The sequence below is a fragment of the Coturnix japonica genome, chromosome 7, assembly GCF_001577835.2.
Source record: "Coturnix japonica isolate 7356 chromosome 7, Coturnix japonica 2.1, whole genome shotgun sequence".
Classification (NCBI taxonomy): Eukaryota; Metazoa; Chordata; class Aves; order Galliformes; family Phasianidae; genus Coturnix; species Coturnix japonica.
In genome coordinates, this window is record NC_029522.1 from 14761544 (window position 1) to 14831894 (window position 70351).

At 39.9% G+C, this 70351-nt stretch overlaps 1 long non-coding RNA gene across 1 annotated transcript; it reads left to right on the plus strand.

The window, feature by feature from the left end:
* The first annotated feature begins 31052 nt into the window (after window positions 1–31052).
* Window positions 31053–59841, plus strand: LOC107316645. The gene is made up of 6 exons (XR_004308045.1): window positions 31053–31193; window positions 31935–32052; window positions 38419–38449; window positions 40897–40939; window positions 43150–43266; window positions 59547–59841. It is a non-coding gene; the product is annotated as an uncharacterized LOC107316645 (long non-coding RNA).
* The last annotated feature ends 10510 nt before the right edge of the window (window positions 59842–70351 follow it).

Genomic DNA, 70351 nt, shown 5'->3' on the forward strand with positions numbered 1-70351 from the left:
TATCATACCTCAAATGGGCTGCAGTATGCTGCTCCAAATACTACATCAGCAAGAGCGGAATTGAAGATTAAGACAGCAAAAAGAAGGCTCTACAGCCCAGTTTAAAGAAATCAAACAGGAATTTGTTGGGGATAGAAGGAAGTGAATATAGTTGGGGCAAGAGCCTTTGAAATATCTAGAGGCTGATTACAAAAAATAACAAACTCCTTCCTTCAAAAGGTGTGGGGAGGTGAAAGGTTAATTAACTGTATTATCTGCCTGTTTATGCCCAGCTGTGTAAAGCTCAATAACACAAGCTCCCACCCTGGTTTTAACATTGCATCTGAGAATCCAGACCAGTTGCAAGAACAACCTCTCCTAATAATTGAATTAGCCTCAGAGCGATCTGGAGGTACACAGTGCACAGCCTGGCTCTCATGCTGCTTCCTGCCCCTGCTATGCACCTCCTATTTGGATGGGCTTCTGTAATGTGTGTTTTTTAGCAACAGCTCTCCCTAAATGACCAAAACAATAATAGAGGGTCCTACAGAGAGTCTGGCACAATAGCTGGTGGCAGCTGTACACGTGGGCTCCCCCAGCCTTGGAATGCAGATCTCAAAGAAGTAACGTTTAATGGCTAGTGTGGGCTTTTTCTTTTTGTCTGAAATTTACCAAAGTTTTATCCCAGCTCCCTGGAGCCTTCCCCAAGCCTATCTAAAATGCAGTTAGAGCAGAGGCTGTCTTTTGCTTCACAGAGCGTCTGCCTTATGCTTTCATCAGAGTAGTCTAACTCACACAGATGCACTATTTAACAATGCCATCCCCTGCTTTCATCAGAAGGGGGAAGGTTGCAGAGCTGAGCCCTGAAGAATAAGGGGGGCAGGTCCCCTGTGATCGGCGAAAGCTGAACATCGGTGCCAGTTTCCATCTGTCATGATAGCCTATCTCCGAACCTTCAATCTGTCAAAAGCTTGCTGCCTAGCTGAAGGCTCCAGGAGATTTGGTGCACTAAACACATTTGACAACAGCATTATCACTGCAAGGAGCCCAGCAAAATGCCATCAATGTGTTAATTGTAGCTGGCTATGTAAAATGTCACTTCCCATATCATTTTACAGCAGCTTTGCCTATTTCACAGCTCCTAATTTTCCACACTTTATGAATACGTGGATTGTTCGTGTAGAAACGTGGTTCTTTTTCATGTCAGCTATGGGTCGTGGGTTTTTTTGTTGTTTGTTTGGTTTTTTGTTTTTTTTTTTTTTGTCTTGTTTTGCTTTTTAAATAGAGGTTTAATTTAGGTTTAATGCTTTGCTCCAAGGATGCAGTAGCATCCACAGAAAAATAAATAAATAAATAAAAGTCACTAGCGAAAATGAATTGTCCTTACATTGCTGCTGTTCTAATTTAATATCTCATTGGAGATTTATTCCTGGGTTTGCACGTTCTTTAGTGTATAAATGATTCATTTTGCTGCTGCTGCTGCAGCAAACTGCCTTTATCGAGTGCACAGTATTTTTACATCCCTGAGAGTTTTCCTCTATCATGATGTAAGAACACTTTTGTAATGATAAACATGAGAGTACAGCATAAATAAATGAAAAATCCCCCTTGAAGATATGAATGTGCTTTTTAGCACCCAAGTAGCTAATATTCAATTTCTGGTACAACCAGTGCCAGGTGTTAAATTTCTGTAGTTACTGTCACTAATGCAAATTAGATTCTTTTTGTGCTCGTAAAAAATCAAATCCACATTAGAAATTAGCTATAAAATGTAATGACTTAAATGCTATAGTGTTTTACAAATCTCCTTGCATTTCTGTAGCAGATAATGCTATAAAGCTAGGAAAGGATAATAAAATATGGTAGAAAGTTGAGTTATTTAAAGGTCTTTTGTGACTGCTTACTCAGGGATTTGATGTATTATTTCTCTTTCTTTGCTTGTTGGAAGAAATAAGCACGCTTATGATTTCATTTCTTTACCAGATTAGATGTAATCAAAGTCTCCTTTGAATTTCATGTTACCCTTGCTGCTAGGGCTGTTTGCATTATTGGAAAATATCATGTGGTGAAGTTTATATTTGCAACTTTTAATCATCGGAATTGTAAATGTCTGACAGCTATTAAGAAAGTTGCAGCTACCTTGTTAGAGGCTGTAGTGCTGAGATATGTGGGGACCTGTGAACATTTTCCATATGGAATTTTAGTTTTGCCCTTCACAGAAGAGCTTTCAGAAGCAAATAGGGGAAAAAATGAATGTTCTGAGCAAACAAAACCTGTGCAGTGCTCATTGAAAAGGACCTTTCCTATTATATTAGGAAAAATAGTCTTCAAAATTGATGAGCAGCAGAGCCATGTTTACTAGGATTCAGTAATGACAAACATTATATACTCATCCAATGCAGATATCTTTGCTAAATACTTAAGATATTAAAACTGTAATGAAACTTTAAGTCAATGGTAAGCAGCGTATTTCCTGCATGCTAAGGGAAGATTTTATTAAAATTAACGTTTCTAATCTCCTGCTTTATTGCAGAGTGAATTCAGGCACTGCAGTTCACGTTCTGCATCTTTTTTGCAGGAAGCACTGGCAAAATTTCACACCGCTTGTCTCCAGCCGCTGCCGTGGGATGTGACCAGGGCACGGCGCTTCCTTGCAGAGCTCGGGTTCTTGCTCATTTTGAAAACATTTTCCTCTTTTCTATGTTCCTGAAACAGAAGTTACTGGAGATATGAATTATTTTGGTTACGCTTACAACCTGTCATGCATTTCAGTCTGCATTTCTTCTCAGCCTTCAGTGACTGTGGCACGACAATTAGCTTCATTATCTGCAGTGGGACACAAGGTAAGAGGGGGGAATATGTTGATGTTGCCCGTTTACAGGGCAATGAGGGCCATGAGGGTTTGTTAGAGAAAGATTCTTCTCAGAATTGGAACTACTAGGAAGATGTTGCCTTGATGTCATTACCTGAAATAGTGAAAACAAGAATGATTGTTGTCTCCAAATTCTGGATCACACTGCCCCTTTCTTGAGGACTAGGTTTTTTGAGAGGAGTTTGGGGGTTCTGGACACAATCTTCTTAGAAAGTGTTGTGGACCTTCTCTTGAAAACCCAGCTAAAATGCTTCAGATACAAAAATTAAAGCATGTTGTCTCTTGAAAACCTTCACTCAATAATTCAGCAGCAAAACAGTCAGAGCAGAGCCTGTGCTCTTCTTGGATACTTAGCTGGTGATTCTGTCAAGCACTTCTTCCCCAGTACGGGGGGCATGGGTTTTAACAACCAAGTCCATCTTGAATATAAGTAATAACCTAAAGCAAAAGGTAGTGAAACATGAGGGGCAGTACCTGCCATGGAGCTATCTCAGCTCCTCCATCCCACTGGCATGTGTGAGACTAAGAGTGAGCTCAAGGGCTAAGGATGTACTAGGTGCTGCTCTGTGCCAGCCTCTCCTCGTCCTTCTAACCCCAGCCGTGGCCATAGATGCTTCTCAGGCAAAGGGAATTTGTCATCCCCAGAAGGTACCAGCAGGCAGATTGAGACTCAAAGACTTCACTTATCTCTTGGGATGAAGGAATGCTGGACTCTCAACAGAAAACTGCATCCTGTGGCCCTAGCTTACCCCTTACAAAGCAGTGTCAAAAATCTGCAGCTCAACCATGTGAGGAAATCAGTATTTCAGACCATGAGTATTTCTCATTTAAGTTCTCAAACCTCTTCATGGATTGCATAAAGTACAAGTGCTTTTTGTTGTTGTTTTATTTTTAAATATGTCATAAAATTTCCAGAAAAAAAACTTTCTCATTTTCAGATGCAGCTTCTGCATTTCCACATCAAGACACCAACAGTCAGTGCCTTGATCCAACATGTTCTGTTCAACGACAGCTTGCAAGATGGGATCTTATCTCACACACAGTTATATGAGGTATGTGTAATCCGAAACTACATGGCCATTATACCAGGCAATTTGTTCTAAAAACATCAAGGGAGTCAGAGCTGAAATCTGAGGCACCATGAAGTCATCAAATATCATTATATTATACATTTTCTGTTATTTTCCCCCTATTCTCTGCATAATTCATTTGTTGTTTAGCTAGGTGGTATCAGAGCAAATATCAGAAATTAATCTGTTCCCAATCTCTCAACTTGAAAGGAGCACTTGGGAAAGTGTCTGTACTTCTAGCAGGCAGTAGTAGTATTTGAATTTTTGTGTGTTGTTTCCCTGATAGTTTTCATTTATATGCTTAGCCACTCTATTTAACTCTAATGTATTGATATGCTGCAAATTCAAAATTGAACTAATGAAAAGAGGAAAAAGATCTCTTCTCGGCAAGTCTTTGCATTTATTATGAGAACCTTTTTTGCACGTGGACTAGTTTGTAGACTAGAACTTAGACTAGAACCTAAGTTGAATCCAAACCAATGACTGAAAGAAATGAACATGCAATAGACAGCATGTGCGTGCCTGGGCTGCCAGTACCAAACTCAGACTGCAATTACCTGTGGGTTAATATAGCTTCACAGCTAGCACACCTCCAGCCTGCCTACCAACCCAGCTCCCCTAGGTACACACAGGCTGGGGCATCTTGTGAACCGCCTGAAGGCAGCTCTTGGTTTAACACAGATATGTGTCTGTTGATGCACCATATACAGCGGACAGCAGAGGGGAACCGAACAATCTTTTAGAAACCTCATTGTTTGAGTGCTAATTTTGCAAAAACAAATCAACACAAGTAATTCTTTGGATTGGACTCTAATTCTAGCCAAACCTTTCTAACCCTTACTTTCAAATATATGTTGTCAGGTTCTTCAATGGCATATAATTTACTGCACAACGTCAGTAGGTCTACATTACCAAATATTTGTCCTGCAAATATATGTAACAGACTTACTTTTGTAAGATTTTGCAGTAGTCGGGATTTAGTTCAAACTGCAAGAATTAGAAATTTAATTTACTCACCCTCAATTTCTCCTGAGTCTCCAAAACTTGAACACTGGGACTAGAAGAGCTGTCACAGTTTTATTCCATATTTAGCATGGGCTGTTTTCCTTTTATAGTGCTAGAACTATGTATGATATTCTTTCCCAGGACTGTTTATTTCCTCCAATACTGAAATTATTTTTTTTTCTTTATTTTTACAGTTATTTAAGCAGATTGACAAATAGACATGCTTCTGTATTAATGAGTGGTAAGTAAATTGAGTCATAAAAGAAAGTTTTTTGAAATTTAAGTGGGAGTAGCAGAACTCTATTTGTAAAAATTGTTCCATCGCAGTGGGTGATCTGCTGTCCAGGTAAGAAGAATGAATAGATCTTTTATTTTAAACAGCAGATGTTTTACGTGTCATTTTTGTTCATGCATAGATATTCTTTAGCGAATCACTTCATATAAGATGCAATAATCGTAACTCATAAACTCTTTGAAGAACTTTCTGAACAAAGAAAATATGACGTTCACTAAGTATTTCATTTGCTGAGGTTCCTTTTTTTGGTACTGATATCACTAAGGTAGCATCAAGCTGATGCATTAGGGTCACCAAGTTCTGGTTTGGTATCAGGACTGAATTAACTGTTCCCCATTGCAGAGGCACTGGGGTGGCTTTTTCTTGTTCAGTGTACTTGGCATGTAGGGCTGAACTAGAACTTATCATAATCCTCAGTCTGCTAAAGTCAATGAAAATTTCATCCCTGGCTTCATGGGAGCAACTGCCATTATGGTTTTCAGATAATTTCTGAAACTTATGGTTTTGGGATAATTTCTGAAATATTTGAGACCTAGGGGGAAAAGCAGGATGTGTTTATCCCATCTGTATCTAGGTTGAGTTACAAAGAGAAAAGGAGAGAGAGAGTTCTATATATGAGGGATTTGCTGTAATTTTCCACAGGTGTTGTCATTAAGAGCTTGTCTGTCTGTTGAACAAGTATAGCTTGCTGGCCTGGGCTTCCCTCAGGTTAGCACACCACATCCCCCTTTCGCATCTCTTCAGTGGATGGGGTGACGTGGCACTTCTCTTGTAAATGTCTGATGTTTTGTTGAACACTATGAAAAAACGCAGTGTCTGAGTTAGCCTGAAGAACCGTTAGTCAGCAATATGACTTTGAGTGCTAGATTGATTGGAAGGGTATAAGGGGAAATCAAAGTAGGGAAAGTCCTGAGCAGTCAGAAATGACTTAGTAAGTCTTGCAGTTAAGAGCAGAGTTGCACTCTGGTAGACTTGGACAAGATGTGGCTAAATACCATGCAGCTTGTTGAAAAAGGCTTTGCTTGTGCTCCCCTGGGAACACCTCATCTTCACTGAAATTAGATTTTTGTACCCTACCTTCCTTTACTCCTTTTCTTAAAACACTTCTACTTTGCAGAAACTGTATTTTTTCGAAATGCAATAAATGAGCATGTGAGGAAGGGAGATTTCTGCTTTCAGAGCTCCTTATGGGCAGTTTCAGGAGATAGCCATATACATATTTAGCATCATTGCCCATGCTACCCTTTGTTATCTGCTATGCAAATTTTTTATTTTCATTTTTTTATTTTTTTTTTTTTTTTCCCCCACAGCAATGTATAAAGCAGCCAAATGGCTGCTCATCTTCTTTTTATTTTTTCCCCCAAGAATGTTCTACGTACAATTCTCTCCTGGCTAATAGCTCCTTCTATTGTCCATGATTTATCATTGTCAGGATTCTTTACATTTTCCTCTTTATCCCTTTTGTTGTCCACTTTAAATAGAAAGCTTAGATTTAATTAGCCTATACAGCATATTCTCATGTAGACGAAGGTATATATTGTTTTGAAACATGGGAGGGTATAACTTTTATCAGTATGATTTTGCTCCAATTCTTTCTTTCTTTTTTTTTCTCTCTCCTTTTTTTTTTTTTTGTGTGTGTTTTATTTTCTTTATTTTTTTTATTTTTTATTTTTTTTAACTCTCCTAAACCGTTATAAAGTAAGTATCAAAGGTATCCTGGGTAATTAGCCATTACGGTACTGTCACAGAGGCTTCTGCAGTCAATACAGAGATAATTTGGGCAATGGTGAATGACAGCGTTGTCCAGACTTTTGGGATAATCAAGGACACATCCAGCTGTACCAGACATCTGTCAGACCCATGAATCATTTCAAGTAGCTCTGCGATAGCCAGGCAACTCGAGCAAAGATAAACATTCCAGCAGCACGCAGCCACAGGAAAAATACTGCTCTGAGTAGAAAGCGTTTAGCCGCTTGGCACTGCAGGCCCATAGTTCCAAGCAGAATGTATCTTTCTCACATATTTATTTCTTGCATATTTCCACGGACACAAACCTTTGTAAAAATCTTATTTAGTAGTATGATGAATATTACCCTAAATGTGCATTGGGTTTAACAAGGAGCACACAACTCTCTTGCACCTCCCTGCTGCTGTCCCTTCACTCGTGTATGTGTGCTGGAGTGCTGCAAGAAGGCAGGTCCAATGCTGCCCCTGGGGGTCCTAGGGAATACCCATGGGCTGCCTGGAGCGGTGGGATTGAGTTATGCCACCACCACCCTTGTGGCCATTCAGGCTCCTCTTGTCCCCGTGATGTGGATTCAGTCTCCAATTAGGCAGCCCTGACATCGGTCCGTTGGGTTAAGCTGTCCTGTGTGTAGGGGGGAGTGCTGCTCCACCTACCATATCGGCTTGCAGAGATGAGTGAAAATGAAGGGAAAACAGCAGGGAAAGTGAGGTGAGCCAAGTTCTCTTCCCTGTTTGTGGTGACCGCAGAGCATGGCAGTGAGCAAAGGGTAGGCCAGCTTATCTCCAGGCAGCTTGGGGTTTGCTGCGCTCTGCAGGCAACAAAACCATATGGAATTGCTTTCAATAATTACATGAAAATGCTATTATTGCATTGCACAGTGAGGGAGATTTCTGAGCTGTGAGGCATCTGTCATACAAATACTTGCTGTAGGCTTTGAAATGTCATCTTCACATGGGCTTTGAAGTTGTTCAGGTGTCCCATTGGATTGTTTGGATCACAGTGAATGGGAGAGAGCTTTATTAAGCTCCTCCAGAGAGCCTGAGGGCAGAGCAGCACTGACAGGGTTCCCTGAAGCCATCACAGCCAACGGAGGGGTGGCCTGGGAGGAGGAGCTGAGCTGGGGAAGGTGGAAGCAGCTGGTGAGTTGCACTGAGCTCAGATTGATTTGCTGCAAGTGGTGTGAAGGCAGCAATTGCTTTTGGATAGTGAGAGGAAGAATTACTGGTGAGACATCAGAGGTTGTGACTGACAGATTGGTAGCTTTCCAGTGACAAACGAAGGGTCGCTGAAGTATTTGGGGAGAAAGAGTGAGCCCACCACAGAGAAAATGCCATGCTTTGAGGTTGCTTCTCATTATGAAGATGAAGAATTGCATCTCGAGAAGTTGACAGAGATATTGACAAACTGTTGCTGCATCCTCTAAACTTGCATTTCCCTTTGTCCCCTGCTTTGGCTTTTCCATCTCCCACCATTCCTAGCTGCTGCCATAGTTCAGTGCCATTGTCACTCAGCTCTGAAGACTGGGTGATTTAGGAACCAGTGCTAATTCTTAGCAACAAAGGTCTTTCTCTCATTTTCATACACAACATGTTGTAGCTGTGATACTGAGGTAGTTTACTAGCTTTTGGAGATTCTTGCTTATATGAAGTACTTGCACAGGGCAGTCAGGTGCCATAAAACAGTGTGCTCAAGTCCTCATGCTCCATTTGATTTCTGAGTTCTCCTGGCATCAATTTCCAATAGTTCTGTACTGAGATACAGTGAATGCAACTCTGATTCCTAATCTCTAATTCTGTGCTCACACTGGTTTGATATGATGTTGGTTCTTTTTTAAAGTTTTTGTCTCAAAGATTAAATGCTTCAACTGCACATAAGAAAACATCAGATCCAGTTTTCCTTTTGTAGCACAATGCTTTTTCAGGTTTGTTATTCTATGTACCAGTGGAAAATGATGTAGCTGTTAGTGAACTCAGCATCCATTCAGTGATGTTGTTCCCTAATGTCACTATTTGCATTGCTAAATACTTTGATCGCTGATAAGAGGGAGTAGTTATTGACTGCAGCAGGCAGAAGTAACAGCCCCTTCTTACATCTATGTGATTTGTAGGTTATTTCTGCTATTTCAGTTTCTAGAGTTATGTTTGGGAAGACATTGTTGAGTCCAAATATCTGGCTGAGGATCTGATTTATTTTGAAGTTCTTAATCTCTCACAGCGGTCTCTTCAAATGTTGCCTCCTCTGTCACTCTCAAGATTTTTTTCAGTATCTTTATGGAACACCTCGGACCTTTTTTGCTTTAAAATAATCTCTAGCTGGTTAATTACCATTCTTTTCCCTATGATATTTTTCAAGCATTTGCAGCATGTGCAGACCTCCAGAACCAAAATTCTCCCTGCAGCCAAGAGCCCTCAGCACGTTCATTATTTCTGTGCTGAAAGCACTTCACTAATTTTGCCATGCTGCAGCAGGGAACCTTTAAATCTATTTGCTTTTATATGTGGCTTTGCACAGTTGCATTCATTCATAAATGTGAAAACTCACTTCTCCTATTTCCTAAAATGTGCTTATAAATCTTCTGCTAGAAATCATCTGCAAACAGTCTGGTTATTTTTAGCTCCTTATGCATGTTACCTTCTTTAAATTCACTGCTAATATATGATGGGTTCCCTAAGATTGTCATTGTTCTTGTGGTTTGATTTCAAGCCAGTGGGTCAGAATTTTTGTGCTGGCTGAGCCTCATGATCCCAAGGAACTCACTGACATAGGATATGCTGGAAGCCAAAATTATAAATGAGTTTTAAAAATGATTAGACAAATTCATAGATACTTGAGCAATTTGGTAGAGATTAAATGCAGTGATCCAGAGAAACACTCCATACAGCGAGTCCATAACGAGCTGATTACAGGAATGTAGGTTAATATATCTGAGGAAAAATGGTTCTGCATATATCTTACACTCCCTTCTTAAAGAACGAAAGCCTTTGGAGAAAAAGTAATTGTAGGTGGATGTTTGTCTTAACCTACTTTGTGCCCTCGGGCAATGCTTGTGGCATTCAGATTCTTGTAAAATCATTCCCAGAAAAGGCTAACCAAGGGCACATTCAATCTGACTCAACCTATCCTAAAAAGTCAGAAGAGTTGCCACAGTGATATGTCCTATCTATATGGGAAGTTGAGTTGGTGTAATCACAGTAACAAAGGAGTTCGATAGCCTAAACCCCCTACCAGTTATTAGAGTGATCTTCTGTCAGGAACAGACCTGAGGGTTCCCTGGAAATAAGAGAATATGCCTCATTTAGTGCTATCATCTCCAACCAATGTGAATGCTGGAAGATTCTGGCCCTGCATCTTTAGCTCCCTTAAATCCAATAAAGACTTAACTATCTGCTATTGCTTTTTCATAATCCACTTTAATTGTCATTGATTTGGATGCTCAGAAAGCAATCTGAGCTGGCTGAAGTGTTTTGTGCATGACCGTGGCTGACTGCCTGCTCTGCAGTCCCTAACTACTCTATCCAGAGACTTGCTGAGAGCCTATCTCGAGCAAGACCTCGGTGTTTTCCAGACAAGATTTTGTTTGCAATTGAAGGATTATACCAGGCAGATCCCTTCTGTGTGCACTATCAGCTGCCGCCTTGATACCTTCCTTCTGACTTCCATTCTCCAAGGGTATCTACTCTAACAAAAAATACTCGAGCATATTTTACCTAGATGAACTAGCAAAGGGTTATTTAATCAATTACGCAGGAGCAGATTTATTGCTGAGAACAATCTGTATAACTACATCATACAGAAATCACATTTAACCGAAAAGACATATTACTTACTGTTATGCAGAGAGAAATAGTGTTTAATTGCTTGAACTCTGTGAGGAGACTACTCTAATGGAGTCTCCAACGAGATCAAGAAACAATTTAACACATGAAAATATATTTCATGTTCTGTACCTTTCAAAATCTTGAAACACTCTGCTATAATTTCCAGATAAGGTACTGAGCATTTGAATAATACACAATTTTACACTTAAAAAGAAAATTCTTAAGTTTGTACTTCAAAATAGAATTGTCAGTGAAAGTAAGGTAGCAGACAAGATTTCATTAGTATAAAGGATGGGTCAAAAGGACAACAAGGTTATTTTCTTCTAAATATCATGGTGATCATGCAGGTTGAGTATCAGGTGGAGTAGTGTCACATGCCAGTCTGGTGGAGCACACTTCCACCACACTAGTTTCAAAAGAAGGACCATTGCCCCCAGTAGATCTCGGTGAGGATAAGCTTTGCACAACATGAGGCAGGAAGATGGGAACCAGGTGAGCTGTAGAAAGCTAGGAGCAAAAGGATTGTGTAGTTGGGGGTGCTGGACATTTGGGGCTCTTGTTCTAATAAACACTTCAAGTAGTGACATGAGTGCATTTTCATTTTATTTCTCCACAGATATGTAAATTTTCTCTCTGTGGTAAAATTCTTTTTAATCTTTGAAGATTTTTCACATGGTTGCCAGTGCTTCTTGTCAAAGGTCCTTTGTTCATAATGTTTCTTCTTCATCTGCTGTAGCGAATGAGAGTCACAGGTCTTATCCTGCTTCAGGGGTGTAAATCGCTCCAGAGAAAGCTGCATTTTCCTCGCTGTGATTACAAAGCCAGGAAGTCCTTCCTCTTGGCCATGTCTGGAGCGTGTGCCCTGCACTGAGGTCTGTCAGAATTTGCAGCTTGCTTTGGCTGTGTGAAATGGCTAGGACTCAGTTTACACCTTGTCTGAGTAAGTTGAGGGGCAACAGAGCATTTTGACGAGACCATCTCATAACAGCTATATATGGAATCCGCAGTGCCAGCCCTGTGCTCACAGGTGGTGGTTTGGCTGAAGGCAGTAAAGAACAGAATGGCTGGCTTGAGCCTCCAGGTGCAGAGCTGGCCTGAAACATCCATTGGATGCTCAGAAACTGGTAGAGCAGTAAGTGGGACTACAGGTAACTCACTTCTCAAGAGGGAGTGAGGCAGGGGAATAGCCACAGGCAACTATCACTGAAAAACAGCCAGGACAGCTCAGGTATCTGGAATGGCATCTTCTGTGGTAGCAGAAAGTCTCTGGAGGTAGTTCAGATCATGTGAGTCCACGAGTATTAACTGACATGGCTTGATCATGGAAACTCAGCAGGTGGGAAGTTTATCCTAGCACCCTTTAGGATGAGGTTTGTAGATCTCGAGGAGGTGAAAAGAGGGTGGAAGAGGTTGTTTAAGCATGTGAAATGCCAAAGGGCTTGCCATGTATGACTTCTTGCCACAGACGCCTAGGCTGTTGCCTTTGAAACCTAATGGCAACTTACAAGACAAGCTCACAGAAATGAATTTAGTAGATAGAGCAGCCTGAGAATGGGAAAAACTTTGCTTTAAGCTATTCCATTTTTGTCCAAAGATGCAATCAAGATTTTTAACCTCTAAACTCTGACTTGCTGGACCTCAAAAGTGCTACTCCAGTGAACCTGGGGGAAGTGAACAAACAAACACAAAAGAACATATCATTTTTCAGAGAGATTTCTGTTATTTTTTAATGAAGATAATACTGTGGCTGTGGTGTAAGCCCCCAGAAGTCTGACAATTGAGATCTACTGTCCAAGTCTATAATAATTACAGTGGACTGACATTACCACTTTTGCATCTTTTCCAGGGCCAGATCGTTTTTACTTCCTGAGGGATTCTGAACTCAGCCTTTCACTCACTTCATATGAGTATCATAAGTACACATTCTTAATATACACTTTCTTAATATGTGCTGTCTAATCATTGACCTTTGTATGAATTAATGTCACAGCTAATCCTCAGTTTATAAGGCATTTGAAGAAAAAAAAGGTATCTATATGTATCTTTTGTGTTTTCCTATTTTTTGTATTTTATTAACTTTTATGCTATAGTGTCATCTGCGTCAGCTGAATTGAACATGTGGTCTGAATTTACCTCACTGGCTTTAACTAAAATAAATGGTGTTTATTTAATTAAGGCACAACAGGAGCTGCTGCATGTGCACATCCAAGGGCAGGATTTGGATCACAACCTGTATTTGTCCATCAGCGGGGCACGGACAATACAGAACATTCATTTAGTGTGAAGGACTTGCTGAATACATATGCTGCTTGGCATGCATTTTCATAAGCCTTTGTTCCCAATGTACCCCATCCTGTGAAGGTTGCTGATAACATCCAACAAGAAGCTGCATTTCTCTAAAATGCAATCGAGTTTTTTAATTCCCATTCATTGAAAAAGAGTTGAACCGTAGTTTTGTTAAGAAACATTAGCAGTAATATGGCTTTTCCATGGAATAATAGTGCTTTGAGCACAATTTAGTTATGTGAAAAAAAAAATAATGTAGAGGTCATATACTAGTTCTAAATTCTTTAGACAAATTATGTTACTACAGAAAGCGTAATAATGTTTTGTGTATTTTTTTTCTTGCATCATACAGCTGGAAATGGAGCTGGGCTCTCCCTGCACTTTTTACAGTAAAGCTCTTAGCTTGGTCTTTAGCAGACCAGCTAAGAAAAGATGCTGGAAGACCTCATGGGCATGGTCTCACATCTTCAGGTTACAGGTATCTGAGCAGGGCACTGGTCTTCTCCAGAGAGTCCTTTCTTCTCTCTTGGTGAGATTGTTTCTAGGTTGGCCTACCAAGTCCCTCAGGCAAAGGAAGCTTGGATCTTTCTTTCTAGCGAATCATAGATCAGACTGCTTTTTACAGAGGTATCTTTCCCAAAATTCACACGTGTATGTTCCTGGTTTACAAGTAAATAATATGTCGATTTGTAAGCATGTAGCTGTATATTTGCATTTGTACAAATCTGTCTCTATAGGTTTCACTTAGAATGGTGACCACTTAAAGCAGTGTGTAATTGATCTGCCATGGAAATTAGTTGTTTATTTATTATGTAAGTATGTCTTTTATTAAAACTGCTTTGTGAAAATCTAATTGCTGCTACAGTACTATAGCATAACAGTCCCCCACATAAATACATGATTATTATGTGCAGTCACTTATCTGTGAACGAGCTCTGCTAGTACTTTCCTTAATTAAGGATACAAAGGGTTCCTTCATCTTTGCATATTCCCCTGCTAGGACATTGATACTCATTATTTTCTAAGTCCAAACACTGAAACTGTGTCAAGAATGCATCTATCACTAGACGGGTACTTATAGTCAGCGGAATTTTCAACTGCATCAGCAAATTCAGCAATTTGCAATTTCTGTATGTCTGACGTGTTTTTATTGGCGAAGATCACTTTCAAATACCAAGATCATGAGAATGATTCTGTGGTTAGTCTCCTCAGCAGTCGAATGTAATGACAGTAATTAACAGCCTGTGATTAGCAGCCACTCTAGAAAGTCTTTGAATGTTAATTTGCTTCAACTAATATGCAGCACTTCTGTGTAATGAGATCTATGCTATAGGTTCAGAGTGAAAGCAGATTATTTTCCAGCATTTAATCATACAAATGATTCTCAGTTAATCACTTGAACAGTAAACCTCAATGTTCTAATAAGTGACATTTGTTTTTCTGTTACTTGATTTATTGCAAATACAGGTGATGGTATGGAATATCAAGCACTATTTCTTCAAAAAAGGTCATGAATATACTTAAGACATTCCTTTGGATCACAGTATAATAAAGGCGACCAGATTTTTTCTTTTCAGGACAAGCAATCTTCAACCTGCTCTTTATCCTTTTCTTTTTGGTTCTTTAGCTGCTTGTTTTCTTGGGGTACCTTTCATTAGGTCATAGTTACCACCAAACTTTTGCTCTCTTTTCAGACTGCAGATTTCCAGGAAAACATCAACAAAAAACCAGTATCAATTTAGCTTGTTGCAATTGCCTATGAATTGAAGAGACCATGAGGAAAACACAGTGGTATTAGACAGCACCCATGCAAATTGCTGAATTTGTTATTATATATGCTAATGACTGTTATCCATTTTGAAGAATAATTAACCTATGCCCTACATGGAGAATTCCAACATGATAGGAAAATAAGTGAGTAATGCAAGAGTATAAACTGGAGAGCAAATCTTTTCTGTTTTCTTCCAGCTGCTGGGTCAAATATTTATCATGGGCCGTGCTTAGAAATACATGACAATTGTCTTCCAGCCTTCCTGATGCCATGAAAGGAACACTAAAATCTTTTGATGTCTGAGTGCCACAGGTGATAACTGCATACCTACCTCAGAGATTCGAGGGGAAAGGAATTGCAGTCATAGGGTGCAGCTAGTAGGTGGCAGTGGCCATCTGATCAGTGCTATCAGCTCAGGGATGCTAACAGTCTGCTTGTTTTCTCCTTCTAGAGCCCTCTGCATCAGCGTAGTCCCACTGTGAGCCCTGAGGCTCACAAAAGGTGTATGGTAGAAGCACAGTGTCTTTAACTTCAGACAGCCTTGGCACTGCACAGGAAACTTTGCCTTACGCTGTGCAGAGCCCAATTCCTGACTTAGAAAGGGATGAGCAGGTAGCACGGATCAGCTCTGCAGACTGGTGCCTGCCAATGGAGACAGGTTTGTGGCTTTTTTTAGCATCTGCCATCCAGCACAAGGAAGAGAGGAATCTGAAAGTCAGCATTCCTGCAGATAGGTAAATTGAAGGGGAATGGATTCTAATCTAATTGTAAATGCTCTGTTTTTTAAAGCACTTCTTGTCAATAAATCCTTCATTTAACAGACACGCTGACATCCCAAAGTATGGTCAAATCAGGAGATTGCCTCCAGTTGTGATACATTTTCACCTCTCAATGTGCAAAAAACTGCAGAAAGTAACACAAGGACTTATCTGATGTAAAAACGTGTTCAGTTTTCAAGAGCTCATGTTGGTAGAAATACATAGGATTTCATAGGCTGTGGCATGTTTTCACCATTCTGCCTTTTATGTCAAGCTCAACACCTAAAAGGGATCCTATCCAGAAGCTTAACTAGAGATTGCTATATAGTAGAGACACAGTTACGCTTCTTTTGTCACTGAGTTCTGGGTGGGTTTGGGCAGGACACTTTCCAGTTATGTACTGAAGGAAATTATGCTTCTCCATCCCAAGAAGTAGCATTCGTTCATAATTATTTCATATTTTTACGCATTTGGATCAAGCTATGAAGACGTAAACACTGTCTTTTTCCTCACTGTACTATTTTCTATCCATTGTAAAGTCAGCCATAGGAGTCAAGCTGAGTTTTCTAGGAAAACTTACCATGTATTTCTGCCCACTGTCCCATTTTCTTCAAACTGCTGCCAGCCACGTGAGGGTAAGGGATAGGCTTAGCTTTCTATTACTTTGCTGCTCTCCAGCCCTCAATCTCCTTCCATGGTTCTAATTGTGGCCCTGTACAGACTACTATGTCCTCTCTGGATAATGAAAATTGGGATCACATCCTCCTTAATCCCAATATTAAACTAAGGTCCAAATAAATCTCCTGGGCCATATTCATGTTGGTCAAGAGTAAATCTATTATGTCAATTATTATTTTTTTTAAGTTACAAATGAAAAAGAAAAACAGTTTCTGAAGTAGTTTAGCTCCTCAGACACTTTTTTTCTTGTTTCTTCTTTCCATTTATTTCCTCTGCTTGTAATCTTTTTTATTACAGGCGTGCAGCTCCATCCACTTGTAGCAGCATTCCTCCAGTGCTATCATGAGATTCAGTGGTGATGTTCTGTAAATGCCAGCCAAAATCTATCTGCAAGAACATCTGCTCAACAGTGCAAAACTGATGTAATTACCAACCATCATCTTTTATCCTCCTGCTGGGGCAACTGCTCCAAAGCATGACTTTTTGCCCTGAGCTAACAAGATCCAGAGGCTTGCTGCTATGTACAAATCCCACCGCTGGAAACAAACATGGCTGATACACAAATTCTCACAGGATCTTTCAGCTGCAAGGAGTAACATGTACCCAAACAAGGTGGGTCTTGTGAAAATATTTAGTTTTTTTTCTGTGTTCGTATTTGTTGCTTGGCAGCAGCATCTATACTGAAGAATTATTTTCAAAAAAGGAGGTATATGTTAACAGGAAGGTTGCCATAGATGCTCAAATGTGACTAATTAAAATGATAGCAGGTTGTCATCTACACGTGATTGTGCAAGCAGATGTCAGATACGAGGAGCAGGATACACTGTACTTATTAACGTGCACAATAATGACTGACTGTTTTTCCTCTCAGCAAAGCACAGATCATGGGTCTGCTAGTGGATGTGACATGTTGTGGAAAGATGCAATAGATACCTTTCACAATTCAGCAACTTTTTTCTTGCTCTCTTGGAATTGTTTCCAAAATTTCAAACCTCTGAGAGCTTTCAATTAATTATCATTTTCACTCTACATTAAGCTGGTAAAGAGATGCTTCTGCTTTCCCCATGATGTCAAACTGACTACAGAGGAGATCCCATTTTGATGATGGGTTTCACACTCAGTGCCTCTCATTAACTCCTCAGTCATCAGAAGTGTAACGTGCAGCCCAAGTGTGTTGCTCTGAGCACCTCAGGGCAGCAGAGCTGATGGCTGCAGAGCCATACATTTCTCGAGTAACATTGGTTTCACCTCACTCCCGGAGCAGGGAGCTCTCCTCCCTGAGCTGGTTGAGCTCCAGCTTACCATTGCATTGGGAAGAGGGTGCATAACCTTGTACTTCAGCACAGGAAAGATCACCTAGTCTACGGTCTACCTGTTGATATTTTTATTTCTTTGGACAGCCTTTCCATCTCCACACATCTGCACTTCATCATCTGAGGAAAGATGCAATTGCAGTGACAGTACGAGACCTTGTTATGCTATGAGTAATATTACACAGAGTCCAGCACTTCTGGAGGGAATCTTGAGCACTGGTGCTTTATATACATGATAAACAAGGGGAATTTGGTTTGCATTTGAGATAATTTATTGTACATGCTGCTTCATGTGTAGCTGCTGCTGTGCTGTTCTTTTATGCCAAGATTCATTACGTATAATGGCTTAGCTAACATCTCTGGGACTCCTTAGAAGATTTGTTAAAGAGCCCTAAAAGAAAAGTGTGTAGATTACAGCCTTCCACATTTTCCTTTTTTTTTTTTCTTTTTTTTCTTTTTTTCTTTCTTCTTCTTCTTTTTTTTTTTTTTTATGTTTTAAACATTTGGAATGTGTCATTAAAATTTTAACAGAAGGAATGTACAGTAGTATTTGCTTCTTTCTACTCATTTTTGAAGCAATTAATTTTCTGCTTATCGTAGCATATTTTGTCTGCTGTTCTTTCTTTGTTGATTAATACAGAGCTAGAACAGTTACCATATCAGTCTGTGTGTGGCACTCAGTATGTACTCCTGGGAATTGTGGCGTTTACATTTTTTGTTTGTGCTTGTTACAGAGGTGGAGGTTGTGCATGAAATGGAGATGGAAGTCCATTAGATAAGAGTGGTGTTCTTCTAGTGCTTCCTTTGCAAAGGGATAAGTGGTAGGGAAAGGGAAAGGGTAGGCTGGGAGAGTCACATTGTAAAACCAGTATGTACTCTGGACAACTCTGGCTCCATTTGCAGGGCAGGAAGGGGTCATTTTTAGGTACCTTTATGCAGCATCTCCTGTTTTGTGCTGTCCTTATTTCCCCAGGGTCTTGAAGGCCTCAATTGGCCCTGTGCACAGCCATATGTAACTTCCAAATCAGACTTGTATTGGTTGAATCCCTCATCCATTATCACTGGAGCTCATATGTGCAGTGCTACTATTGGCAATCCCTCTGGTATTCCCAGCTCCCAGTGTTTTATTTGAGTTTATGGCTACTGGTCCTTAATTTTTAGAGTGAGCCTTTGAGGTTCCGCTACACCATTCCTAATAGAGGATTCAGTACTTATATTTTATTTAAAACTCAGGGCTTGTTACTACAGTGCTTTTAACATTCTAATACACACATAAAAATTTTATAGCTCACACTCTTCCTGAGAAGTAGCAAGTATAAAATGAATTTTCAAGGAAGAAAAAAAAGCATGTAACCTGCCTTGCTTTGCTTTAATTTTGTGTCCACAAAAGCATCTTGCTGTGTGTGATTGATACCAGTGAAATAGAAAATACATCTCCAAGAACAAAGCAATGGAGCATTTTAAATAGCAGCTTATTTCTCTGCAACCTTCAGACTGCTGGTTGATGCTTTGCAGTTCACAAGGACCAAATGGTCCCCAGGTCTTCAGAAGGCTGGGACTGGTGACATCTCCTGGTGTCCCATGGGGACATTTCTGGATGAGAGCTCTGCTGTCTTAACAGTCTAACCCCTTAAAGAGAATTTGTTTTCACTGGTTATTTTTTTCTGCCAAATAGAAGTTCCTGCCACATTGATTTTACCTGGGAAATGGTGCTGTCAGCATGCACCTAACCAGGTAATCTCCATTGTGGCTCACCCTGCATTCTGCTGGGACCAGTTAGAAGCTAGGCTGAAAATTGGTTGAAAGTGAGTCAAACAGGACTCACTCTTCATGTTTTAAATTCTGATTAGTGTTTTGTTGTTGTATTACAATGTTTCATACAATTCTTCATTGCTTATTTAATCACGTTTATCATCCTCTAGCAATGTACTGTAGTAAAAATGTTAATTATTATGACTCTTACTAGTTGGATCTGGAAGAGTAAATAGCATGGGAAAGTTGCTTATAGCACATTTCCACATGGCTGAGATCAAGAGTTACTGGGAATCTCACATGAACTTCTCCTCCTATGGGATTTCCAGACTAAAGATATTTAGGCACATTAAGTTGCAACTTTCAGATTTTTTTTCATGTATCATTTCCAGAAATGCAGAGCCAAATTTCAGCTTGATGTAAACTGATGTAGAGTAATCCCATTTATGTTCACAGAGATTTTCATACCAGAGTATTGTCTTTTACTTACTGCTTAACACTGAATGGCAGTACAGTGCTTAAGAAAAACTTCTTTGTCAATGAGGGTGTTTCTTTCCTGTAAATGAGATGACATAAGATGCCCTAGAAGAAAGTACTATTGATTCTACTTCATATGTGAAGTGCAGATTAACACCAAAAATAATTATTCTCCTTTCCTAGAACTATTTTATCCTTTGAAAGAAATCTTTAAACTTCATTTCCATCTTCTCCAAGCTCAGAGGAGCGGCTCATAATTCAACAGTGGCCAGACATCTGTATGTGCTTATCTTTGGGCAGAGTATTTGGGTGAACATTGCTGTACGTAATTTTAGGTAGATTTTAAAATGCACCTGGGTGTTGGAGCTGACACAGGAGGGTGTCACATGTTGGCAGGACACTGCTGACCCACAGAAGAAGACCAATGTGTCCATGACAGTGGTGTCTTTGTAAATTAGGATTGGGTTCTTAGAAGGTATTTTTTATTATTGTTGTATTGATGCTGTATTTGGGAACATGGATTAAGTTAAACACTGTGCTGGCTTGCAGCTGGTGCCACTCTGCCCCACCAGAGCTAGAAGGACCAGTGGACAGGTCGTTTTCTGCTTTATTAAGAGATCTGAAGGTCAGAGCATCAAAATGGTAATTTCAATCAGAGCCAGCCTGGTTTCTCAGCAGACAAACAGAGTTACTGTAGGTTGGAGATCTTAATGCATGTGGAAATGGTTATCTAATTCTAAACACTGTTTGTTGGGTCAGATCTGGTTAAATCATGATGCTTCGTCCCATCAGTTCATTCCTGAGAGGCTACCTCCTGTGAGACACAAGGAAGGAAGGAAATGGAGACCTTGCTTTAGTGAAGAAGCACAAAATACTGTGTTAAGGATTATCACTTACAGAATAGTCCACTGTTGCCTTTAGTGTAATCTCAGCAGTCATGCTAAATTCAGTGCTGAAGCCTTTGCAGTATTGTCAAGTACCAGTCAGAGGCATTCCTTGCAAGTGGATGGGGAAAAAAAGCAGCAACAGGAAGGAAGAGAACAGGTTAATTTCTCATCATCACTCCAGTAAGTTTTGTCCAACACCAGGTCGAACGTTGTTGGTGATGACAGGAGATGCTGATATGAATTTGGAGTTTTATCCTGAAACGAGGAGTTTACCATGGCTTGATTTCAGGTGTAATTACCAGAATTTGCTCTGGCTGTATTATAACTAACAGGGATTTGTAGGCACTTTATGTAATAATGGTATATTTAAAACAAATATACAGGGGTGTTTAGAACCTTAATGTGACCCTCCCCTTATGGACACAATATAGCAATATCAAAATGTGGGTAATAGTTTTCAGTACAATATAGATATTGTATTAGGAGAAGAAAAACATAAACAAATGAGCACAATGAAAGTACAGCGCAGCACTTAATCGGGTAGATGTCTCATTTAAATTTGAGAGTCAACCCATTTTCCTTTAATTACGTGTTAAGACACGCTTCGTATGATTGTGCAATCTTACAGTTGCAGCTATCCATTTCCCTTATGGTTGTCCCACCTTTGGAGAAGTGATCGGTGGCCAGCATAGTGGAGTGCAGGACAACAGGATGCATAAGAACAGTCTTAGTTTATCAACAATCAGCTGATGCGGAAAGGATGGCAAAGCACAGATGTTGCCTGATCACGGGGACACTATAACAACCTTGTAGTAACAAATGGTTGGGTGGGGAGGTGAATGGCCTCTGCCATCACCAGCAAAACCAAGGGCACCAGCCCAGGTAGGTGTACTTACAGGCAGAGATGGGGGAGTGTAGGTGGTGTGGTGCAGTAGTAACATGATGTGTTTAATGTTACTGCTCTCCTGTCTTTTATTTACTCTCATCTGCTGGCAGGATGTTTCTCTGTAAACAATACACTTAAACGGGAATAAAAGTAACTTTTATTGAAGGAATTTAAAAGTAGTCTCTGGAAAACATGCGAGAAACACCATGTGGACTCCACATCTTCTTCAAAGTAGACTGAACACAGTGGGAATCCACTACTGTCACCAAAACCAAGTCCAAACTGCACCTTTTAATATTTATATAATTGAAAGTACAAATCAAGATTGCTGCCTGAAAGCCCTCACATTTCATGACAGTAAAAGGGTCCACGTTGCCTTTTCAAACTTGTAATAGAATATGTAACACCAAATTAAGCCCACAGTTCTGGCTTAAACCAGCGACATCAGGACAATAGTGCTTACCACATATTGCAAAATATAACTTTCCATTCTTTGGACTAATTAGAGAGGGAGCCAGTAGCACCACTCTGGTTCTGTCAGCATTTCCACAATAAAACCCCCTTTTCAGGGCTTTATAACTTGGCTGTAAAAAATTAGCTTCAGGCTGCAGCCTGGCATGCCACAGCTCACCCCAGCAGCACATCGAGCTGTGCATGTGGTTATGTGTGTGGTTTGTTGATTGTTTCCTAAATACAAATTTTCATTAAAATCAGTTTTGCTACTTCTTGGAAGACAGCAATAAAATAAATGAATTTTTACGTGACTGCAGTTACATTCTTTGCCAGTCTCTGCAGTGAATTAATTGTTAAAAGTATGATGATCTGAGGTGAGAAGCGTACAGCCTTGTGATGCTTTTATTTTGCTTTAAATTAAACCCTCCCAAAGAAAGCCTAAAAGCAAGTTGCTGCACTTGCACATTGATCTTATTTCACAGGGCATGGTCCTGGCTCTGAGGGACATCCAGCAGCCTTGATGGAAAGGCCCCACAAGAGAAGGGAGCACTGGAACTCAGGTGGGAAAGCCATCAGTGTCTTCCTCCGCTGTGCACATGCTGGTGGCAAAGTCACCTCCCTGAGTCTTGTTACCATGGGTTGAACCAAGGGGCCTCTCACAGCTGTGGGTCAACCAGTGTGAATTAAATTTCCATACTGTGAATTGCTGAGAAGTGGTGGTGTACCCCATCTGCACCCACAGACATTAAGGTGAACTGGGTAACATTAATAACCTTGTTGCAAATTGCTCTCTTTCAGCATCACTGTGGTCAGTAGAGGAGCCCCAAACTCAGGATACCTACAACACACATCTGCAGCACGGACAGAGAAGTGGAAGTATTTGAAAAGAGACCAGGAAGATGGGTAAGATGGGCATAGCTGGCTCTTTTTATTTCAAGGAAGTCTTTCTTATTTCAGCGTGGATTAAATTTTGTTGCAAGCTTTGAATTTCTTCATCACTTTTATAATAGTTGATCATTAGAAAAGATGCCCAGAAAGGTTAAAGAATAAGAGTAACAATACAAGCCATGGAGACTGGCTTCCCTTCTCCCAGGGCAGCAAATAGTTCTCTACAAGCATATAGGAGGTGGAAAATATTATCAATACGCACTAATATATTCTCCAAATCATTCTTCAATATACGTGTCATGAAGAAAACTAACAATCCACATCCAGTATTCTTCAATCAATGAACAGTTGAAGATGAAAATTAATATTATAGAGTAGAATAAGCAATTATAAGCCAATTCAAAAATCTATTCATCATAGACTCTTTTTCTTTTTTGCAAGGGTGAGATGAGATCTGGAAGGAGAGAAAGAGGAGAGAGCAGCCCTAAGCCAGCTCCCCAGCTTCCTGAGCACAGAGTTTTGCCGCCACCTGAAGAAGAGAGGTGAACAAGTAGGACAGCTGGGCTCAACCCACCTCCTTGAGTGCAAAGAGCCAGAGCTGGCTCTCACACAGAGATGCTCTCAGGCTCTCCATCACATCAGCAGAATTTTGTTCCAGCTTTAATTTTCTCCAAGAGCAGTAAGCCTCTTTCCCTGCCAGGATATCCTTGAACACATAAACCCAATTAAGCCAAGGTAAACTGATCATTAGGCTTTCAAATGTGTGTCTGCTGATGTTTTATAAGGCCAGAGTCTACTTAAAGTTTCACCTCCTGCAGCCACCCAAGGTTGGCCCTGGGAGCTCACTGAAACAACAGACTTCTGGATTTCTGGGAGAGCCTTGGTGTGTCTTGCAATTACTGAAGCTGCCCAGACCACTGTGGCTGTTGTGCGGATTATACCCACATTTCTTTTTACCCCTTCCAGCTGCTGAGGGAGCAGCGCTCTGAAGAGCTGCTGTGGGTATCCTAACAGCATGCCAGGGCAAAAAGTGTGATGGGGCACAGGAAACACAGCGTGCTGATTTAGGCACACACTCCATTTGTGACCTTGAGGAATCATTTGAATTTTCTGGATTTTCTCCATTTGCAGGAATTTGCTGTGACCACACGGTTACTCATCAAGAGCCAGCACCGGCTGGGAAGCAAACAAACCCCAGTTTGCTGTGCATTTCTTTATGCTTTAGCAAATCTTCAGTGGTAGCAAACACCTCATGTGCCGTTTGGTTTGAAGAGGTATTTGCTCGTGTTGATTTGCTTTCAGCAGTACTCAGCATCCTGTGGGCTCCTGCCCTGCTTTCTTAGATCTTAGAATGTGCTGACTAAATGAAACGACTGACTACGTGCAGTTAGGGACAGGTGGCCCAGCAATTTGTGGCAGATACTGAAAAAACATGAAAGAAATGCAAGGCTTTATCACCACATCCCACTTGAAAAAGATTTAGAATTACAGCAATTGGTGTGTTACAATTCAAGACTATAATATATGAGTCTTTTGTGCATTAATAGGATTTCCAGGATGCTAATATCCATTTGATTGCACTGTTTCTTCCCAGGACTGTGTGGTTTCTGGGGCTCCGCACACTGGATAAGCACCCCCAGGTATTTCAAGGTATCTTTTCTGTGTTTGGAGCCCATTCACTTGCTCTGTTCCATCTGAAAGATGCTGTCTGACCCTTTTCCTTTCACTTGCCCTGCTCATGTTTTTAATGAATCCGAGACTGCGGACAGCAGTTCTGATTTCTGTATTTCAGCAAGAATCTCCTCTGATTTCTGCAAGGTTGCACTCAACTGCCTGCACAGGAACCCAAACTCTGCTGTCAATGCCTTTGCTGAGCTCACAGGAGAGTAATTGGAGACCAGAATCAATCTGCACCCCAGCTGCACGTTGCTGGCTGCTGGGGGGAATAAGGGGTGTGTGCACTGGGCTGACATCAGGGGCACAACAGGTGAGCAGGGCACGTACCTGTGTCATATATTGGTCTGTCTTCAGTGACCAGAAAGTAGGATGGAGACTGAAAAGGTAAACGGAGCAAAGGATAGGACAAAGTATATTCCATATTGCAGCTTCAAATTATTGTTAAATGCCTACTGCAGGTTGGATGTGACCCAGCCTGACACAGGCTGGACAGGGTGACTCACACAGTTCCCTTCATGTCATTATCTGAATCTCTCTGTCTTCCAACGATGAACAAAAGGTAAATTACACAAAGCAAGAAGGGGATTCCAGTTATAATTAGGTTAAATTTAATGTTCTATGTATGTTAATGCTTTGTGCACAGCTATGTGTGAAGCTGAATGGGTAGATGGAAAGCAGGAAAAATGTGAAGACAGGAAGTTTGTAGCACAGCTGTGTTGCACCAAATGGAAAACATTTAAAGATGGGGAATTGCATCTTTCTTTCACCCATGTCTCCCTCCCAGCTCTACCAGCCAACTTTCTGCTAACTCGCCCTCCGCTTCTAGTTATTCACTCACCCTTTTATCCTTTCCATAGGAAAAGAAAGCAAGCAGGCAAGACTGAAAAACAGATAACTAACTGGCAGTGTTTGGGGAGAAGCCCATCCTATCCTATCCTGTTCTATCCTATCCCAGAAAGCAACAACAACCTCGGTAAGGTTCAACTTCTCTGTTTTTTTAGCAGCTTTTTCACTCTCACAAATGCATGAGATTTAAACCACCACCATTACTTTTTTCCTGACCAGTAAAGGCACAGATAGGTGCACAGGGACAGGAGGGACACACAGATGACAGATCTGCATGGAGCACTGTTAGTACGCCAGACCTTATTACGGAGCTGTGGGAGGCCTTGTACTCTGCGTCCCAGCTCTATGGGGACCTCCATATTTAAAACAAGATGAAAAAAATGTGATTTGAAAAACCCCTCATGAGCAGCCTTCAAAGGCACAGACAGGTTCTGACTGGATTAACATTTATTGACTGTTTAAGCCTGCCTTTTTGCTTCAGGACAGAGATACACGAGTTTAATTGCGGAGGCTGTTCTGCCAACTGATCACCAGAGTGGCAACCAAAGCTTTACTAATCGGTCCTTCATTAAAGAAAAGTCTCTATTACAAAACAAATTAAGCATGCTCTGATCCTAACCTACAGGTCCAATGGCATTACAGCAAAGTTTAAGCTGTTAGTGCACTGAAAAACTTATTAAGGTTTAGCGCTGAGATAGCACTTTTGTATTGATTTTACAATACACAGGTATTATGATTTATGGAGTGTTGGTGTCACTCTAACAAGCTGAAGGACACACAATATCATCTCCAACATCATTAAAATTCAGAAGCCTCTAGAACTAACTCATCAACCACCGTGCATTGTCACACACTATAGAGCCATTTGCCACTTGGAAAATGCCCGGAGCTTTCCAGACGGTCGTCTTCCTGAATCATTTAATTAAAAGGATACCAAAATAAAGACCGAAAAGGAAAGAAGGAAGAGAGAGAGAAGCCAAATTCCACGTACATTTATAGAAATTAGGGAAGTGCAAAGGTTTCATTTGCCTAACAGAGTGCTGCTATCAGTTACTATCACCTACAACAAAAATGAGTTCTCTGCCTTCTTCTCTTGCTGGAATACCGAAGGCCCAAAATGCAGGAGGTCTCCTAGAAATAGCTGGTCCATTCAAACTGCAACTAAAAGGCTGCTACTCGATAAGCAAAAGCCGTGCATTATGTTAGCTCGTTCTGTAGCACAAAACTTCTATTTTATTGAAGTTCGGCTGCACACTCTGCCTCAGCCCACAGCTGTCCCTTCCTCCCCCCCAGGCGCCCGTTCTCCCTCCTTTTCCCCAGCAGCAGAAGAGCAAACCCGAGCTCCCAGCACCGCGGTCCGACAAAGGCTAAAGCGGAACGGACGCGGATTCGGCCGCCTCCCTGAGCCCCGGCCCGGCCCCGGCTGCGCCCCGGAGCGAGCGGTTCCGCGTTACGCCGGCGCCCCCTGTCGGCAGCCGGCAGCATGGCAGGGAGCGGGAGGCTGTCCCGGAGCGGGGGGGGGGGGCGTCCAAGAGGCGAGGTGGGCTGCAGTGAAAGCCGCTTGGATGCGCCTTAACGAATGTTTATTTATGTACTCATTAATTCCTTTATTTCTAGGTGCGTGCCTGTAATTCCGGTAGGGCAGCTGCCATTTCTTACATTGGTTCGTGAGAGGTAATGTATGGTTGCTCTGTTTCTTATATGAATGCAATCAAAGATAGAAATGTGCACTGTACATGCAGCTCCCCTTCCACTCTGCGAGAGTGCCCCGTGTGTAAGGGCTGCCAGGCAGGTGTCGGGTCACTACAGTTATCAGTGAGCTCCAAATGGGCCCAGGGCACAGCTTTACACACACAGCACCCTGGTTTGGTGTAGGTGTATTCCTTTTCCCCCAGAATTTGGAAATACCGAAACATTTTTTAAAAAATCTTTAAACGCTCTTGAAAATGTCACTTGAAGATATGAAATGCCCTTAAATTATGTTTCTAAATAAAGTTAGAATGTAGTTTATGGGTTACTTTTATCCTAAATGAAACTGGGAGCTCCTCCTTCTTACACTGAAGTGTACTCTCGAGGAGAGCTGTCTCCTGGCCCCAGCTTGCAGAGCAGAAGCACACTCAGAGTAAACAGGGTCAGAGTAACACCTGGAAATCCCTGAATGAAAACTGCCACAGAAGTACAAGCTGGCCCTCTGTCTGCTGAGAGTTGCGTGCTCCTGTTGTCTGAATGGCTCACAGACCTACTAAACATCCTGCAAGACTCCGTCAGCCCTGCAAAGTGCTGCTTTGCTGTGCACGGCAGAGTAAAATCTAAAAGTATGAATTATCTCAAGCTGTATAAAATGATTATAGCGTATATATCAAAAAGATGAAGTATTTTCCAAATCGGTGCAAATAGACATCAGTCAATGGCTTGTTAAAGGAGCTGAAGTTGTTTATAATTTGTTCCTTGTATTTTTAATAGTGCCTTATTTATAAGAAAGGAGGAAAGGGCTTTGATTCCCAGAATTGCCAAAAATGCCTGAATGCAAAATCCAATCAGTCCTAGAATTAAAATTAGGAGACAAGACCAGCATGAAAGCAATTCCACTGTAAGTGGCGTTCAGATGTTATTGATAGAAAACCTAACGCAATGCATTCTGCTCTGTCACCAGCTCCCAGCCCAAAGCAATTTGCCGAGTATCAAACCACCTCAGCATCGGCACCAGGGAGCCCCGCCGGGCCTGGAAATCCCACTTGTCTGTAAGTGCACAACGTACACAGCAAATGTCCATAAAGTACAGTGCCACAGTTGAATACAAACACTCCTCAGGTCCTGCTGTGACTTGGCACACCCCACTGGACAGCTGGAAACTGAGAGGAAAGGAGCTGCTGCCAATAACACGGTGCAGGGGATTTCGGTGCAATGTTTCCTAGAAGCCGGCGGTGACTGGCGTTATTATTTTGCTGGAGGATATTGGCGTGATGTTTTGGATATATACAAGGATCTGTGTTTGCCCTTGTTGTAGATGAGACCCGGTATACGGTAAAGCAGAGTGCCTTTCTGGGATGATCTGCGAGCCTGGGCTGAGAATAAAACCCTGAGCAAAACAAATGGAACTCATCCCGACCTTATGCATGGCCTCCTGTAATTCGGGAAGTTAGATATTGCCCTAAGTGACGTTTTGTGACGTGTATCAAAAAGATCTATTTTGCTAAGGGCCGCAATTGTGTATCTCACACCTCTGCAGCTGTGGTTTACTGTAGATAGATTGCATACAGTAACTCTTTCATTTTCCTTGAAGCCATTCGCAATGAAGTGCTACTGGTGATCATTAAAACAAGATTGCGCTTTTTATGTAGCTTGAATACATAAATGGTACTTATCTGCATTCTGGGGTAAAGAATGCTTGAAAGACAATGCGTGGATATAAGTGGAATGGCTAAATTAGGGCTTGGCACGCTCTGTCATAATTAGCCTAATGTGATATAATTTTTAATGTAAAGAAGGTACGTTTTCCAACCCTGCCTAAAAGCCCAGCGCTCTCTATGTGCTGCAGTAAATTAATGCAATAAAAACAGGTACGCTTATCCCGTAAAGAAGCTTATTAAGCAGGCTGCTGGTGCTGCAAAACTCCCCATCCGGCAAACAATACTTTTTTTGTTAGAATAACGACACACGGTTTATTCTTTTATACCACGCAGCACTTGGGGACCTCATCCATTTACCAAAATAATACCAAATTAGTAGCACAAATATTGAAATCAGACCTTTCGGACTAACCAGTGGCCTAATTTTCTCTTCAATCTGCTCTTAATCTCAATTCATCAATAACGCTGCCTTATTATGGGACTTTGACAGCGAGCTAGGGCTTTTGATAAATTATACATCTCAAGCCAGATTTAAAATTTGAAGCTCAAGTGCTAATTATCTGTACAGGCCTAGTTAATAACGAGATTTCTTGTTAAGTATCTGATCACAGCATGGGCATCATTTGTCAAGAACCTCAAGTCTACCTTGGAGACTAGCTCTTCGAATTCTCCCTTGCCTACCATATGTAAAATTGGGATCTTTGTTTCTATAATAACCTTTTATTAGGAAGCTGACATAATGATTAAGTTCGCTGTAGACACATACAATGAGTTAGACAATTACCCTTGCTGCTTTAAACTACTCAGGCTCCTAGCAAGACAAAATAATTAATATTGAATTTTAATTTGATGTGTTCCACATTTAAACCCCAATTTGCAAAGTACACCTGGAAGGCTGCCGCTGGTTCCTTGCAGTTTGTGCTGATGAAATAAAGGCTCCTGCCGCTCGGATGTAAAAGCACAGAAGGCATGATGCACCACAATCACTTCTCAGTGGAGCAAAGAATTTTCTAGCATTAATGGGAAAGGTAATTACCTAGGTCTAACTTTATAGCCTTTTCTCTAATGAAACTATAATCTCCCAGGCCTACGCGGTTTAAGCATTTACATGATTTTAACGATTTCACTGCCATAACTGTTGTCACACATGGCAATTTAAGAACTCGGCACCTCAAAACAAAGATGCTAGTTATATTTCCATATTTTTATTATTGAAATGAAACTGGACTGTGCGAAGTGACAGAGCTATAATAAAACAGTCCTGTGCTGCATCGCTGAAGTAGGAGGGGACCGTATCTGTCTGTGGGAGGAAAGGTGATCAGGAGCTTTTCCCACTGTACCTGTGAGCCACACTGTGAGTTTTAATTTCTCCAAGTGTTGTCAGTGGGGCAAAACATGCAAAATATGCTCGGTCACTCAAAGGGCAGGAAAAGCCCTATTGTAGCAAGGGTGTTGTCAGCCCCTTATGGAAACACAAGTGGTTTTCCAGCATCACCCCTAGTGTGTCCCGGCCCCCATGCTCCTGCACAGCAGCACCACCATTCTGATGGTAAAACCCACACCACAGCTGGCACAGCCTTGTGTGTGCAGATGAGTCTGAGCATGGAATATCTGGGAATGGGCCTGCAGAGCTGGGCAGCCCCACAGTCAGCAGGGTGTAACCGGAGCATGGTTCCAGAGCACTGCCGGGGTGACTGCCAGGGCTGGGCTGGGATTCCCACCCAGCTCACATCATCTGCTATTCTCAGCAATATTTCCTCTGTATTTCACCACTAGGCTCTGTTTTTGTCAGATGATGGTTTGGGGGCATTTTGCACCATCAATAAATCTGCATTCTCATTGACATCAGGGGCTGGGATTCCATTGGGCGTGCTGCTTGGATCAGACCTGGTAGGGATGGATGCCTGACCTCAGCCTTGGCTGACGTCTGTACTTGAGCACCTCAATTCCCTAAATGAACTGAAGTCATCACTGCTGCAGTTTCCAGGATAATCTATCTTGATGTTCATCATTACAATACAGCTGTATTTGCCAATACACTAACCACAAGCAGAGATTGGATCCACATCAAAACACAAATTTCCCATGAAGGCAGGTGTGCTAATGCCTAATGCAGAAACCTTCTAATTGTTATCAGCTGTAAGAGACATGAAATAAGAATTTTAAACAGAAAAATCAGAAGCCACTTTCCTAATAGAGGGGTGAAGCTCAGTGCCTGTTTAAAGTGTGAAAAGGCAGCCAGAATTTCCGCTCAGTGGAAAACTCAGACATTTTATTCTTTACCAGACTTCTTCTGGAGAAGAGGAAGCTTGAAGGAAACCTTGTTGCTCTCTACAACTCCCTGAAAATTGTTCTGGCAAGGTGGTGATCAGCCTCTTCTCTCAGGTAACAGTGATTAGATGAGAAGGAATGGCCTGAAGCTGTGCCATGGAGATTCAGCTTGAACATTAGGAAAAAATTCTTCTCAGAATGAGTGGCGAGGTATTGGAGCAGGTGGCCCAGGCAGGTGATGAAGTCACCATCCCTGGAGGTGTCCAAGAAGAGGGTAGATGTGGCACTTGGGAATGTGGGTTAGTGGGCACAGTGGCCATGGGTTGATACTTGGACTAGATGATCTTAGCAGTCTTTTCTAACCTTCATGATTCAATGGCTCTATGAAATATCACCTAAGTGTGTGGTGACTAAACAGGTTTCTACCTTCACCCTTGTAACTGCTGTTTTCCTCTATTTATGTTTGTTGTATCAATATAGCAAACATCAGACAAGACCCTTGTGTAAAACTATCGATCCATTTAGCCTGAAGAGGAAAATATCACTGGCTAACTTTGCTCCAAACCAAGAAGCAAATGAGCTGTTAAGCTGGGGAGGGGTATAGATGCATTTGTGGGGTGTGATTTGTGTGGGTTTTTCAGCCCTTGGTAAAAAGGAAGAAGTTAAAACACCTTCCCCAAGTCATCTTGATAGGAACTCTGCAGAACAAAAGGAGATAATGAGCTGTATAACATATGAGGATGAGAGGTAAAAGCTTATTTAAAAATAACCTTAAACTTATCAGCATCCATAGATCAGCATTTACCATCATATTTAAACTCAGAAAGATAATTTCCTAAATTTTGAAATTCACAGGTTCTCTCTGAAGAAACAGTCCTTTTTGCAACACTTTCTTGATGACTTTGTCAGCAGTGTTCCAGCTGCTTTCACTTTGCATCAGCAACAGCATGGACAGATCAACAAGTGCTGTGGGGTGAGTAAGGCTGTCAGCTGCTTATGGTGTTGGTGGTGGTTGGTGGCACCAGCCCATTGAGGAACGTCATTTATCTTTTTCAACTAATGGACAGCAAAACTTGGAGGGTTCTGATCAGCAGCACAGTCTAGTTGGAGGCTAGTGGTTCTTGCCAGGGGTCAGTACTGGATTAGGGTCAGTATTGTTTAACATATTAGTTGGTGACCTGGATGAAAGTGCAGAGTGCACACTCAGCAAGTTTGCTGATGGCACAAAGCTGGGAGGAGTGACTGCCACACCAGAGGGCTCTTCTGTGATTGAGAGACCTGGACAGGTTTGGAGCTGGGTGGGAGTAACCTTGTGAAGTTCAAAAGACAAAAGCAGGGTCTGCACATCTTTATTTTGAAGTTTGCTTCACAGAGCACAGTACAACTCCATTCTTCTACTGCATGTTGAGCATTACTTTTCATGCAAGCGCATGGAGTATGTGTCTCTGGCAAGAGAGGCAGCTGAATGACTTTCATGTGGTGCAAGACTGAAAATTACCAACACCTGTAATTCAAACAAGCTATGGACTCCTTCATTTTTGCCCACTAATTTGCTCGCACCAGAAAGCTTGCACAAGCTGTACTGATCACCAGAAGGCAGGTCTTGTAAACAGGTATTTGTGCTTCCAGCTTCTGAACTGTGCTGCGTAATTTAAGGGGAAATGCCTGTGAGTCTCCTCTTTTAGCACTGTGAAGAAATACATCTCTTGTATCTAGTCATAGAGATATCTGCACTGGGAAAATCAAATACCTCATCAGTTTTATCATTAGGAGGTATTTTACATTGCAGGGCTGCTGGTATTTTTTCTTCATCTCAAAGCATAGAAGTACAGTAATGGAGAAATGTTAGGAAAGATGCAGTAAGAAGGTGCATTATTAAGATGGTAAGCAATGACTAGTATCTACCTTAGCTACTCTACTATAGCCCTGCACCGGAGACTGCCTAATTAGCCTCCACCACTCACCCCAGGGAGGGGAAGCTCTGAGATCTGCTGCTCTCCTGCTCCTCCTCTTCAGGATGGCAACTAAAATCAGCCAGAGCAGCTGGGTCCTTCAGAGCCGGGGCAGAGCAAGCTTTTTCTACTACTTATTCTTGGTTTATAAATAATATATTGCATAATTTCCTCCCTATTCTCTAAAACATCTCAATTACCTTTGAGAACAAATGTGTTAGGTAGTAGATTACCACCTTTTGAAGATGATTTGGAAACCCCTTGAGTCTGTCTGAGAAATATGAAAACTTAGTAGATTTGAGAGTGCATTTTCATAGGTTTTATAGAAAGAAAGAAAGAAAGAAAGATTATATATATATTCTATTAAAAGTAGAATTCAAATTGGGTTGTTCAGCACAGGAAATTTCTAAGAAAAAACATTTGCTAGTTTTAGAATGAGCTGCTTTTCAGGGTTTCCATCACAATTAAAAATTTCTTCTGAAATTCAGACTCAATCTGTTGGCATGAATAAATGATGCACAACTCAAATGTAAGATGTTAATGTACAGCAACACAGAGATAAAGCCTGTTTTAACCATATGAAAAAAAATATAGTAGATTTTCAAAAGCATGAATCAATATATAAAATTCACAAATGCTTACTAATGCACACAGGCAACACAAATCAAGGATCCCTATTTTTCCTCAGACATGCATTGGGTTTTTCAGACATAATATTACCATGCAATAAAAAAAGCCCAAATCACTTATCAAAAACACTGTCAATGAAAAAACAGGATTGCCACTTTGCTGGTGGTCTTAGCAGATAAAGCAAAATTGCTACAATATATCATCCTTAAAAGAAAGACAATACCAAAGGGGAAGCTGCCAGAAGGTGCCATTTTCAGATGTCAAGATAAGGGATGGACGTCTGAATTAATGCAAGACTTGTTGCATGTTGTCTGTAACAGGCAACCTGGTGCCCTGCTAAAGCAGACAGCAGTGCTTCTGCTTGGATGACTTTCTAGGGTGTATAACTGGAGGAACTTAAAAGGAACTTAAGAAAACAAATACACGTCTTCACAGTATTCCTGGAGGCAACTGCTTTGGTGTTTTGATGGTGCTGTAAGCAGTTCCTTAGGAGCTATGAGGTAAAATAGTGTAGAGGTTGGATTATAGAACAGATAGCGGAAAAAAACATTAGCCCTAAGAAGCCACCTCTGGCCTTCCTAGGATGAGGTAGTCTGGGAAGAAACTACTGATGTCTTTGTGGTGAAAAGGCTGTGCAAGGGTCATAATTCAGAAACCAAAAGTGGGAATGTTGATGCTATTACGCAGGAGAACACAGTCAGTGGGAACTACAAAATTTATGACAAAATTAACAGTGATGCTAAGAACTGCAGTGATCATAGTGAAGTGTTTCATGTGTAAAACAAGTGTTGCCATATTCCTGTCAGGGCACTAAGTTGCAGTTCTGTGTCACATGTGATCCAGTGTCGAGATTGCAGGGAGTGACTGCAGAGCTGCCTGAGTTCTTGAGAGCAAGGAAATGACCTCTGGGGAAGCTGTGGTGCAGATTTAGGTTCACCTGGGCTCCACATAGCAGAACTTGGACCTGTCTGTGGCTTGCACTTGGGTTTGCTGGACTTAACCAAGATTTTGTTAAACCTGAGCTGTGTTTAGGGGTAGACCTACACCAATTATGGACAAGAAAGTGGATGGGAATGAATAAGGCTGATTTCCATAGCTAAATAAGCTTGGTTCAGTGTCTAAGAAATTAAAATTGGTATTCTTCTAGTTGATAACATTTCAAAGAAGTCACTCTCCAATGCACAAAATAACCTCCTTGAACATGTCATTTCTAAATGGAAGAATGAGTCTATCCCTCTTGGTTTTCAAAGTCTCTAGCTCATTATGTTTTCTACTTGTGCTTCCTCTCTCTGCCAGAGCTGTATTTCTTGTGCACAGACCTGCTGCCAGCAGCTTGTCTTGCACCATCACACGGAATTTCTCTGTGCACTGGCGCTACTAAAAAAACTACAGCATTAGGATCAGAGTTGTTTGCCAACAGGATGCCTTGGTATTTTTGTGCAGGGTTCAGAGCTACTTGTGCACCCTTGGCCAAGTCACCAGGGCACTGCAGAGTCCCCAGACTCCTCAGATATTGGGAGTGGAGTTGGGAACACTGAAAGCAGAATTAAACGTCAGTCATAGTGCCTTACCCATGCCATGACCAGCTTCTGCAGGCTTGGGGTGGTTGTAAGTAAGGAGCACTGTAGTGCTAAATGTATTTAACTGCTAAATCTTCCACTGAATATTCAGTGGTCATGTACAAAGCCCAAGCAGTACCTGAGTTACATTTCCCCTGACTTACATTCTTCACAGCTGAAAGCAGGTGAGCTGACTTGCTAACTGGTGCAGTAATTAATCTTCAAGAGGGTAGAAGATACAGCACTAAATTGGAGCTCAGGTTACAGGGAAGAAATCAAACGAACAAGTTCAGTGTCTCTAATATCATACCATTTACTCCACAAGCTGTCTTGGTACATCAAGAGATTTAATTAATTCTGAGATCCCCCCAGTCGGTTGCAGAAAAAAAGACAAAACACAGTGTATGGCAAAAGAGCCCTAATCAGAGTGACCTGCTACGTGGTACCAGAATTATCGGTGCACCTTACGTGTGCAGTGTCAATGATAGACTGTCTGTGTACCAGGCTGTGAGGGAGCGCAGGGTTGAACCACGAGCTCCTGTGCTCAGAAGGCCACTGGGAAGAACATGAGGAGGGCTTAACTGATCAATTTGTCAAGGAAAAAATTTCACCGTAGCACTTAAATACAAAAAAAGAGTTTCTCACAAGAACAATGCTCCTCCAGCACACGCAGCTGGCTTTTTCAAAGAGGTCTCTGTGCTGCCCACCCCTTCCAACATCTCTCAGGGACAGACCCCACAGCTCAGGGCTGGAGGACGAGCAGGGGCTTCTGCATTTCCAAAGATGCTGTGTTCAGAGAGAAATCACCACATGCTGTAGAGTCTATGTGGGGCAGGCCTTGTTTAATTCTCTCTTACTGCGTAGCAGCTGGACTCCCTGTCCCAACTAATTTAGGTAGGAAGCTTGTTTTTATTCCATTAACTTGTGGTATGGATGTCACAACTCTAGCTGATAGCAGTGACCACTGCCAGGAAGTCATCAAGGCTTTTGTGCCTGCAAATTCACAGCACTCCTTATTATGCCTGCAGACTACATGGCAATGGACCTGCACAATTTATTCTAGAGCAGGAGGCACTTAAAGCTCCTCTATGTTAAAAAGGGAAAAGCAGAAAAAAGCAGATCCCACCTCATCTGTTCTGGCAATGGCCATTGCTGGAGAAGGACAAATTCAGAGCCTGGTGCAGGGCTTTCTGCTGAGCTGCTGGCCCACCAGGGTCCCCCATCTCCAGTGCATGAGTAAGCAGGACCCTATGTGGAAAAACATACTGGGACTGGTTTTTCATGAAGATGGCAAGATCATGATCTAAATTTTCACTGATCTTTTGATTTCAGAGCAGCTGTGGTAGCTCAGAGTATGTCCACGTTTCTACACGATGTTGGTTGCCTAAGGACCATACAGAACATCGTTTTTTCTTCAGAAGTTGTTAAGTTCAATCCTCTGAAGAAACTGTTGACTACCATTAGTAGTAGGTTCATTTGTTCTCTGCTGGACACTGTCAGCCAGCAGGGGTTTAGGCTGTTCTGCAGCTCCCAGCTCAATTATTTCTGAGGGCTCTTTGTTTAATATAATGGGGTCAAATTCAGACTGTAGGTGGCTGATGATTTTTGGTCCAATTTAGAATAACCTGTCTGTGAGCCCACCTTGAATGCAGTTAATCTCTTTTGTGAAAGAAAGTGAAAACTCTGCAAAATATTTGGTGTCTCAATCCAATATTTAGTTTTTATAATGTGAGCTGACTAGCAATTTTTCTGCTCAGAGTGGCTCTGATTATATCTTTATGCAGCTGTGATGATAAACTATTTTAATTCCTATATTGTAATGTACTGCCATGGAAAGTCTTTCCACTGAAAGACTGGATGCAGAAATGAAAATAGATTTAAAACTCCAATATCTACCATCACCTATTCTATGAAACTAAAGTTCACAACAAACTGAATGATTCTGGTCACAGTTAGGAGAGCGATTTGGTCTTTAGGAGGCATTCAGTGGCTTGGCAGCGTATAGGCATTGTAGATTACCAGTTGGCTTTTTATATCCTGCATTAAATTGCCACCTTGGCTGACTCTCAGCCATTGAGCTGGGCTGTGAGCTTTCGTGCTGCAGCTCAGCCTTGACATTTCTGTCTGAAGAACACAAGGACTTCTAGGTGGCCATGGCTGTGTAGCACTTACCCCGGGGACCATACAGAAACCTCTGCAGAATAAACTGCTTCATTCATTTCCATTTTTTTATGGGGTGGCTGAAACAAAAGTCCTCAATCTCACTCTGTCTAAACAGAGTTGTGGTGACAGGACTGCTTTTCTTCTGCTGGATTAATACCATAATCCCAACTGTAAGACTGTGCAGAGAGATCCAGGGAACACTTGAATATTTCGTGAATATTCACTCAGGAAAATAGATGAAATGTCTGGAGAAGGTCAGTGTTGGTGATACAGTATGTGGGATGCACCCCATATGCTGATACAAATCTTAGGTTTTCTACAGCAGTAAAATCTGAGTTCAGAGACAGTTTATGGCAGATCTCATGGACGGACCTTGTGGCAGGCTGCAGTTTCCAAAGGAGGAGAAGGAAGGATGCACAGTTTTCTGCAAAGTTTTCTGTAGCAACTTTTACTCTTTTTCAGTGTTTTTCTCTCTATTTCAGTCAGAGTAGTAGAGAAACATTGTACCCCAGAGATATCTCTGTTTAATCTGAAACTTATCATTCCATGCTTTGTATTGTACCTATTTTGACCCACTCACATTTGTTTCTTGGATGCAATGGATGCACGTGTAGATCTGTGAGCACTTGCATGATACCACAAGAGACTCACTGGCTATTTGTTGTGATGCCTGAGAAAGTGCTGGATATTCTGCTTAAATTAAACCTATCTGGATTTACGTCCCCATAAACAGAAAGGCTTAACTGTAATGATTATGTCAGAATCTGTGCAATTTAGGAATGCTCTTCAGATAAAAACAAACAAAAATTGTTACCAGAGTAAAGGAGGAAGTCATTTAACAGAATAAGTCAGTCAAAATGTAAAGTAAGATAATTGCAGAATTCTAAATATGATTAAATTTGTGATAAAATAAAGGCCCAACTAATGATTCTGTGATTGGTGAAAAAGAACAGGAGCTATCTCCACTTTATTTCTCTTTGTAGACATAGACATGAGTGTTGATTTTTGCTTACAAGATAAACTTTTGTTCTGCAGAAATGGATGCAGCTTGCAGCCAGGGAAGGAGGTAAGTGGGGAAAACACAAAGCTTGCGATTCAAAAGGAAATATAAAAGCAGTATTTTATCTTTGAAAGTTACCACATGGTGAGTAAACAAGATGCCAAAATAAACTATAGTTCTGGGTTGGTTTCTGTTCAGTTCTTTCTCAAGAAAACTGAATAAGAAGTTGAAATGGGGTGTGTTACCAGTTATCAGAAGGCAGCATGCTTGGAAAAACACTCAAGAAATCATTAGGTGACTCTATATTTGATATTTGTCTTTTATGTTAGACCTCACATAGATGTTAGTTAATATTGTATTGGAAAAGGATGATGAGCTGAGCAAGAACCTGGCTAGACAAGAGATAATTAGGTGAGGTGAATGGGGGGAGTTATTGGAAAGATGGCATTGGTAAAAGCCTGAGAATATCTGAGGAGCTGAAACAATGTTTTCATGAAGACCTTGCCAGAAAACAGGTGTGTTAATGAACACTGCACCTGAAGCAAATTTGGAAGGGATTGCTGATTTGGAACTGGGCTGGAATATTATAAAGGAAAATCTTGGAGGGGTGGGAAGATGCAAGCTTGAACTTTATTAAAAATAAGTGTTACATTAAAAAGAATTCTGGCTACTAACTGGAATTTGATCAGAAACCTCAGATGAAGTGAAAGTCATCCCTTAATCAGCTGCCTTATATAACTTTCAGCCACCTGTGCTACAGATATGGTAAGGAGGTAAACAGTTGGAGCTGTCTCTTAGTGTCAGCACCTTGTTGTATTTCAGAATATAGGCGTGCTCCAGGAGCACAAGACTTGGTTAACTTGGTAATAATAAAGCTGAAAAGGGTATATGATAACAACTTTGCATACAGCAGAGAAATAGAGAAAATGCCATTCCATTTAAAGATTGATGCTAAATGAAAAAGACCATTTCAGGCCCATCTAAAATTTAAGGGACTAATTAGAAGCCTTCTTTTATTTTTTTATTTTTATTTATTTATTTTTAATATTTCCAAGCACTTTTTGGGGGAAAAGTTGTTGGTCATCTGAAGTACTGAGTCACCCTTGAGGCACTCAGTGGAGATAAACTTCTCAACTGCTGGGAAAACTGCTGGACCTTTTGGTACAAAAGATCATCCTCTTAAGGATACTTAATGGCTGAGTAGCAGTCTCCTGTGTAAATGTATCCTAGTAATTATAGCTTGAAGTTGTACTAATCACTCCTAATAGAGATGGACTGTTCCTCCTGCTGTGTCCCTCACTGCTTCCAGATGAGAACTATCCCAACAACTTGGGATTAGCAAAAACACTTGTTATACTATTAGCTTCATAACTTTATTAATCTTTGATTATAGAACAGATGGATCAATCTTAATCATTCTACAATGGAAGATTAAATAGCTTAAATTATATCAATCATATTTAAGTCTTTGCCTAATAAAACAACAATTTAAGTTGGGTCATCAGTAGGGCTTGAACCCAGGGCCTTCAGATTAGCAACCAGGACTTCCTCCATTAAAAGAGTAAACCCATTAGCTGCTTGCTGTTGTACACTTGTATCTATGTACACTGGCCATTAAAAGATACAACTCATGCTGTGCCAGTGGATTACACATTGAATGTTGGGATTAAGAATTCCTAGGTTCCATTTGTGCCTCTCAGAAGGAGTTTTGTTCATGAAATTGAGTGGACAATGAGAAATGGGTCAGCTGGTGACAGCATTTAGCTGTAGATTTATGCAAAATAAGGATTCCTGTATCTCAAGATGCCTGATTCAGGTATTTTGGGCTTAAAGACATATAAGAGCTTAACAGTCAGATTTAGTGCATGCACTTTGAGATCTAAAAGAAAAAGAGAATTATAGACTCCTCATTCTATCATTATAAGATGGATGTAACTGTGGGAATACAGTAAATACTGAAGGGGTTGATAACAATATATATGTTTTTTGTCACCTAGTCCAGGTTAGTTGGCACGCCATAAGCAAGAGGTTTTGGAGGACTTTTTATCTCTGCATCATTTTTCCTGCATTGCCTAAACCTCAAGTAACCCCAGACACATCTTGTGACCTCCCTGGGGTTAACACTGATTTGTACTGACCCAGAATCCTAACTGTAGCCTGTCAATGCCCTCTACCTGCCATCTTATCAGAGACAACACAGAACTTTACTAAAGGTAGAAAATGATGCAGGTGACTGGAGGTAATATTTAATGAAAGGTTCAATGGACAATGGCTCAACATATTTAATGTGAAAAAAAGATCCCCAACCTTCACTCTAAATTTGAATGTACTATGTTTATAATGCGATTCTTCTGCAAGCTGCACTTCAGTGACTGCATGCAGAGAATAGCTTTGCTAGTATTAGCAAACAGTGTTGGACTTATAAATATGAATGACTATTGCTTGAAACTACTAATTCCTGATCTTTTTCTTTTCTCCTGTTGCATCATTTGGCTTCCTTGGTGAGTCTGAAGCCATATTGAGCTCTGGTTACGTCTGGAAAACTTCCAACAAAAGGTACCATTGCACATTAGCTCCACAGCTGTAAATTAAGCACTGTAATTCTGCAAACTTTGCAAATTTACATATCAGTCTTCTTCAAAGCTTTACCTGCATACTTAGGATTAAAATTTTATTTGTAGATGTCATTTTACTTTGCTGCGAATCAGTACATCAGCTCTTCTATAAGTGCACTCAGTTGCTCCCTGAAGAGAGAGAAACTTAGCAGTGGTGTTTATATTTCCTGCTCATTACACTGTAAAAACCCTTGGAGAACTGATACATTGATTAGCACAAGTCAGGAGTGCATCTTGGGCCTGATCAATACATTTGTGTGTTGCAGACTGGCTAATGGAGAGTGTCAGAGTGCCCACCTGTTTGAAATAATTGCAGCACACAAGCATTAACCTATTGAAAGAGTGCATTTATTGGGCACAAAATAAAATTTATGACCTTCAACTACAAAGTCTGTGCAATAACAGTGACTGCCAAGTAGAGAAGAGATAGTTTAGCTATATTAAAATAGGTAAATCTGGAGTCTGGGGTTTGCTCCAGGTATTTAAAGACCTGAGCAGAGCATAATGAAGGAACAGATGTACCACTTGAAGCCAGTATGGTACATGAGTAGCCTCAAAGGAGCACTGGAACATAGAATGAGAAAAGGTACAACAGTGATCAAAACTAGATATCCAAATGTTCAGAAAATACACAAGTCTTCTTACACACACCTCTCTATGGAGTCTCCAAAGCGTGATATAGATGTGTCATAACTTCATGTAACTCACTTAAAATAGGGTACATTTTATGCTGTTGTAAACAATTTTATTTTCAAAATAGCATTTTCAGTTGACCTGCAAAGCTTTGGTGTAGGGAGCCTGCTTTGGCAGGGGGGTTGGACTCGATGATCTCTAGAGGTCCCTTCCAACCCTACAATTCTGTGATTCTGTGATTCTGTGTGACAGTTTTTAAGTACTCTGGTACTTCTCACTGGCAATATTTTTCGTTTTAAGGTCACAAAATGGAAGAGGAAGTTCTTTCTCCACTTTTTTAATTCTATAAACTGGTAGATAAAATTATCTCTGGAGATTAAGTTAGGATTCCTTGTTGGCATGCAAGAATGAAGTGTTTTTTGGAAATGCATCATCTACCATTGTGAGTTTATACTCGGATGAACTGTTTTCTATAGCTGCGGATATACTCCAAATAGCATATTTACATCCTTTACAGGAGTGAAGTATTGTCTGATGTTTCCACATTTCATTTGGTAATGTCCAACTTCTTGTACTCCAGGGAACAAATATGAATGACAGTCAAAGCAGGACAAAGGATGCTCAGAACAACAAAGGTGCACAGAGCTCTAAGGAGCATAGTACAGCCAGACCAGACCTTCTCACTGGACATGCTTTGGGGGTAGAAGAGATGGCCAAATATGTCCAGCCATATGGAGATGGGGGCAATGACTTCCAAAGCCAGCTGGCCTATGTTGGACTGACCTACCTTAGATACCACCTGTGGCTTTAGGGCTGAGTCTTGAAATTCTAGAACTGCCTTGGCTGAATCACTAAGACCTGGGAAATGTGAATTAGAGGAAATGAGTCACTACAAGAAAGTGTGTGCTCCAGTGTTTGCACCCTGAGTGTCCCAACTTCATTCAGAAGGGTCTGACCCTAAATGTAAAGCTATTTTATCTGAAATCAGCTCTATTTTTATTGCTGCAAGAGGACCTTATTTCATTTTTTGGAGTAGCTAAGCTACCTTCTTTCTGGACCTGTTCAAGGCCTGGCTCAGAGGCCATAATTTTTAAGTTTTTTCTGTCCCAGTCAGTTGATCTGCACTGCCAGTGTAAAGCACAAATGCTAGGGCTTACTTAATGATCTCTGTTTTTACTCTGATTAGCATCAGAACTTAACACCTAAATTTGACACATACCTTTAACAGACAGAAGTATTTACTTCTATGGTCATTCTATGGAACTTATGCATTGGCACTTTGTATTTGTTTGATGGAGGTAAAACCTGGGTGTGGAAGGAGCCCTGTTAATTAGAAGTTAAGTGCTGCCACCTGACTTCACCTAGCACCTTTTGTCCTTGAAATAAGGCTAAATGAGGAACAGCAGTCCTAAAATCTTATATAAGAAAAGCTGGTCAGAGGGTTTGGTCCTCCTGTTAAAGTGAGATAGTAGTGCTGTGAAAGTGTGAAGTAGTCTTTTTCCTGCTCAATTTCTGCAGTGCTGAGTATGCAGAAAAGAGAATGTGTTCTTCTAAGGATCCTGGAAAGCGTTTAAGCGTCTTTCTAACATACCTGGAGAAGCCTGAAAACGTTTTATTTACCAAGGACTAAGACTGGTAAGGGTGTTTTTGGTTTTTTATTACTTCCACAAATAATCTAATATTCTTTTTAAAAAAACATTAGAATGTTATTCATTTTTTGCTATCATCTTACAGATGCTAGCTATATCATGAAACAAGAATGAGCTTGTATGAGAATGTATCATTAAAAACTATTCAACATCAAGGTGCTGATGCTGTAACAAGGAAAATCAAAGTAGTGCTGTTATTAACAGTAAGTGATCTTGCAGTGTGCAATTTTAAAAGTCTTTAAGCAACAATTAAAGGAGAGTACTGAACATATAAAAATGTAAAGTGATTTTTTCCCTCCTTAGTTTTGCTGTTTATGTGGAAAACCTCTTATGTACTACCGTTGCTCTCATTCTCTTTTCTGTAGCTGTAGGCTGACGTATTCATTATTAAGTAGAAGCTACCCCTCTTGGAGTGCTGTGATAAGTGCCCCTGTTAATTGAAAAGAGCCCTTTGGGGCTCATTCTCACTTGAGTACCAACTGGTTGCCCTTGATACAAAAGATTTTGAGGCATTAAGTGTAAAAGCATTTCAGGAAAGTGGTGATAAGTAGTCTGGAACAGCGTGTTCTGGTCTTCAGTGTTCATCCTCTGATCCATGCCAAAAGGTTTCCCCGTGGATCCAGGAAGAGCAGTGGTAGGTAAGACACTTGGTAGTGTGGGTTCCAGGAGAGCATTTTAGATTCTCTCTTAAGTCAGTGGATCCTGGTGAAGCATTCAGCTTTTGTCTTTCTAGTAGTGTTTCTAATACGTAAACTGTCATGACTTAATTATGCAGTTTATACATACTTTAATGTTTCTGTTTGGCTTTTCTGCCCTATGCTCATAACTTCAGATGGGAGCTTTGTTGTCCTGGTGGACATTGAGTGTATGATGCATCTTCTGGATCACAAACTTATTTAAAATCAATGATGGTTACAAGTATAAAAAGCTCTGAGACAAGAAGATGGAATTTGGGGTGTGGTGTTTAGTTGCATGTGCCCACTCTTTCCCTAAATAAGGGGTGCTGGCAGATCAGTTTCTCACATACACCGTTCCTTTGTTGCCTCTGCAGTTTGGTCTGTGTATACTGGCCTGATGAAGACTCTGACAGACCATATTGGAAAGCAATTAAATATCAAGGGAACTGTAGCTTGGAAGTTGAGTTTAGACCAGGAAGTAAAACACTGAAATGCCCATTACACCGTTGGCCATGGCTAATATCAGCCCAAGGAGAAGGCAGTCCATGGTTGCAACCCTTTATGGGTGCTTATGGGAAGAAGGCGGGAAGGGCACTTGCAACTTTTTATCAAAGAAACAGAAAGGCACTGACTGCTTGATGAGGGCTGGCTGTAAAAAGGCCTATTATATATTATGAAACTCTTATGGTGTTATCTACACTCTCTATAAAGTGTTTGCCTGCAGTACTCAGCTGTTCACGTGTACCTGATATTAGTGTATGCAACTGGGAGTTGATGAAACTGTAAACTTGACCTTTTGTTAGCCTGTACTGTGTCAGGGAATTTTGCATTGCATTATATTTCATAACACTTTCTTATGTACCTTTTATATGAAACTCCAGTTTCATTGGATGGACGCTTCCAGGGAACAAAGGAAATACTTAATGTCAGCTTTTAGCCTCACTGCTCACTGTGTGAGTCAATGCCAGTCTGCCTGGTGTTCATATCTTGAATTGAATAAAGCATCATTGCCTTAGGGACTTTGGGGTACACGCTATATTGTAGAAACTTTGACTACATTATCACATAATGTTCACACTGAACCCTAATCCCATTGGGTGGATTCTTCCCAGGAAGTGGGACAAGTGCTTAATGAAGGAATCACTGCCATTGGAGTTCAGCAGAGATTACTGCCATTAAAACATTCAGCTTTGAAATTACCTTTTACTGTACGTGCAGATAGACAGAAAAAGAGAGATTAAATGTGAATTAATTCTGGATGCTTCAGAAAGCTCATTCTTAGGCAATATGGAACAATTCTCTCTAGGCAAACCTTGGAAAGACAGCCTGTTTAAAGCACTGCTTGAGCATTAATTATTTAAGCAGCAAGATAGTCCAGAAGTACAGGCTCATAAGCATTACTTTTCCCAGTTTATACATGAGTACAAAAAAGCACCAACTTACTGAGAAGTACACAATAGATGTGCAGCAAAAAGCTCAAAGTTAAAGCTGAGGCCTCCTATTCCTGGCACGTCCTGCCCTTCTTGTAGATCTTTTGGCTCCAATTGTATGTGTAGCTGACACCTTTGGAATGTGCATTATTCACAACCTATAAAGAATGAAAAATGATTAACAGAAATTTGTTTACTTGTGGAGAGCATTTTCTTTAATGAGTTACTTGTATTGTTGCTGAGCTGCTTTGTTTCAGTTTGATGGCTTTGTCTTAATTGTGAGAGCATGTTCTTCAATATCTCTGCAGAAAACTTCTTTTTATTCTGTATGAGTAAGTCATTCTCTAAATGTTGCCCACCATCTAGTTCTGCAGAGATGTCTAGCAGAGGTTGTGTCTATAAGAACATATGCATTCACACTTCCATATTTTTTTTAGATAGACTCAGACACTGCTTCACAGGTTTTCTCTGTAATGATATTCCCCTGAAGACTCTAGGTGGGAGCTGAAGAAAATAAGAACTACCACATTAATTACAGGTACTGTAAAATTCAAAAGAAAATTTAGATGCCATCAACAACATTATGCAGAAGTAGATATATCATGTATAAACAGTTTCTCTCTCCCAGTTTCCATGTTTTTTAGCTTCTGAGCCTACAAGTGGCAGCTATTTGTTCTGAATGTGAGCCATGAGCTCTTGGTCAGGCTTATTGATCCAAGGGGCACTCCAGCAGTTACAAGTCCAGTATGCCAAACTGGGAGAGTTTCAGACAAAGATCCTTTTTACCCTCTTGGTTTTGTTTCCTTTTCAAGCAAGGCCATTTTCAGTCTAACCCTAGCAACTACAACATAAGCTGCTTGGAAAATAATGGCAAATGTTCTCCTGGATAACCTTGGTCGGAGATGCAAATTGGCAGTGCTGCTCATGTTGGCAGCATTTTCAGTTGGTTCTCACTATCACTGAGAGTTTTCCTCTCTGCCATACTCCAGTGCTACATTTAGTGCAGTGGTAGAGCTCTCAGCTGTGATACTATTTCCATTTCTCCCCAGCATGAGAGAAACAACCAGACTCCTAGCTTGCAATCTGTCTCACTAATGCTTAAGCTGGTGTTCGCAGCCCTAAGGGCCTGTATGCAATTTAATTACATTCGTTCCATAATTTCAAGTGATGGTATTTTGTAAACATTTTTAATGTATCGCCATTAATATGCTAAGGAAAGAAATCTATTTCTGCCAGGGAAGTGGAAATAAATCTTCACTATCTCTTTGGTCCACTAGTTTACATTTAGAATAGAACACCTTTTCTGAAAAGCTGTTGGAGACATATGCTCCCATTATTATCTCACAGTGATTTATCACTAACTCTAAAATAAACATTATATCCAAGTTACCTGCTTCCTACTGCCCTTACTGTGCCATTTCAGAGTATCTTAAAGGACCGGTATATGAATACTGCTGTGGAATTCTTGTGGTTTTGGGGTTGTTTTTTTTTTTGTCTGCACTGAGTTTTTGTACTGCTGTCATTCATTTCATTGAATTGTATTAAGAAGGGAGGGAAACAAAAATGAAACTGCAACCTGAGGTGGAGAGGGTGAACTGCTGCATGGAACGCAGTTCTGAAATGGCCTGGTCAGAAGGATGCTGATCAAAAATTCTAGGGAAAAGGGAGAACTCACTGAATGAAATAGCCTTAGCGTAGCACACCTAACAAGAGGACCTTTTCCTGTATATTTTAGGCTGGGTGAGTCAGTGCAGCTCTCAGCAGCTTGAAGCAGGTATGGACCTGAGGTCTAAGCTGTGATTCAACTGTAATCTGTCCAGAACCTCTGTGTGTGGTCTGCAGCATCCACTCTGTGCTTCCCATCGACTTCTGCACATAATGAATCATGCTGTTTCCAGCAGAGTTGAGAAGAAGCAATTTGCTCATAGCTGGAAATCTTATTGGGTAGGGGTTAAGGAAGAATGTAAGGAAGAACAATGTGAGTCTGGGGAAAGTTGCATGGATAAATCTTAAAAGAAAGAAGTAGAAGGCACTTGAGAGTTTTCTGAAGACTTGATATTTTTGTACTTTTTATTTTGCAAGCTCTTGGTGACAAACATTCTGGTTTGTTCAGCCTGTACTGAATTAAGGTGCAGCTAAGGGCTTTGGTCATGAGGTATGGCATTGTCCCAACCTGAAAGATGAGGGGAAGGAAGGAGAGAGAAAGGTCTTTCCCAGGTGTCCACCACTGTCCCCTTTCTCCTCTGTTTCTGGCAATCACTGCTGCAGTAAAAATTGTTAGTAGCTGCATGAGGGAAGCTAGCTGAGCTGAGGCACTCTGCTCTTTCATTAAGAATTTCATCCAGTGTTAGTAATTTTCCCTTTGAGCCCTCTTGTTAAATGTCCTAGGTGGTGGATGAATCCTGAGCATTTAAGGTAACTTTCTTCTTCTTGGAAAGTCTTTACAATTGCAATTATTTGTCACTGCCTGCCACTATTAAATCCTGCTCCCACTAAGTTCTGTGTTTTCTGTGGTTATTCTGAGATTGTTCAGTGGTCAAACTGTACAGAAATTCTGGTAATTAAAAGAAAAAAAGAAAGTTTTAATAAGTTATTAGGTGTCATTGACTGCAGTGGGGAATACTACTTTAGAATGATAGAGTAGCACTTCTTGATCTTAAACTATTAAGGATTGTTATTTTTTTTATATTTTAACTTGACCATAAACTGAAGTATGTAAATTCTCAATTTGAAGGATCATATGTAGTTGCAGGATACTGTGTAGTTAACGTTGCAGGATCCAGGAGAGATGTTGTGTTTACTCTGTGGAAGTAAGCCTTGCAAAAACAAATTTCCTTCTAGTTATATATTTTTCAACAAAATCTCTCTAGTTGATGTTTATCTGGTAACTTTTTAATATAAAACAATGACAGTCAGTGCAGAATACCAAAGTATTTTTCCTGACAAAAATATATGCACTCTACCAGAAGAAGAAAAGCTGAGGTAAAAAATAGTTACTATGTGGCAGTGTAGGATTGGGGTTTGGGGCTCTAAGATCCATTCTAATTATTCACTAGGCTGCTATGCTTCTGTCATCTTCACCAATTCAGAATAACACTTGGAAAAAACAAGTGACCCTCACTATCATACATAATGTGGCAGCTTAATTGGCAAGAAGGGGGTGAAAAGTTGGCTAGGGAAGCCCTTTGAGACTGATGGAGCATATTTCAGTGGCTTCATCAAGGTAATGTTCCCCAGGTGATTGGAGGCAGCAAATATTTCATCAGGAGAAATGTATAAAGGTCCTTTAACCACAGAACGCAAAACATATTATTACAAACGTCTTTTTTAAAAGAGTCTTTCATGTGCTGTTTGTGTAGAGAAAAGATAGGAAAATTGGAAAAGTGCTAAATTTAATACACATGGTTATGGTGTGGGCATACCTTAAATAACTTGTTTGCAGCAAGTGAACTAAAGTAGGTTTTTAGTTGTAAAATATATATAGATTGCCTCCTCTCTTTGACAAAAGTAGATATGTATTTTTTGTGCATGTTTGTATGTAGCAGCATGCTGTTTTGCATATGTGCCCAAACCAGAAACAATACTGATGTACCCTTAATTTCCTAGTCACAGGCTCACAAAGGCTCAGATTTATTCACCATTCAATTTAAGAACTGTTTATAGAATCTAACTGTAAGGTGGAAAGCAATGTAACTGCCGGAGGAAGAATTTCTGGTAAAAAGTTTCTCAAATTGAATGAGGTTTTCTGTTATCGCTGACTCTCTGGAAGGCATACTAAAACTACAGGGAAAGGAGCTTCCAGAACAAATGTTCTCACTCTCAAAGAATAAGAATCAAAAATGCTTTGATAGTCAAAGCTTTACTTCAATATCTATTTGGAACATAATCCATAGCTACCAACGTTATGAGAAGTATGTGTCCCCACAGCAATGTGATGTTAGTTTTTTTGTCTCGTTAGTCTTTTCTCTCAGAAATTATCAGATGACTTCACCCCTGAATGTTATTTGTTTTGATCTAACAAAACGCATAGACAACTGGAAAACATTCTCTTGCTGTAATCTGGACACAAAATATAGGCTGTTATCACCAAGGATCCCACAATTGCATGAGCAGGTTAGATGTTCTAGATCAACCTGTATAAAGTTTGAAATGACCTAAACGTATTTGAAGTGAAACTGTTCTATTAATGTACTCACAGTTAAAACAATTATTGAGCAGCAGTGACTAAAAATCTAAAAAATACATCTTTGAGGGTAATGGTGTTAGTCCCGGCCTTTTGAACCATGAGCTGAAAAAGAGTGTCATTACAATGGGCAACCTAAGATCCGAGATCTCTTCTCTAGCAGTTGATGACGTTCATTCTTAAATCCCATAAATAAAAAGTACTAGGGGATGTTTCAACTACACTAGTCTGTCATGCTCTACAAAGAGTGTAGCATTCCTTAAGCTGTCTGCTCTACTGTACGTTAATTATTTATCACCAGAGAGTGAAAGGCTCCATTAGCAGACAGGTGCATGTGAGATGATGTTAAAGGAGTGTATACGCACAGGTTCTTAAGACTAAACATCTTATTTGCAATCTGTTACTGATCTGGAATTTAGTTAAACACCTTGAAGATGTACAGAATAGCTTGTAGAAGAGGCACTGACTCTTAAGTAATTGGCTGCAGCTCTAGCTCATTAGAATAGACTCTTGTCTGACATGCCAAATGTGCCCTGTGTTGAGCTGTTCAATAATCAACAACCAATTGTTTCTCTTTTCACATCACTCAGCATGACAAATCAGTGATATTAACCACATGGGTTAAGGCCAATGCCGGTCATTGTTTACATCTCGGGTTAGCCAGTTCACTTTCAATCAATACAGTGTCTCTAGGAATACACTGCAAGTAGAGCAGCATTGTAGACTTAATAAAAAAATGACGTGACTTCCCCCCGCCCTCTATTTTAAAAAGAAAAAAATAAATTATATTTGTGAAATTCAAATGGTGATATGAAACTAACAGTGTTTTAGAATGGGAACCGAGCTGTTGAAAAGAGCAAGTTGTTTGATACCCCACCTGTTGGAGATACCAAACTTCTGTAAAAATATAGCAATGAAGAAATGAGTAGTATTGGCTGGAGATGCAGAAATTCCAGATTTTTCTTATCACTATTTTTGTAAGCATCACAGATGGAAATACAGAAATCACTGTGGTGATCACAAAATGAAAATACTGACAATATGTTTGTCTGTGCTAAGTGTGTTGAATCCTGCTGATTCTGCTGGTTTGTGAAGAGCTTCAGGCCACGTGAAGCAGTTTGACACACTCTGAAGTTACCTGAAGGGACATTAGTTATATTTTTAAAGAGGGGGGCTGGAGAAAAATGTAAGAAAATATAGCTGGTAGTGTTGGATGACTTCTGATTGCTCTGTTCCTAAGCAAAGTGCAAGATCTGACAAGGAGATGTTTCTCTTGCTCTTCAGAGGACACTTGCTGACCTGCCCAACTGTGGATCTCATTGCTGAAGCTCACCTGATTCAGTCTCTGACTTTCTCTTTTAATCTAAAGGTATATTCTGCAGTAACTGCAGCTGACTAACTGATTAATTAGTGGGAGTACATCATTGCTTGTTTTGTTGTCTCTCTCTTTTTCCTGTTCCCTTCTTTTCCATTGTGAATAGTCATAGGAATTTGGTTTCAGAAGATTTGTCTGAATCTTGAGACTATTCTTTGTTTCATTTGTGGTACTTGATGGTTTTGTTATAATGCTTTTGACAATTTAATTTATTTCACTCAGAAGGTCTTAAACATCTGAAGATTATAATTAAATTGTACATATTTCTATATAACAGATGCTAGATAAATTAGAAGGCAGAATAAGCAAGATTTGGTACTCAGAAGATATGCTTAGTGTTAGTCATTAAATCTATATTCAACCAAACTCCCACTGGTCTGTCCAAACATGGCTAAGCTCCCTTGTGCAATACGTGCTGTACCACTCTGGGCCAATTCGGTGGGGGTGAAATTCATCATTTATGATGGGAATAGCAAAATAATTATCCCTGGAGATGGCTGAATAGCTCTTCCCATGCCTTGGCAAGCTTGCTCATTTGAATGTTTAATTATTATTTTTCTTTTAATGGCTTACTTTACATACAGTACATCACTGTACCACTGACATTTTCTGTTCTGACTTGCTCTGATGACATCACAGAAACAGTAAGATTATCAGAAAAATGGAAATAGATGCTTATCAGTGTATAAAAAGCAAAGTACTGGCAGCTACTGGAACACTGACAGGCAACTGATTCTGCTTTAGTACATGTGAAGGGACTGCATCCCAGCCAGTGGAAACTGGCAATCAGAATTCAGCAGCATAAGGCTGCTTGCCCAAGAGCCGCTCTTGATGTGGAAGCATCTAGATGAAAATGCCCAATTATAATCTATTAAAACATTCAGTTAAAGCTACTGTACAGCCAGTATTTTACAACTTTGGTAGATAAGCAATGTATTTGCAACAGCTAGATCCTGTTTCAAATGTAGAGCTCATCAATATTTTCTAGTTTGAACTTAATGATTTCCAGATAACAACCTGTCCACTTGTTTTAATTCTTTTATTCACTTCTATGTTTATAGTAAGCCCTGACATGCTCTAATTGTACTTCACAATGCTTTTAAACTTCTAATAAGCATGTAGGACTTTTGTGCTATCATCTGAAATATACTGGTATTCCTGAGTCTTTGTGACTCACTCTAGTAATACTACTAGGCCTGTAGAAGGCTTACTTAGTCAGTACATACATGTTTAATGTTAAAGGTGTTCTTAATATCATGCTGCCATGGAATTTTGTCCAAAGAACTATGGAGATGTAGTAGGACAGAGCAATAGATTGATAAAAATAGTTGAATGGATGTCAGCTAGGTTAGAGGTATGAAAGGTCACATACAGATGAATGCTTCTATAATATCATTGTCCATGATAGAAATGAAAATGATATTGAATTGTTTCTTGTATAACTATTCACACAAAACAAATTTAAAAAACAATACCCAACTCACAACAAAATTGGAGACTTTTCTGTTTGCAGAGTTGTTTCCTATCTATTATCAGGTGTTTCTTGGGTAGTGATTAGACTACACTGTGTTAATTGAGGACAAGTCAGTTGCAGCAGATGTTTTCATGATGTTGTGATGACTGTAGGTGAAAAAGTAGATTTTGGTTTTCTTAATAATAGTACCAAAAGGTTTGTATGTTTGTTTTTCCAGAGGTCTTACACCTGCTGAAAATGATGAATTTTTACCATTCATGGACAGGTAAATAGCCCTGTAAATTAAATTAAACTATAATAAAACAAGGTTTTTCCTTTACACTTAAAAACATTATAGCTTCTTGTTGTTGTTAACCTCAAGATTCAGGCTGATGGATGGAGTGTGGGCACAATTGTGCACACAGTCAAAACTTTGCCTTGGGAAGTAATAATAAAGTGCATATCCTTCAGTGTGTATTGTGACTTTAGGGGAGCAATTATTTGGGACCATCCTAATTGTCTGTACATTAGAAACTTTTGTAGCATTATTTTGATCTGTGTTCCCATTTCACTTGTGGATTGTGTATGCGGCATTAGCAAGACTGAATGAGTTATTTTGGTTAGCCTAATGCTCTGTATCATCACAAAAAGATGGAAGAATAGAATCTGCTTCCCTGACTGCAAGCATCCTGGTGCTTTATTTTCATGTTACGTAGCTGAAGGATATAATGGGTCTCTTTGCTCTTGTGGCTAGCTAATTCCAGCACCAGGTACCTTTGGCAGTAATTTGTATCCATTATGGTACTTACGATTCCTCTGTGAAGTGGCCGTGTCCATTTCTGTCCACAATTCTTTAACTGAGTTGCTGGAATGCAGTAGCCTTAAACATGGCTTGGAATCTACAGAGTATGTGACCACTCCATACATGGAAATCCAGTGCAGAGTACTTTGGCTTCTTGTTCTATATCTAATGGGAGAAATTTCTGTTTGTATTCTTCAGTTGTCTTAGGAAAAGGGTGGATGTGCTTCTCATGCCATCACACTCCATCCAGGCAGGCTGGACTGTCTCACTTCTCAGGCTAATGTTAGGCTTGGAGGTCCCTTGTATTTATGTCTTGTAAAGATCCAATTGCACTGTCAGCACTTAACACCAGATAGTTATTCTAGAGCCAGATGCTCCCCATCATAGGCCAGAAGTTACCTCTACTGATTTCAGATAGTGTTTATTTTATCTCCATTCAGGCAAGAGTATGGTTGTGTCACCCTCACTGTATATTATATCATTTGAGTAGTACAAGAAAAATAACCCACTGAAAGAATATGTAATATGAAGTAACATACTTGTATGCAGGCAATGTTGCTTTATGTTCCTAGAAAGTTAAATCAAAGTCCCACTGAAATAATAGAGATACTGTTGCCGACCTAAATATAGGTGGGAGATGATGCATTTTCCCATTCAATTTGTCTGAGCAGCTGGTTAATTGTTCTTACCATTCGTTAATAGCATCTAGTCAGTTGTTACATCTTAGCAACAAATGAACTGTATAAAGAGTAAGCAAACAAGTTTAGTGGAAAACTGATTCTAATGCTACTAATTTGATCACTTAGTAACAAGATTCCACACCATGACATGAGTCAATGTGAGTACTGAGGAGAGCAGATGTTAGGACTTTGCACTTAGCCTGCTTTTGAACTGCATGCAGTATTTTACTAGCTGTATGAGGGGGATGTTATGAGAATAAATAAATAGAGGCAAAAGGGAAGATGTTATTAATTGCATCAATCAAACCTTAAGTTGCAGGCAGACGTTAGGCATGGCTGTTCATATCAGGACCCAGATGCCAAACCAGAAAACACTCAAAGTGCTTCCCCTAGCAGCACCTGGCTTTTTGGCAGTCTGTGCATTTGGGCACTGATGACTCTGGATTTGCTTCTTAGTTTTTCAAACTGTTGGACTGCGGAAGCCCTGGACAAAACAACAAAGCCCTTTCCCACATAGCACATTTCACGTAGCATTTCTCTTTTCCTGAACTGATTTCCTACTGTCACATAAGCAGTAATAGAACTGCCTACTTCAGTAATACAGACATACTTAAATGTTACAAAAAGCAGAACCTTAAATGCTTGTTCCCATCTTTCTTTTGCAGATCAGCCACTGATCATGACTGTGTAATGTCCAATGTGAGTATGCCCTGCCTGTAAATGAGGAAAGGGCTCAAAGTGCTTACATATTCCTGCATATCCTTAATGGATTTAAGCTAGTAGTATGTCAAAGTGAAATACGTTATACTGATATATAATGAGGCTCTCTCTTAAAGCAAGTTACAGTAAAGGAGGGAATTACTGTTTTCATTCTATACCTTTCACCAAAGGCTTTTACAATGATATTAAATATTAACTCTGTATAGGTTTAATCCCAAGCTGCAGCAGCAGCCTTAAGGTTAATAGTCCTTTTAATTAAAGGATAAGTCAGTTATTGAACACAGAAGCTAATCACAAAAGGATTACCACTGAAAATGAACATAGTCTGTGCAATTAGTCTGATAATTAAGACTTAAGTACTGGACAGAGATCAAAGTGCTTGTAATCTGCAATAAAGTTCCTAGAGTTGTAAGGATTTTCAAAATGTTAGCTTGTGCTTTATTGCACCTTCCATTTATTGTGTACCCATGATAGCAGCAAACACATTTTCCCAGTGGATATCAGCATGTATAACTGCAACAGCTGTTACTACATAAGCCTGGTGTTTCTCACAATATGATTACTCTGTCAACGACTACCATAAAAGGTGGCATCTGTATTCATCAAACAGAGTTATCAATAAATGTAAAGCCATACAACAATTAGAGATCTCCAAGGAAGAACAAATCCAACCAAAAAAAAATGTCAGCTACACTATTTAATTACTAAGATTGTTAATCAATAAAATGCCTTCATAACTTTTAATTAAATTTTTATTTGAAGTGGATGTTTAGAGAATCTGATTCTTTGTTTTCATATATATTTTTTTGTAACAGTTACACTACTAAAGTACTGGTGGCATCTGCGAGCAGCCGGCCTCGAGGGGACACTTCATGTCTGTAATTGCATTTTGTCACCTACAGAGGGTGTTAAGAATCTTGTTAAAAATAAGGGAAATAGTTAAGAGACATCTCACTGTAGCCATTACTATAGTACAAATTACCAGGTAGAGCAATCCAGAAGCTGTCAGGAAAGGTTAGTAAGAAAGAGTGTCAGGAAATCAGCCATTCAGCAATTCATCACAGCCTAACACTAGCTCTGAAATGAAAGCTTTAAAACAGCATTGTTTTATGAAGTAATGGACATTATCTTTTTTCTTTCCTTTTTTGTTTTTTATTCTGCAGCAGTGAATAAAGATAACAAGGAGAGTAGTTCTCTTCTGAAAGATATAAAGACATCAGGGATAAAAAATGTAAATTACTTTATTGCATAAATTTGCAAGCGAGGTAAAAATGAGAGGGAGGTTGTTTAGAACAGAAGGAGGCTGTTGCTGTGTATTACCTCTCCGTTTTTATTTTAATTTTGGAGTAGGACTGTAATTTTGCAACCTTTGCATATATGAAGACTAGCAGGTTTTCCAGTCTGATCTCTGAAAGCTCTGTAAGTTATCATAGAAATGGAGAGAATTTGCTTCTCAGACAGTTGTATAAGCATAGTCTTGATGCTGGTTGTAACGCAGGCTACCTTTGTTAGGGGTTATTGGAAGAGTTTGTTAACCTTTGTTTCACTAGCAGATAACTCAGAGGAAGAGGGAGATAACATTTCAGGACTTGGTCAGTAAGCACCTTTTGATGTTGACTATTGACGGTGTTGCTCCATGGGTTACTGGAGCTGAAATCAGTACAGGGCAAAAGCCCTTAACCATTTAATGAGCAGTCAATGGGCCCTATGTAAAAAGATTCCATGCTGTAGCTGCTGTTCTGCTAGGCTTGTGGAGATGCTGTTTGTTCACCGTGAAGTTTGAAATTGTCAGCCTAGGGCACTGCACTGCCTTCTCACCAAGCAGCATCAAGACATTGAACAAAAGCGTGGCAGAGCTATGTGAGGACTGCTGTGATGCTGCTGTGGCACTATCTGTTCTGTTTTACACAGATGTTGGCATGATGTACTCTCTGAGGAATACAACTGCTGTTGGTTGTGTTTCTTCACTGTTTTGTGTCTTGCTGTGATTATGGAAAATGAAAGAGTAAAAGAATTTATCATTATATATGTACTACAAATTCAAATTACTGATGCATTTATCAGCATCAGAGCAAAAGAGAGTGTGTTTTATTTCACTTCGTTGCTAAAGGGCCCAAAAAAGAAGGTAATTACAATTAACCAATGCCTCTACAGGGACTTACATGTATAGATGTCTTTTGGGGTCTGTCCTAGGAAAAGATAAATAGTTTTCAAACCATCCTTCCTGCTGTAGCACCCGAGCAGGAATTAAAGGCAAATGGGAGTGGCTGGAATGGTGTGATGATCCATAGGGTTACTTAGGAAAAATCCAATTTGCTTAATTCAGTGAGGATGAAGACAAAAACAAAAGTATGAAGGAAGCCACTGCAGTCAGTGAGTGTTATACTGAATTCTTGAAGGAAAGGAAGTAGCTGAACTGGATGGAGAAAGTAATCAAAAGTTTTGGGGGACTATTTTCTTATTTCATAGGTATCTTATACCACCTCTCCTCTAAAGCTGTTGGTGTTGTAGCCATGACATCTTGTTCCTGGTGTATAGTGTGTAAATCAATCAAATCCAAAAGCAAAATTGTGTGGTCAGTGACTTGAATTGCACAAATTAAATTAGTTTATCTCCTGATTTAAGATTAAATTATATCAAAGTACTCCTAAATTAATACATGTATATACGCATGGATGTATGAATATTTTGGGAACAAATAGACTCTGTGTGCTGCTGTATGGAGTTTACTGAAGTTGCTGTGATGCGGAAAAGAAATGTTACAGTTGCCTATGTTGTTTATAACCTAGGTTTATTGTTTCTGTGAAACAGAAAGGGCATCAGCTTGAAGATAATATATCTCAGTCTGTTTTCTATGGCCTTGAGTGGCACAGTCATTTCAGTGGTGGAGGATTAGGCTCATTGCCAGTAATTCTGTTTTGGTTTTGTGGCCTAATCCAGCTGCCAGTAAAGTTGATAAAGTTTTACTGACATCCAGGGGAGCAGAAGTATAGGTTAAATGCTGGCATTTGTGTAATTCCCATGCTTAGTGCTTCCTTTTGCTGAGAAAATAAGCAGGCAAATTCTGGATGCACTGTTTAGAGACTTGGTTATTTGCCAACATTCTTGTAGCTCTAAAATAACTTTTAATATACGACTTCAGAAGCAGAAACTCTGGCAGAAAAGGCGACCAAAAATGTGTCCTTATTTTCCATATGAAAATGTTGCAAGGACCACCAGCAGGAAGGTATTGTATAGGATTTCAAAGATAAGCAAGTGATGAAAGAAAGCTGTCTCTGACAGAGGGCATCCTGTAACTTTGTAAGCTGGAAGATCTGTGAAGGTAATAAACAGAAATACTAGCAAGCAAAAGGTGGAGTAAGACATCAGGTTGAGGCACTCCACACTTTGCTGAAGCCTCTGAAAGCTCTCAGTGTGATTTGTCCTGTGCAAAACGTTGTGTAAGAATAATGTAGTTACCTCTTGAGTTTTTTAAATGGGGATGATTGTCTGATGTTTAAATGGCAAGAGGTTTAATTACAATCGCAAATTTGAAGCAAGTTGGCACTGATGAAAAAGGGTTGTATTTATACTTTGCCTTTGTGCACTACCAAGAGTCGGTATTCATTCATAGTGTAAGTCATATTCACTAAAGACTTGTCAGAATCAAGTGTTTACTTCTCATAGGTATGAAAATATCCTTAAAATAGATAATAGCATCAATCACTTTTAGCATTTGGATGTCAGGCGTGCATGGAAACCCTGCTAACTACCCTAAAAAAATATTTTAAATGACTCCTCAGAATGTATATACATGTATTTTAATTCATGGGAGGACAGATTAAAAGAATGCTGTTTCCTTGACACACTGGATGAGAATCTGTCTTGTTGCAATGCTAAAAATTCTCTATCCATCAATTAAATGCAGATTCAGGGCACCATCTCATATTTCCTTGTCAAATAAATAATGTCTTACATCAAAGACCACACAGATTCCTACTCAACAAAACAGGAGTATGTCTGAGCATATAATAAATGTGAAATATGAAGGAGAACAAAATGAGACAGCCAATAAAATGCAAGATTTGTTAGATAGCATATACCTTAGAAAACAGTGTTACCATTGCTCTGAATTTGATTAAAGATATACTCTTAATGTCACTAATTTTCCCCACAGACTGAAAATTTTATTACACAAAACAGCAAAGATCTGTGAGGAATGAAAAGAAGATAAATAGAGGATGAATTTTATTTTAAATGTATGCATTTCTAATGTTAGAAAAATCCTTTTTTTTTTTTTTTTTTTTTTTTTTTTCCCCCTTCTCCATCTTTTCTCTGTGAAGCTTGAATTTGGAAAAGGATGCATCATGTCAAATGACAAAGTTTGAAGATGATATAAAATTTTGCAGGGTAGTCAAATCCGAAGCCATAAGTAGAAATTGCCAATGAGTCCCATAATAACTGCCTGGGTAATAAAATTGTAACAGATATTCACATTGCTGAGGTAAAATAACACCGTGAAAATAAATTTATGGAAAAATCAGCTCTAAGCAAGCTACTACCACTCTAGAAAGAGAGTTTGGATTGGTTATATTTATTAAAACATGAACCTGGTTGTCCTCCGATTCCATAAAGCAAACACTGTCAAGATTAATTCACAGATATTTCAAACAAAACAGTGAATGAATTGGACATCTGATGTGCTCACAATTTGGATGCAGCTGATCACTCTGGTTAGAGTACAACAGAAAATTAGTGCAGAATTAGAAGCTAAAGGAAGTACTGCAGGATGGTCAAACCCAGAGAAGTTCCATGTAAATAACAAACTGTGGGGCATTTCTAAAGCGTTTAATTCTTTCTAAAAGATTTTAAAATTGCCTTAAAAGATGACTGAAGGAGGTCTGGAAATTGACAGTGTGCACTTTGCTTCCAGAATGAATGTTGCTCATTTAGTTTTCATTTATTAGGAGCTCAGCATATGGAAGCAGCTGTCACAGGAGATGACTCTGGAGAAACTCTATCCAAACAAGAGAAGCAGCAAGGAGGTGACATTTTGAAGATAAATAAGTAATTATTTGTGTTGGTTTTGATGATGATGCTTCTTTTGGGGTGTTTGTTTGTTTTTGTTATTGTATTGATGGACATATGGTGCAATTTGTGGACGTTATCTTCTGCCAATAGACTTGCACACTGATGCTAAGAATAGATCAGAATTTCTCCCAGTTCCTGATTCAAAAAGAAGCGTTACTGTCTATAACTCATTCAGCCCCTCATTCAGAAAAGCCAATAGGCATTCTAAAAATCTTAGTATGGATGGACAGTCATCAATTAATTCCCTAGGAATTCACGCTTAACAATGACCACAATCTGCAGCAACCCTACACTGATCAGGTATCGTGGATCCTGAATGAAAGGGGGTGGTAGAAATTCACCTGGCAATCCATGAAACCAGCCTCTAAATGCTTGGTGAGCTACTTTGTTTCTTTAGACTGACATGGAGGGTGGTATGGAGTATTAAGGTGCAGATGAGTCTGTCATGTGGAAAATAGTTCTGGTGGTTAAGTAGCCTTTGTACGTTCTTCTCTCCCTAAGACCTTCAGTCTTTTTTCCATTCATTTTTTCCTACATCTGTGTCACTGGTTTAACTGGTTTATAAGTAGCAAACTTCTTTTGTTGGTAACTGCAGAACATGATCTCCAAATTCCTGTGGAAAGCCAGGCTACCACTTCTCAGGTGGTTTCTTTTGTTGTTGTTGTTGTTGATTTTTTGTTGTTGTTGAGAGGTTTTTTGATATATCAACACATTTTCAAACTGTGGGTACATCCCATGCTGAACACTCTGCCTCAGAAATGGGCCTGATGACATCTATTCCTATTACAGACATCTTCCTCATTTTTCTCTACTTTTTTACCTACACCTTGAAGAATGACATTAGAAGGTGGGTTTTTTTAACTATTTCCTTTGCTTCTATCCCTTATCACTACATACATCAAAATAAAATTAAAGTAAATTAGTATGTGGTATTTGCCTTTACTCATTGAAATACAATCAGAATTTCAGTCTACCTCTGCCACTACAGCAGTACTTTCCAGCTGAAAATGAATTATGATACAAAAAATGCATCACGAGTTGGAAAAAACATTTCATTTCTTAATTACACTGTGAAGTTTTTTGCAGTTGACAATTCTCCTCCCAAGAGAAATAGCTAGCATAAGACAAGCTGTGCCTAGCTAGATGAGCAAACAAAGCACACGTGTATTTACAAGCATAGGAGAAGCATATGAATTGTAATAATTATAGTGGCAGTGGGAATATAAAGGGGATGGCAGTTCATGACACAGATTCATTAATCAAAACTGGCTGAGCTCATGTCTTTGGGAACTTTCAAAATATAGGCTTCCTCTGGCCACCTGATTTTAGTATTAGATGCCTGAAAGAAAAGGGTGAACTGCTTTCCCCAGTCTGATCGCACTCACTGATGGTTGCATGAGATGATCTTAGCAGTCTTTTCCCACTTTAATGATTCTATGATAAATGGTTCATCAAAGTGTACTGTGTCATCTTGCTATTTTCAATCATATCAAAAATTCAAAGTCTTTTGCCTTGCAAGTCAGTAATGCACTCTCAGATGTGGCAGAGGTGAAAAACAGCGGGGTGAAGAGTTACGTAACTTCCAATTTAGTTTATGGTATAACACACATGTACAATCTTAGGAGTTGGATGCCTGCTGGTCACTCAGCCAGGAGACACCATGTTCTGTCATGTAGGCTTTATTTCTTCTCCATTGCTTTATCTCTAATCTGGAGTTACAGTCACCATGCTGACAGACAGGGACATTTTCATCTCTTTAGGGGAAAATATGGCTAAAAGAATAACAACCTTATCATGACTTGGTGAAAGCCCTATTTCATCAGCTGTAAGTGAAGTTAAGCTGATAAAGAGCTTTTATGTAAAAAGAACTTTTAAGTAAAAGGAAAATTTACATCCTCATCCAAACCAAAGTAGATCCTTAAATTGTTTTTGAGTACTCCTAACTTCAGTATAAATACAGTCTGTTTTCCATGTGGGATCTGTCCTGAAAAAAAAAAAAAAAAAGTTTTAGGTACTATGCTTCATGCTTTTGTTTGTCTACCAGAGCCATAACCCTTCTTTCTGCCTGTTCTTTAATTGCTATATGCCATTGTATAGGAACTGCTGAGTCACAGCCTGAACCACTGATTGGGCACCTGGGGAAAGGACCTGGCCAGCCCTGGGAGCACAGGTGAAGGCAATTCAGCAGTGTGACCTGAAAGGATGGGGTCTGGCTGCACCTCTCCTAGACCCAATTTAAGGGCTGACTGCCACTAGGGAAGTTTCTCTTTCTGGGAGTCCCTTCTTGATGGAGTTTTTCCCTTAAGAACCTGGAATCTTCTGATACAGGTGAGTATTCTTCATCTATGTTCTCTCTTTATCTCTCTAGGTATTTGGAAGCTTAAAACTGTGAAGAGGTGGAGGGTAAAAAAAAAACACAAAAAAACACCTAGTTTTGTGGATTAACTGATTATTTGTAGAAAGGTATTGGCACCATACCTTTTGCAAGAGATCTCAAAGGGATATATTAGACCCAAGATTTAGGGAATCAAGACCACGATTTTCAAAGGAGCCAAAATTTGTAAATATTTAATTTTCTGGGGATCTTTTGAGAATTCTGGCTCAAGGAAAGGTACAAATTCTGTTTCATAGTATCTCTGGAAAGACCATATGCAAGGTTACTTCCTTGATTAGATGACCAGAATGTGGGCGTGCCCACAATCCAACATACTAGAAAATTTATCAGTGTAATAAGTACTTTTCTGTTTAAGTTTAAAGCAAGTGTATTGGAAATTATTGCAGTGTGCTGAACTAACTGCTTTCTAATCAAGTTTTCCATAGCTTGGATTTAGAAAATTATCAACAAGCATCCTGCAGCATTTGCTAGAGGCAACTTTGGGTTTGGGGTTTTTTTGTTTTCTTTTTGTAAAGAGTGATAGAAGGATTCAGTGAGATTTCTAAACATTACTTTAGCAAGTGAAGATGACTAATAGTAGAAATTGCAAAGCAGTTTTTATGTTGCTCAACACTACTGTTGCTCTCACTGTGCATTAACTTTGAATTTTATGAACATCAACAATAACACTACTTCTGTCACCCAAATTCTCCACTGTGACTAATCTAAAACCTGTGACATTTTTGCTGTATTAAGCAGGAGTAATATTATGTTAATGAGACTCCACCACCTGTGGATTCACTGTGGACCACTGTCCACGCAGACTTAGAGGACAGTGAGCCACAGAACTAATAATAATTAGGACTCCTAGCTGAGGTGAAAAGCTATTGCCTCATGGAACTGTTTTCCAATCATCCTCTTTCCAGCTGAGCTGGACTAGTGACACTATAAACTGGCAATTAAAAGACTCAAGTTTAAAAATACCTTCAGCTTCCCAGGTTCCACAATGGCAAAGGTTAAGTGGATTATGTGGAGATAATTCACTCAGCTCCGGGGGGAGGGTGCTGACTGCCATGGCTGTTGGTTACCTCCCTACTCACTTGCTGAAGGAGTGATTGTAACAGTGATGTAAACTTTGCCAAGGTAAAAAAAAAGGGGGTGAGGAAAGGCCTAGAAAACTTTCCCAGGGGGACATAGCAATTACTAACAGACACCAAATGATACTTGTAAATTTTACTTTGATACGGCCTTGAAAACTGAGCCAGGAAGTGATCACTACTCCTTGGCCAATATCCTAATGTTGCAAAACGTTGCCCACTCACATAAGTCTTCCAGTAGATACTCTATTTGTTCAAGGGAAAAAGAAATATGAATAAGATTGCTGGCTTTAACATCAACAGCTACTATCCCCTGTGCTCCTGTTGAATTAAAACCTCCAGTTACACCTCTAGTTGTGTGGCAACACCTACATGGTGTTTCCAATTAACTTTGTAAGTTTTTAATCAGTGACAAATGCATTTTTGTAAATTCAATTTGCCTTTTATTGCAGCACCTATAAAATGTCTTGCAGCATTCCGGAACTTTGTGAAGGTTTTACTTGCTACTGACATAACGCAGCTGTCGGACCTACAACAAAGGCTAAGGTTTATGAGCAACTTGAATTAGGATGTAGGTTAAGCAATTAAAGTTCAAGGAGGGGGAGGGGAGCTAACTGTCCAAAATTTGCACTTGCCAATGTGAAAAAGCGCACCAAAAACACTCTGCATGCCAAGACAGGCAAAGCTTAAGCAGCCAAGGCAGCCATACTCTGCTTTAAATGTGCTATTTTGAGAGAGTTCCTTATGTGGAAAGGTCATGAAGATTTCATTAATAAATCTGACCTGCTATTTGTTTCTTTTTTAATCAAACTCAAATGCATCCTGTTAAAGGACTGAGTGATTAGACCATAAATCTGAATGTCCTTGAAGATGATGAAGAAACTGCTTATCTGTAAAGCAATCATCATACTGCCAGTTCTATCGTTTGCACATTTTTACAGGTGCTGGGAAAATGGTTTAATTTTATATCGTTTGAATTGCTAGGGAAGAAAAGAGTACTCACAGAATTTACAGTTAGAAGAGCAACTAGGCTACTTGTGGCGTATGGAAACAACCCATTAGACCCAAATTTCTGTTGCCAGATTCAGAGTATTAAAACAATATTCAGTATAAACATGAATTCATGTTTCATTTTGTATAACAACACTCAGTACATTAACTTTGGCCTCCAGTTATATGATGCAGTGCTCTTAAATTCAGCAACTCAGAAATTAGTGGGTTTTCATGGGGCCAGAACACTAATTTGCCTCACTAGGTTTTAAAAATAAAGCCAGTAAGAAATCCAGTTCTAACACATGGAAATCCTAGTTCTGTGGGTTCCAAACCAGTATGTACTGTGCTAGTTTACTTCTATCATCTTTTGGTTTTGTTTTTTCCAATTTTATTTATTTCTTGTTTTTTTTTTTTTCCTTAATTTCTCAAATGTTTGTTCATTATTTTTGGCAATATATTTCTCTGTTGTAAGCAAGTTTAGGATACTGCTGTAACTTTGCTCTGTGAGTTGTACAGTTTGTTTGCCACTTTGTCTGAGGCCAGACTGTGGATGTGGCTGTGACTAACACCAGCAGCATGTTTTGCTGTTGCAGTGCTAGAAGGATATTGGGAAATTAATGTCTCTTTGGAACTTACTTAAAACAAAGGATGTGGAAAATAAGTTTTGGCATTTATTTATATTCTTACAAAAGAAATAAGATATGGGGCAATATTTTGAGGTGGGTATTGCAGTTTCTAAGCTGACTGCCATGACCTTTTTTTCATTTAACCCAAATCATATCCAGTTTGATCAAATAGAGGAGTTTTGATTTCTGGAGACTTTCAATCCATTCAAGTTAAGAGCTGCAAGATACACCTATGTGGCACCAAACTTGTGCCAGAATCTGGCTCAGTGGAAATTATTTCACTGACTTAGCTCAATGCGCGCTATCTGATGACAGTGGAAGTGTTGCAGTATTTACTGCATAGAATGTACACCCTTCAAAGATTTATGTGTTTGTTTAACTTTGTTCTCTCTGGTTAATTGATTGAATTTGCTGTGATACTCATATGCATAGATTGAAACATCAGTCTGTTTTGTTTTCGACATGCATTTATTATTACTTGCTAAATGGTTCACTAGTTGAAAAGGCATTATGATGAACATTTATTGTATTTTACAAAGGTCTAAAGTTTCTGAATTATGCTTTCCCAAAGATCCTAGTGAATAGGGGCTAAAAGCATCATTAAATCACATGCCTGAGGTTTTTATCAGTATTCCATCACGAAACAGGCAAATACCAGGACACTTCATATGATTTTCTTTAACTGGCATTTAAAAACATTGTTTGTATTTGTTGTGTTGTAGATTCTAAAGTCTCTTGTTCGTAAACACAAACAGGGCCTTTAAAATCAAGTTCAGTGAGTCAGTTATGAGATGTATGTGGAGAAGATTAAAAGAAATAGCATGAAATCCTCCCCTGAGAAGGATCAAATGGTTACTAAAATGAAAACATCCTAAAACTGGAGGGTTTGGCCCAGAGGGTAGAGGGGAATTGGATGGTTAGCTATAATTACTACATTCTACTTAGAATCTCCAGCCTTCCAAACAGATTGTTTCCCAGTATGTGTAGCCTTTCAGAAATCCAAAATCACTTTGAATTGAAAATAGGGAAGAAAAATTAATATTCAACTAATATTGCTATATTCAAGAGTTCTGCAATCCTCATACATCTATAGACAGACATAAATCCTTCAAGCAATAGTACATATACAAATATATTATTTCTATATGCTTACGCGACTGCAAAGAAAAACAGATTCTACCCTGCTTCCTAAGGAACTTGTACTGAAGTTTTGCTTAGACCAGGACAATATCAGCTTATCTGAAATAGAGATTAGAAGCTCTATCCAGGAAGATGTTGTAGCTCTTGTTTTCCTTGATAAAGGAAAAAAAAAAAGGGCTGAAAGGCTTCCTTACTTGGCTTTCAGACACTACTCTGTGTTTTTGGTGTGTCACATGCTTGAATCTGATTTACAGTTTCTTTCCTCTCCCTCTTTCCCATCATTAATATATTCTTACTGGAAGGGTGGCCATAGGCCACTTAACCCTTCAGCCCATTCCTGCAGTATCCTTGCTGTTTTCCCCAAGCAGTAAATATGTTGCTATTCTGCACCAGCCAACTCAAAGAATAAGATTTCCAGGCTTTGTGAACTTCGGGCTTGGATGTTGCTGCTACTATGCTCCTTCAGTATCTATATATTCACATCCCACATGGGTTCATACACATAGCCTTCCAATGCATTGCAGGTTGTTAACACATCATTAAAAACAAATTCTTATTGTATTAAAGAAAGTATAATCTGCATGTTCCAACATAATGAGACAGTGGAACTGGCTTGGAAATCCTCCCCTAGCTGTAGAAGTGCATCAAGATCACTATGTTCTATTTTGCTTTCTCACCAGGTGGAACACAAGGAACCTTAAAACAGTGAACTTTGCTTCTGAGTTCACTGCTCACCACTGAGCTATCCCTGCATACATTTATGCACATAGCTACATAAGGTTCTGAATGTTTTCTCTATGTTAGGCTAAGATCCAGAATGCCTGGAGTTTTGGAGGGTTGTGGTGGGTGATATATAACTGTAGAATGGTTTGGGTTAGGAGGGACCTGTGAGATCTCCTAGTTCTAACCCCCTGCTGTAGGCAGGGATACCTCCCTCCAGGCCACGTTGCTCAAAGCTCCATCCAGCCTGGCCTTGAATGCTTCCAGGGAGGGAGCGTTCACAGACTTACTGGGCAACCCATTCCACTGTCTCAACAGCCTCACAGTAAGGAACTGCTTCCTAATATTTGGTCTAGTCTAGGTATGGAGAATTAGCAAATAGCATTTTACTCCTTGATTTCGAAGGTCTTCAGTAGTACATCATTGCAGATTTCAGCATGCGAGAAGAAATGTGGTGTTCAAGAAAGAAGATCCTAAATTGGAGATTGTCAGATTGGCTCCTTTCTTCTCTGAGATCTTGAGATAATTGTTTCCAGGTGTTGATTTGTTTTGTTTCTAAAGGCTGTTTTGACTATAAACTCATTTGAAACAATTCCTTCTTCTGCGTATAAGGCAAATGCTTTCTGCCTAACTTGTTCTTTCATGCCTACAGGGTGTAACACGTATGGTAAGTAACAATAAAATACTGATCTGACTGTACAACTTTATGTAGGGCATGTGTGACTAAAACCTGAGCAATAAAATTTCCTTTCCTGCTCAGGCAGAATTGTCTATGCCTGTCATATTTTATTGGTTGTTAAATGGCACATACGCTTATGGGTCACAACAAAAAGCAGGCAACTTACAGTATCGTTCTTTATTTGTTACTTTCAGTGAAAACATCATCGATTTCCTTCTGTTTTGGCAAATTATGCTATAAGGAAGTAAACAACCATGATGTTCATGCATATGCATGTGTGTAAACTGCAGGTAAACCAGGCTAAGTCTTCTGTATTAGAGGCAAAACAATGTTTCTGATTTAGCTAAGGAGAGAGACACATTCAGTGATCAGAAGGCAACATGGTAGAGCAGCAAATTTTAAGGAGAAATACTTACTGTATTATGTTTGGAACACAGAGGAAAGTAGCTTAAAGATCCAACCACACAAACTGCTGGAAAGAGAATCCCATTTTAGTTATGTTAGTAAATACTGTGTAATTAAAATCTAGTGACAAGAGCTTTCTCAAAGAGGAAAGTTACTCTGTTACAACACTGAGCTACTCAGTTAGCCAGGTGAAGAAGTGTTGCTTCTTTCCCTTGGTAGTAAACAGTATTTGTAAATAATAACAATTATAAGTAATTTCTAAAATGTATGTGTCAAATATACAATGAAAGTATGCTCAGAATTCCCTTTCAAACAACCCAGTGACCAAATACTCTTAAGTGTGAGTGAATGTGAGTTAATGATACTGCAAACCAAACTGCCCTGGTGTTCCAGTCACATTGGCAGTCCATCCTCTGCCCTTTCTTCAGAGCTGGCTAAGATGATATTTGTCTAACAGAATAGAGCCCTTTGCCTTTTGCATAGTCCGTGTGGCAGCACAGTATGCTGAATAAGCCCTTTGGATGCAGTAATGTTGACCTTTCTCAGAGAAAATCTGGTAGCGAAAGATATGAATATTTGGGTTCCTTCTTTGCAGGTACGTGAACTGTTTGATCCCTCAACCACAGGAGTCACTGGAAGAACCATGCTCTCTGGCTAGTGAAGAGTGTTTTGTCATTCTGAAGTTATCTGAAGGAAGAAGATTCAATTTTTTCATATTCTCAGGAACAATCAGTAAGTAAAGAATACAGTAGTGACTATGGCGTTTAAGCAAATGGAGAGTGAATATGCAAAATGGTTTTCGGTGATTACATGTAATTCACTTATACCACACTAGATGCTTCAGATGGTCTGTGTCCACCTCCCATACGCCAGGCTTTTTAACTGGATCCTTAGCAACTTATATAGGTTGGCTGAGAGTAGCTGTCTGTAATGCTTCTTAGGGCACTTTCTCAGAAAGCTAGATGTGTGGTACTGCAGCATTGGAGAACTCAGACTTGGATCCCTCACTTCTTTTCGAGCAAGACCACCAGCAAGACTCTGGACCTTGTTTCTGCCTGTAATATGAATTCCCCGTAAATGGCATTTTCTCTGTTTTGCTACTTTGTGTTCAACAGAAATCACAATTGGGTTTTCATTTTTAGACATCTTGTTTGTAAGGAGAGAGGGGATCTTCCATAAGGCAGGCAGGGCTGGGGGGAAAAGGTTTCACATGTACAGCCTCAGAAAGTCTGGAATGTCTTTGTTAGGGCGGGTATGTTGGCTGAGCATATACATTGGCTTAGCTCTGAGATTCTTTGCTGCTATGTGCCTCTGCTGTTGGAGGGTGGGGGATCGAGGGGGAAACAACGAAACAAAAAAGAAAACAACCATGGGAGAACAGGCAAAAATCCAAGTTGATGTAAGGCTTTTTGCACATGTAGCTGCATATTGCTTTGTATGAAGTGGCAACAACATAGGTGTTGGTGTATAGACAGCTGTTGAAATGGATACAACCTTACACAGTCACTTAAGGAGTTCTCTGGCATATCAGGACTCAGAGATTCTCTGTGCTGCTTTTCTCTAGCAGAGAGGAAAGGAAAAACAGTTTGGAGATGAGCTGGGCTGCTTTGTATCTTCTTTTACACATTTATTCAACAGCTGTGAAGTTCATTTTATATATGTGTGTATATGTGTGTATATATATATATTTATATGTTCTTTTTCTGGTAGGTTTGACTGAATGAAAATTCTCAACATCTGTTGAGATCTGATATAATTCTGAGACTTTTTAGTACTGGCTGGAAGTCAGTGTGGGATATTGGACATGTACGACAAATGGTAACTTAGTGTATTCCAGCATTTTTCAAAATCTTAGCTCGAGTAACTTTAGTTTTCATATCTGAAGTGTGTTTTCCCACAGAACTGTGGTTTAAGTTGCAAAATAAGAAATAAGGTTCACTAAACAGTGTTTGGAGCCTGCCCTCAGCCTTCAAAATGTGCTGGCCATGCTTTGCGCAGCCGGGTCTCACCCCTTACTGCTGTGTGGCATGTATTTTTCACGTGGGCAGGCGTTTAGTTTGAAGCTCTTATGAATACCCGGCGGCACTCGAGGTCCGCTCCCGGCCTGGGATCTCCTCCCTCAGTTGAGCTGAGCTGAGCCTCGGGGCTGGCCAGCTTTGTCACTCCTGCTCCCTCTGCTGGTCGTCACCGAGAATTCGAAAAAGTCAACGAAAGTCAAATGGCAATCTGCGCCTTGGGTCTGTGCCTTCCATCCGATAAAAAAAACATTTTTCAAGTTCATACATGTTAGGTGCTTAACACCCTTAGATTTTTGCATCAAAATGAGCTGTACCTCATCCGACTTGTTCAGTGTGGCACAGCTACTGCCATGCCATCTATTTTCAAACACAGTTCTTTCTGCACAGTACTGCACTGCTTCATGTAAAAAATTTTCTCATCCGAGGCCATTCCGTGCCTCCTGTTGCAGCTGCCTTTACACTATAGGCCTTCTCTTCTGCATAATATGGATTAGGTAAAGAGCTAAAGCACTGAATTACAGTTCAGAAGAATCTGATTCTTTATCTGGTGGGTTTTTTTGCTCACAGCTTGTAGCTGTACGCATCCACGATACGATGCCTGTATTGGTCAAATGCATGGCAGGTGCAAC